This window comes from Manihot esculenta, chromosome 8, assembly GCF_001659605.2.
Source record: "Manihot esculenta cultivar AM560-2 chromosome 8, M.esculenta_v8, whole genome shotgun sequence".
NCBI lineage: Eukaryota > Viridiplantae > Streptophyta > Magnoliopsida > Malpighiales > Euphorbiaceae > Manihot > Manihot esculenta.
This window is the reverse complement of record NC_035168.2, coordinates 1,710,565-1,781,241: the sequence shown is the minus strand read 5'-3', so window position 1 is coordinate 1,781,241 and position 70,677 is coordinate 1,710,565. Positions and strand designations below refer to the sequence as shown.

Here is a 70,677-nt window from a genome sequence, read left to right as displayed (position 1 = left end):
TTATCAGTGGATTCCTTTGATGATTCTTTATCAGTGGATTCCTTTGATGATTCTTTATCAGTGGATTCCTTTGACGATTCTTTATCACATGATTGCTTTATTTTTTCCTTTTCTTTCGAAATAAGTTGACAAATCAACTTATATTCTTCTGGAGTTTTAGTAGCTGCAAGTAGGGCTTGACACTGGGCCTTTTGTGCTCCGAATGAAGAACTATCTTACAGGGATAATTTTGTTGCATAAGATATAGCTGGGAATTGTGCCTTTTTAATTATCCATTCCTTAACAACCATTTCTGTGGTGGTGTTTCTGAATGATCCCCACCATTTAATTTTATACTTCTTTACTATGGCTGGAATAGAAGTTTCCGCCATATACTGAAAATCAAAAAACCATTGGTATACCCAAGGAATAAAAAAGTTTATACAAAAATACATTAAAGGGGGTATATAGGTTTCATTCAAGTTGGGTTTATAATTGCTTTTGAAATACTGATATACTTGAGATACTTCAGACGAAATAATTTCTTCAGAAATACCCCTATACTGCTACCACTTTAAAAACCAGTTTAGAAATCTGGTGTTTTCTTTAAATTTTGAATGATCAAAATATATTAGCCATGAGTGAGTGTGGTTTGGATTTTGGATACTGAAAACATTTTTCCAAGCATCTATATAATCAAAATAGTTATATGAAGTAAAATGCTTTTTTAGAGTTTTAAATGTTAGACCAGTATAAAAATTCGGGGTTGGCTAATCCTTAGGATGGATAACCCGTTTTATTTGTATGGAAGAGTAGGCTATTATATTTTTATCATTTTTATCAAAATTATGTTTTATTTTTACTGACTCAGTATCTTCCAAAATACTATATTAGTATTCCTGAGATTTTGAAAAATCTTTAGGTGTAAAGTACCAATTCTCAGGATAATATTTTTTAATAACTCCCCATGGGTTTACCTCGTTATAACCATTTTCAACAACGATTTCAAAATCAGAAATATTTTTTATAGTCCATTTATGAAAACTTATATTATACTCATGAGTAGATTGGATTTTTGGCAAACCCACAGCCATTAACGGATTTGATACATCTTTACTGTCTACCGTTTGAGACAGACTAGCCGTACCATGAGCGGGTACGATCGCTTTAGTTTTAGAGGCCATACCTGAGTCTCCTGAGGAGGAGGCTATATTCTACAATGCTTTAATCACCTCTAGCGATTGACTTAATTCTTCAATCCATCTTTTTAAATATGATGGGTTTGATTTTAGGTCTGATAGGTCTGGATTTTTTACTTGTGGGTTTAAGGTTTTGTTTAGATTTTCTGACTGTTCTGATAAGGCTTTAGGAGAAGAGCTTGGGCTGGATTTTATTTCCTTCTGCTTATTCTTCTTTCTTCCCATCTTTCTGTAAAAATTCTCTTGTTAGAAAATCTAGTATATTATTATTACTTCCTTAATGTATTCAATATCAAAATCGAAAATATTTAAAATTGTTTGCCATCTAGCAAAAATCTGTTTAGAGACAAGGTTTTTGACATCCTTTTTTTAAAAAAAAACATCTTTAGCTGATTTACAATCAATTTTTACTAAAAACTTTTGATTCAACAAATCAAACTGAAATTTATTTATGCAAATTACAATATTTAAATTTTTTTTCTTAATTGTAGAATAATTTATCTGGGTAGTATTCCAGCTGGATTATTCTTTCCTTATCATCTATTTTTTGTTTTAGAATCCCTCCATATCCTAAATCTGAAGCATCCGTTTCCACAGTTTTAAATGCATTCGGATTTGGAATATACAAATAAGGAATTTCCTTTACTAAAGACTTTATATACTTTATAATACTGGTATGTTCTTCAGTCCATGGGCCAGCATTTTTCTTAAGTCTATCATGCAATGGTTTTATCATTCTATCTAAATTTGGATAAAAATCTATAATATAATTTAAACATCCTAAAAATCTCTATAACTGGGTTTTATTAGTTATCTCATCTAGAAATTTTTCTCCAAATACCATTGTTCTTTCTATAGGTTGAATTATGCCATGTTTTATGTAATGTCCTAAAAATCTAATTTTAATTTGAAATAGATTCATTTTAGTTTTACTTAGAGCTAATCCATTCTTTTTTATTATCATACAAAATGTCTTTAAATGTTTAAAATGTTCTTCTATACTCTGGCTGAATACTAAGACATCATCTATATAAACTATACAAAATTTTGAGTAAGGATTAAAAATGTCATTCATTATTCGCTGGAATTCTGATGGTACATTTTTTAAACCAAAAGGCATTACATTCCATTCATACTAACCAAAAGGAACAGTAAATGCTATTTTATACCTATCTTTAGGATGGATTTGAATCTGCCACTATCCTGATTTCATATCAAATTTATTAAAAATATTTGCATTATATAATTTATTTAAAAGATCTTTTTTATTAGGGATAGTGTATCTAATCCATTTTAATATTGTATTTAATGGTTTATAATTTATAACTAACATTGGTATACCTCTTTCGATTTCTGCATTTTTATTAATATAAAAGGTTGCACACGACCAAGGACTTCTTGATTTACTAGTTAAATTTTTAATCTCTAATTCTTTAATTTCTTTCTTACAATGTTCTAACAATTCAGGTGCCATCTGAATTGGTCAGTCTTTAGTTGAAATTGATTTTTTATTAAATCTTTCTTCATACGGTAAATTTACTATATGTTGTTTTCTAGTCCAAAAGGCATTATGATGATCTGCACATAATTTTTTTTTCATATAATTTTTTAATTTTTCTATTCTAATCTTTATAGTTTCACTTTCTAATTGGTTTTTAATTCTAGTTAAGTGTACATTATTTTTTAAATCTTTTAAATCTTTCGTCCTAGATTTTATTATTGAATTTATTTCCATTGTCCTAATGCAATGTGTTTTTTTAGATTTAAATTTTTTCTTTTAGGTTTTTCTGTAAAATCCATTCTAATCCTTTTATTTTTTATTTTAATTTCTATACAGTCATCTTTTACTAAATAAGGTGTTATTAGGTTTATAAAGGGGTTCCTAAGATTACCATATGATTTATTTGTTGAGACAATAAAAATACAGTTTTTATTTCTAAATCCTGATTTACTATTAATGCTTCTGTCTTTCCTAAAATATTTAGATTAGTCATATTTGCTGTTTTTAATTTTTCTTTAGTCTCTTGCCAAAATCTTTTAGGTACTAAGCTGTATTTTATGCAATTTAAATCTGCTCCTGTGTCAAATAATGCTATAGTATCGAAATCCTCTGATAATTTAATAGTTAATTTTAATAAATATTTTCTAAAAGTTATTTCTTGTAGTAATAATATAAAATTATTATCTACTTCTTCATTTTCCAATTGACTTATTTTACCATATTCGTTACCTTCCTCTTCTGCTTCTTCAGATGAGGAGGATGATTCAGAAATTAATTATTCTTCTAAGAATTTTATTCGTTTTGAATCTTTGCTTTAAATCCTTTACTTCAGTTTTTATTATTCTAATTTCTCTTTGCAATTCTTCTATAGATACTGTTTCTTTAGGTTTTTTATTTTTACTTAATATTTTAGTTAAATCATAAGTTTGTTTTTCTATCTTGGGAACGATACTTTTTTCTTCTTCTATTTCATCAAAACTTTAAATTAATTTTTTAAGAAATTTTTCTTTAGTATTATTATCTTCTATATTATTTATTAATTTCAATAATGAGACTTGCTCTTTAGTTAGGACACTTATGGTTTTTTCTGACAAGCTAGATCCTAACTCATCTATCTGGTTTTCACTTTCTATTAGATCTGATTCTGAACTTTCTGAATCTATATATATTTTCCGAATTTTATTTACTATCTCTTCATCCAAATCTAACTCATTTAATTTTTTATTGAACCTGCAAAATTTAGATGTATGACATTTCTGTCCATAATTGTAACATGTTAGATCTTTAAATGATTTTTTATTCTGAGTCTTATTTATTAGGGTTTTCTTCCTATATTTTTTATAAGGTTTATAATTTTTTTTTATAGTATTCTTCTTTACTAGGTTTTATTATATATTTTCTCTTATAATACTGATCCTTCTTATAATATTTTTTTGGTTTAGATTTAGAACATTGGCCATTACAATTTTTATCTTGCCTTATGCTATAATCAAATTGTTTTCAAAAAGATCCTAATTCCTGTTTAGTTTTATGCATTTCATATTTTAAAGTCCTTCGCAATTTTAAATCTTGACAAATCTGTAATCATTCCTTTTGAATTATACTTATTAATTGGCCATATGTTAATTTTCTATATGGTATTGGGTTACCAAATTATTATTTTATGTTATTCCTAACTTTCTCCCCTAGAAAATAAGGAAGTCTATATGGTATTGGGTTACCAAATTATTATTTTATGTTATTCCTAACTTTCTCCCCTAGAAAATAAGGAAGTCCTACTAGGAATTTTTCTTTCCAAAAATCTTGATTTGAATCTTCTCTTAACATTAACCTAGTAAAAAATGTAGTTTTATAATACTGAAAATCACTTAGTTTTTTACATTTTAAATTACTCAGTAATTCTGCATTTTTATCTTTTAAAAGAGAGGGGTCTCCTATAAAATGTAATGAAATTGTTAGAATTAAGGTTGATACCGCATCCTGAATAGTTTCTCCTAACTCATTATATATGGGTTCACCATCACTATTTACCTGAATTGAGTTTAAAATTTTTAACTGATGTATAGCTGTTAGATGGTAATTCCACCAACCTTTTAATTGTCATGTAAATCCTGCTATAATTATTTCAGCTATTGCTCTATCTGAAGCAAGATATTTGTTGTAATAAACTTAAAATATTATATTCAGATAATCCATCTATATTCCATTCATAGACTGTTGATGCATTATACTTGAACTGGGAGGTACTAATTGGTTTGTCTAATAGTCCTAGATCTGGTGCTTTACTTACTATTTCTCTATGAGATATGGGGTTTATTTCAAATTGTTTTATATTTTCTGAATCTGGCTGACTTTGCTCAATTTCAGATCCTGATTCTTCCTCTATTACATTTATATTTCTGGACTGAGGTATCTCTGGAATTATGTTTTTACTAGATTCTGAAGTTTCTATTTTACTTAATTGGTCTTTCAGACTTTGCAAAAATTCATTTTTATTTGCTTTTAATTCCTTTTGACTTGAACTTGATATCTGGTATGGTTTAAAAATATGCGGTTTTATTTCTTTTTTCTCTTCTATTTCTATTTCTTTTTCTTTTAAAATTTTCTCTATCTTTTTTAACTGAGTTCCTATACATATTAAACTTGCATTACTGAAATTATTATGCTCTACGACCTTTTTATCTGTATCATTTTCTTTAGCTATTTTATATGGTGTACAAATTATTTCATTTTCTCCATGTTTTATTTTACTAATCGTCTTAGGTGGAAAATCACTTTGAATTACCTTATCATTTACAATCCATTCTGCCCTTTTATTTCTTACTGTTATTGGATTTATACTTTTTATCTTTCTTAATTCAAACCACTCAAAGAATTTTATTTTTTCTATTTTACTAACATATTCAAAATATTCTTCTTTTAATTTTTCAAAATTATTTTCTTTAACAATTTTATTTAATTTTCTTAAATTTTTTGTCATAGTTATTTCTTTTAAAGATTTCTTTTCAATTTTTTCTTTAGTAAGGACATTTAATTATCTATTTATATTATTTATATTTTCTGTTATAGCAGATGCTGATGTGATGATAGTGAAGAAGGTGCTATTTCAGCCTGCTGATTTAAATAATTTTCTACTGGATTATAAACTGCTTGGGGAACCGAAGAACTATAGTCTACTACTTTCATTTTAAGATGTCTATCTGGAATATCTGACGTAGAATATATGGGTTTTACAATAGTTTGGATTATAGGTTTAGGCTCATCTTTTCTATAAGTTGCATATATTACTGATGGTATAGCTGATACTCTTCCTATATCTTTTGTTACTACTGACGATGATGATTCTGTATATCTACTAGTTACACTTCTATTGAATTCTAATGATACTTTACCATCTTCAAACTGTTCTATCTTACTTAGACTTGTATTTGGTTTTACCTTTTCTTGTTCTGGTGGAGGTACTATACCTTTTAAAACCCATACTTCTGGTAATGTTATATCTTTCCATTGTATTGTTTTAGGTATTACAGTATTTATTTTAGTTAAATCTGTTTGTAAAAACCGTGTTTCTCCCTTCTTAGGTTGTAATTTATATTTAATTCCAAATACTGAATTCATAGCTTTATAATGAATTTTATATATTAGTGCTATTAGGATAGATCCTTGTTGTAACAGCCCGGAAACTGGTACCTCTCTGTAACGGCCCAAACTGCTCGACGCTAGGATCCAGATCGGCTTAAGGCCGCCAGAACCCGTAGCAAGCCTAACCTGAACTCCAAATAGCTGACAGAATCCCATACATGATCCGACATAAACGGACAACTGGAAAACTTTTCTTTAAAAACTACCAGACTTAACCTTAAAATACTCAGATATTCCAATCTGAAATAGCCCCCAGGGCTTACACCAGTAAGCATGTCCGTAGAGTCACGGGAATCAAACCCGGTCTTCCCTTACGGTCTGATCTTGGGTCACGGGAATCAAACCCGGTCTTCCCTCACAGCCTGGTCTTGGGTCAAGGGAATCAAACCCTGTCTTCCCTCACAGTTATATGTTTACTGGAGTTTTCGTAACACAACATCTATTAAGCCTGGTTTGACTCATTTCTCATCAAGAAACATAAAACAGGATACATGCATACACAAGGGATTAAGCATACACTAGGCAAAGCACATTCTAAACCATAACACACTGACTTACTATCTATTACATGCCTTTACATATATCTCTTTAATATACATCATGTCCATACTATTCTATTACACAAGCAATCCTTTAGTCAACACTCTGCTGCTTCTGACTTTCCAGCTAACTCTGAACCTACAAAACTGAGATTACGGGAAAGGGATGAGCTTCTAAAGCCCAGTGAGTAGAAACACTGAAAACAGTTCATTAATTACACACTTTCATGAAATGCGTCACAACACAAACATTTCACATCTCGGATTAGACATGACCTCAAAACTCCCTCTGTCGGCACCCGATTCCCGAAGGAACTCACACAGGATTTTCACTACCATGACAGATCGTGGGCTATTGATGTCGCCTTGGTCCAATCCCCACTATCAGTAAATAATGCAATGCACCATATTCGTGATTCTAATGCAATCACCCTAGTACATAACATGGCATCCATGATGCATGAACTATACTAAAGCATTCCATTTTCTCAGTATAAAAGATTAAGTTTAGTTCTACTCACCTCTGCTCCTCTAGCAGATACTGAACTGACTCTGCAATAGCTAACACTGGTGACCTCCTCGATCTCTCGGGTCCAATCCTACACAAATGGACTCGAATAAGGTGTCAAACATACCCTAAACAACTCATAAACAACTCTTAAACAACTTCCCAAAACCCCTCAAAAAGCTCCTAGAACAATCACATAAAGCATGCAAAAGAAAACTGGACAGAACACTTTCGACGGCAGGTTCGGCGGCCGAATGTCCTCTCCAGAGCCGAAACTCAAGCACCTTCGGCGGCCGAATCTCTACTTTCGGCTGCCGAACCCTTTTGGGGGCAAGGTTCGGGGGCTGAAAGACACTCCAGAGACGAAAGTCTCTAACCTTCGGCGGCACCTTCGGCGGCCGAATCCCCCTTCCAGAGCCGAACTTCAAAACTCTCGGGGGTGAGCTGAGGCAGCCAAAGCCACCTCTCAAGGGGTTCGGCGGCCGAATGTACCTTCGGCTGCCGAACCTGAGTTCATCCAGAACTCAGCTTTGTGCACAACCAAGCTCCTCAATCCATTCCAACCTTCAAAACATACATAACACAACTTCTTAACTTACATATACTCAAGTATATGCACAAAGGGGTCCAAAACTAACTTACAACCCCAACAAAACAACATAGCATAACACATAAATATGCTTTCATCATCAAAACACCAAAAACACACTTTTAAACCTAAACATGCAACTCTACCCAAACCTCCATAAAACCTCTATAAATCCTCTAAAAAAGCTCAGAATCTTCTCTTACCTCTTGATAACAAGAAGTTGAACGAGCTGAACTCAACAATATGGAGAAACTCCTCTTCACCCTCACCAAACCTCAAAACTTAGCTTTTGCACTTAAAACCTTCAAAACCACTACAAAACACTTTAAAACTTTGCAAACTTTGATAAAATCATGAGGATGACTCATGGAGACGTGGCCTCACCTTAGGAAGTGAAAAGAAGGAAATCCTTATCCATTTCACCGACTGGAGGCACTGATATAGAGGGCTGACTGACTCACCTTCGGCAGCCAAACCTGCATGCAAAACCATGCAACGTTCGGGGGCCGAACTTGAGCTTTTGGAAGCCAAACCTAAAGCACTTTCGGCGGCCGAACTTTACCTTCGGCGGCCGAACCTGGCAATTGTCCCCATAGTCTTTTCTCTTCAAAACTCGATCCTATATCATTCAAAATCTTTAAAATACTTAAAAACATTTTAGAAAACCTTTCTCTTACCCTTCTAGAAAACTCCGACATCCTCGAATTCCACCGGATGGTAAGAATTTCGATGCCTGATCTAGCCGGGTATTACATTCTTCCCCCCTTTAAAAAATATTCGTCCTCGAATGTTAAAAACAAATAAATAAACAATCAAGACCTCAACCTACTCTTGAAATCCACAGCTTCCGCTGCGCACTCTGATCTTTATCCTTTTTCTATTCATCTTTCCTCTATGGATCTCTCTTCTAACTTTCACTTCCTAACTCTTAACAAGTGATACACAAAACGTTGATCTATCTAGGAAAACCATAATCAGCTCTTACAAGCTGTTCTACGAGATCAATCCTAACTAGGAATACCTGGTAACCACTTAAAGTTGCTACAAAATCTCAAGAATTCATCCTTCGTTTCCCATAACAACTCTGGAACATTCCAGGGTGAGGTACTAGGTCGGATAAAACCTTTATTTACCAAACCTTTTTACTACTCTTAACTCTCTCTCTCTCTGCAGGTGCCATCCTGTAGGGGAAGGAAAGAAATGGTTCTGCGTCCAGATACCACTCTTATTCCATACTCTAACTCCCTAACAGATGGTAAACCTGACAGCTCGCCTGAGAAACATCTAGTACTTACTAGCAACGGGCACTGAGGCTGATTCCCTGACCTGACTGCTAAACTCGCTCACAAGAGCTAGAACCCTCTGACAACCTTTCCTGCGTAAACGATGAGCCTAATGGGCTGATATTAACTTCTAGGCACCCCTATTGTAATACCCGGCTGGAGTCCGACATCGGAATTCTACTTTCCGGTGGAGTCCAGGAAGTCGGAAGTCTCGAGACGGGTTTGTTTATTGTTTTTTCTTCAGTATAAGAGATGTTGTGCGGTTTTTCGTTGAATTGGTTTGAGGTTGGAAGAGAAAAGTCTATGGAGACTTTTGCCAAGTTCGGCCGCCGAAGGTAAGTTCGGCCGCCGAAAGTGCCCAATGTTCGGCTTCCGCAGGTCAGGTTCGGCCCCCGAATGTTGCATGGTTTTGCATGCGATTCGGCAGCCAAAGCTGAGTTGGCTAGCCACCTATTGAGCCTTCCTTAGTCAGCATTGTGGACAGGTGTTGGCTCCAAACCTGGTCCAGAAGCTTGGCCACGTCTCCTATGTTGTACAGCTCCTGCAAAGTGGGTTGTTTTGTTGGTTTTCACAAGGTGGTGAAGGGTTGAAGCAAAAAGCTTAGGTTTGAGCGTTTATGAGTTTGAAGAGAGTTGATCCATTTTCTTTGTTCAGAGCGTTCATCTTCTTGAATACAGGAGGTAAGTGAAGATCTTGCACATGTGTTACTGTTTTACAGAAGTTTTATGAAGGTTTGGGTAGAGATGCATGCTTAGGTAACAAAGGGTGTTTTTTTTTATGGTTTAGCTTGTAAGCATGATTATGTGTTATGTTTGCTGTGTTTGTTGGGGTTTTTAGGTAGTTTTGGACCCCTCTGTACATATACATGAGTATATGTGTGTTGAGGAGTTGAGTGTGCATGTTTTGAGAGATTGAAAGGATGGAGGAGCTTGTTTGCCGTCGGGGCTGAGTTCTGGATGAACTCAGGTTCGGCAGCCGAAGGTTCATTCGGCCGCCGAACCTCTTGCATGGTGGCTTAGGCTGCCACAGCTTGCCCCCGCGAGTTTTGCATGTTCGGCTCTGTTTGGGGGATTCGGCCGCCGAAGGTGCCGCCGAAGGTTAGAGACTTTCGTCTCTGGAGTGCCTTTTGGCCCTCGAAACTTGCCCCCGAAAGGGTTCGGCCGCCGAAGCTTGAGATTCGGCCGCCGAAGGTGCTTGAGTTTCGTCTCTGGAGAGGACTTTCGGCCGCCGAACCTGCCGCCGAAAGTGTTTTGTCCAGCCTTCTTTTGCATGCTTTGCATGAGGTTTAGAGTGAGTTTAAGGGGAGTCTTGGGAAGTTTAATAGAGTTGGTCATAAGCTAGTTTGGTCCCTCATTTGAGTTTATCTGTACCTATACAGACCAGAGGAACCAGGGAGAGCAGCAGTGAGTACTGTCCAGCGTTTTCAGAGCCTGCAGAGTCAGTCAGTCCAGTTAGCCAGAGGTGAGTGGAACTAAACTTAACTCTTTTAATTGACTAATGGAATGTTTTAGCATATCTCATGCATCATGATTATGCCATAGGTTGATTGCATTAGTATCCACGAATATGTTGCATTGCATAGTTATTTGTTGATGTGGGTGAATGTTGAATGATCCAATAGTCTCAGACAGGAAGTCCAGGAGCCTTTGACTACGCCCTGGCAGGTATAGTAAAGACCAGGAGCCTTTGACTACGCCCTGGCAGTTATAGTAAAGACCATGAGCCTTTGACTACGCCCTGGCAATGGTAAGTACAGAGGTGTTATATACACATATACATATATGACAGGAAGACCAGGTGCTCGATTTTACGCCCTGGCACAGAGTTACTGGGACTATGTGGTGACAGGTTTACTCTTGATGTGGTTTGTCTGTGTTATGACGCATTCCATGAGAGCATGTTTTACTGAGATGTTTTACTGTTCTACTCACTGGGCTATAGAGCTCATCTCACTCCCTTAACCCCAGTTTTGCAGGTTCAGTGGACAGTGTACAGGGACAGTCCAGCAGAGTACGGAAAGAGTAAAGAGATTTGTAATAGCTTAGAGAGGACATGTAATATTAAAGAGATGTAATAATTGTGTGTCTAAAGTTAGAAATGTGCTTGACTTAGTGCTGTATGTGTTGTACATGATCTGGATATGTATATATGTTTTACTGTATGTGAAAAACCAGGCTTAACAGGTATGAGTTAACCCATCTAGAGCAAGCTCTAGTCAGGGGTACAGAGTACAGAATACAGAGTACAGAGTACAGAGTACAGAGTACAGAGATAGTGCATGCACAGGTTAAGCCTTGGTACAGAGAAAAGAATTTTTATTTTTCACAGAAAATGTATGATCATGTATGAGTTTTACAGGTACACAGAGAGTATAGCAGGCTTGCTACGGGTTCTGGCGGCCTTAAGCCGACCTGAATCCTAGCGCCGGTGACGGTCCATTTTGGGGTCGTTACAGATTGGTATCAGAGCCTCAGGTTCACATGATCGGACCTATAGAGACAGTGTCGGGCTCATAGAGAGTGGTCAAGCATAATAGGAAATCATGTCCACTAGGATAGGGTGTTGCGTCCTATCTGTGATATGCCATGAGTTATGCATGTGCCTTATTGTTATGTGTTGTTTATGTGCTAAAGTGCTATGTTATATGTTGTGTTTCCAGAGAGTAAAGATGAGAGGAACTCATCGATCAGCTCGATTGACTGGAGTCCCACCAGAGAGTGAGAGACCAACTGCTCGTCCTCCTGCATTGCCGAGGGCAAGGTCTCAGAGATCTAGCAGGGAAGGTACGTCAATAGACCCTAGAAGGTCTGTAGACGAGAGCAGAAGAGGAACAGTTAGGGGAGAAAGATCAGAGGAAAGGAGGGAAGCTATGGAGATTGATCAGTCTAGAGATGACAGCATGGGTATAGGCAGATTTGAGGAAGGTATGGGAGAGTCGCAGGGAGGTGCGCAGACCTCAGGTTTTGGCTATCCAGAGTATCCGATGGGAGGTATGTCGGAGTACTCTAGTTTTGTGCCATATCCTTCTTACATGCCATATATGCCTTATCCTCCGTACTATCCACCATATCCTATGTATCCATCTTCCCCTACCCATCCAAGTGCAGCACACCCAGAGCCAAATGAACCAGTACCACCACCAGAACCAGTAGCCCCTGTTGACAGACATCAACCTAGCTCATCTGGAGAGAAAGTGCAAATGACGGAATACTTGAAATTGGATGCTCCTAAATACAACACGGGAGATGATCCATTTGATTACCTCAGAGCAGTTAGGATGATCACCAGTGAATTGGGAGCAGACGATAGGAGAGCCATTGAGATGGCAGGTTTCACATTCAAATGCAAGAAAGCCAGAGAATGGTTTAAGAACTATGTGGAACCCAGAATGGACAGCATGTCATGGGGAGAGTTCGCCAATGCGTTTGCAGGGTGGCCTTTTCCTGACAGTTCTCGGGAGATGAAAGTGATAGAGTTCGAACAGTTGCGACAGACAGATGAGATGAGTGTTGATGAATTCACAGATAAGTTCCTGGATTTGCTTCAGTATGTGGGTCAAGCCTATGATACTGATCAGAAGAAGGCAAGGAGATATACTATGCGATTGCATCCCAGGTATGCTTCCTTGATTCTTCCAGCAGAAAAGGAGAGTTTCCACACCATAGTGGACGCAGCCAGGAAAATGGAAGCTAGTGCCAATATTCAGAAACAGTCAAAGGCACAGGCTTCGGGTTCTAAGGCCCCCAGTGCAGGCACGTCAGGCAACAAGAGATGGGATAGAGCAAAAGGAACAAAGAATAAGTTCTGGAATAAAGTGAAGTCAGGTCTGGGAATAGGTAGTGGCTCAAGCTCTGGCACAGCTCCAGTCTGCAGAAGATGCGGAAGACCACATGTAGGGACTTGTCGGATGGGATCTACTGCGTGTTTTAGATGTGGACAGGAAGGGCATATTGCTCGGGATTGTCCTCAGGTGACTTTTGCACCATCCCAGCAGATGAGTTCAGGCAGTGTGGTACAGCCAGTTGTACGGCCAGCAGCTCCAGTCATGCCTCAGAGTAGTGGCAGAGGTAGAGGGAGAGGGGCAGCCTCTACTTCAGCAGCAGGTTCCCGAGGTGGAAATCCGGTAGCCCCAGCACGGATTTTCACAGTGACACAGGAGGAGGCGAACATGTCGAACACAGTGGTGTCAGGTAATCTCATCATTGGGTGTTCAGATGTGTATGCTTTGATGGACCCCGGTGCTTCTCATTCCTTTATTGCTTCGAGAGCCATAGAGAGATTGGGGTTGATCAGTTCTGAGTTAGAGTATCCTCTCTGGGTCAGTGGACCTAAATGTGACCCATCAGTGGCAGTGTCAGTCTGTCGTTTCAGTCCAGTGTTTATAGAGGGTAGATACCTTCCAGCTGACCTTGTGGTTCTAGATTTGACGGATTTTGATGTCATTCTAGGGATGGATTGGTTATCTACATATAGTGCTACTTTGGACTGTAGAGAGAAGCTAGTGAGTCTCAGAGACCAGGATGGGTCAGAGTGTGTCTTCAGAGGAGACAGGAGAGGTACACCCAAAGGTATGATTTCAGCCCTTCAGGCTCGTCGTTTACTTAGGAGGGGTTGTCAGGGGTTTCTAGCTCATGTGAGAGAGCTAGACAGTCAGGTTAGGGAACCAGCCACAGTACCAGTAGTTCGAGAGTTTCTCAATGTGTTCCCAGACGATTTACTAGGACTCCCACCTGATAGGGAGATAGGGTTTGAAATTGAATTGCTGCCAGGTACTAGACCTATCTCTATTCCTCCCTACAGGATGGCGCCAGCAGAGTTAAAAGAGTTGAAAGAACGGTTGCAGGACTTGGTAGATAAGGGTTTCATCCGCCCTAGTACCTCACCTTGGGGTGCTCCAGTGCTCTTTGTCAGAAAGAAGGATGGATCCCTCAGACTTTGTATCGACTACAGACAGTTGAACAAGGTCACTATCAAGAATAGATATCCGCTACCTCGGATTGATGATCTTTTTGACCAGCTAGCTGGAGCAGGTTGTTTTTCGAAAATAGATCTGAGATCCGGGTATCATCAGTTGAGAGTCAGAGAGGCAGATGTGCCTACGACAGCTTTCAGGACCAGATATGGGCATTATGAGTTCTTAGTGATGCCGTTCGGGTTGACTAACGCCCCTGCAGCATTCATGGATCTCATGAACAGAGTTTTCAGTGAGTTTCTGGATCACTTTGTCATTGTTTTCATCGATGATATTTTAGTGTATTCCAGAGATGCAGAGGAGCATGCCCAGCATCTGAGGATAGTTTTGCAGACACTGAGAGAGCATGGTTTATATGCCAAGTTCTCGAAGTGTGAGTTTTGGTTGAGGAGCATTTCCTTCTTGGGACATGTGGTATCAGCAGAGGGTATTGAGGTAGACCCCAAGAAGATAGAAGCTGTAGCTAACTGGCCCAGACCCACTACAGTGACTGAGATTAAAAGCTTTCTGGGACTGGCAGGTTACTATAGGAGGTTCGTTCAGAACTTCTCAAAGATAGCGGCTCCTATGACCAAATTGACTCAGAAGAACCAGAAGTTTGTCTGGTCAGACCAATGTGAAGAGAGCTTTGAAGAGCTCAAAAAGAGATTGACAACAGCACCAGCTCTGCCTGTGAGTAATGAGGATTTCACAGTGTTCTGTGATGCATCTCGAGTGGGATTGGGCTGTGTTTTGATGCAGAGTGATAGGGTGATAGCTTATGCTTCTAGACAGTTGAAGAAGCACGAGTTGAATTACCCTACCCATGACCTAGAGATGGCAGCAGTTATCTTTGCACTTAAGATGTGGCGGCATTACCTCTACGGGGTGAAATGCGAGATCTTCACTGATCATAAGAGTTTACAGTACATCTTGAGTCAAAGAGAGCTGAACTTGCGGCAGAGAAGATGGATAGAATTGCTCAGTGATTATGATTGTAAGATCCAGTATCATCCGGGTAAGGCGAATGTTGTGGCAGACGCCCTAAGCCGGAAGTCACTAGGCAGTTTATCCCATATAGCAGCAGAGCGGAGACCAGTTGTGATGGAGCTGTACAAGCTCTTAGAAGAGGGGCTACAGTTAGAGTTGTCTGGTACAAGTGCGTTGATAGCACAGATGAGAGTGACACCTGTGTTTCTGGAGCAGATAGCTCAGAGACAGCATGAGGACCCTGAGTTGATGAAACTTGCCAGGACTGTTCAGTCAGGCAACAATGCAGAGTTTTGTTTTGACAGCAAAGGGATCCTCCGTTATGGGAGTCGCCTTTGTGTACCAGATAGGAGCAATGTGAAGGAAGACATTATGAGGGAAGCTCATAATGCGCGGTATAGTGTTCACCCAGGAGCCACCAAGATGTATCAGGATCTGAAAAGGGTCTATTGGTGGCCAGCCATGAAGAAAGAAGTGGCGCAGTTTGTGACAGCTTGTGCGGTTTGCCAAAGGGTGAAACTAGAGCATCAGAAACCAGCAGGAATGCTTAACCCATTGCCGATTCCAGAGTGGAAATGGGAGAATATAGCCATGGATTTTGTAGTGGGTTTACCAGCAGCGTCCAACAGGATAGACTCTATATGGGTGATTGTGGACAGACTCACAAAATCTGCTCATTTTCTTCCAGTTCGGAGTACCTATTCTGTGGATAAGTTGGCACAGGTCTATCTGGATGAGATAGTGAGATTACATGGTGTTCCCGTGTCGATAGTTTCAGATAGAGGACCTCAGTTTATCTCTAGATTTTGGCGAAGTCTGCAGAGTGCGGTGGGCACGAGATTAGAGTTTAGCACTGCTTTCCACCCACAGACTGATGGACAGTCAGAGAGGACCATCCAGACCATCGAGGATATGCTTCGACTGTGTGTGTTAGACTTTGGCGGTTCTTGGCGGCAGCATCTACCTTTGGTGGAGTTTGCCTACAATAACAGCCATCATGCTAGCATTGGGATGGCTCCTTATGAAGCTTTGTATGTGAGGAAGTGCAGATCCCCTGTTTGTTGGAAAGAGATAGGAGAGAAGGCTCTTGCAGGGCCAGAGTTAGTAGAGATTACTAGTCGAGTAGTGCCCGTGATCAGAGATAGAATCAGGACAGCGCAGAGTAGACAGAAAAGTTATGCAGACGTTCGCAGAAAACAGTTAGAGTATCAAGAAGGTAATTGGGTATTGCTAAAAGTGTCTCCAATGAAAGGAGTAGTTCGTTTTGGGAAGAAGGGTAAGTTAGCTCCACGATACATTGGACCCTTTGAGATTTTGCAAAGGATCGGAAATGTGTCGTATAAGCTGGATTTACCTGCTTCTATGGAGAGAATTCACCCGGTATTTCATGTTTCTATGCTACGACAGTTTGTGTCAGATCCGAATCAGGTTCTGAGTGAGCCTGAGGTGGAGATGCAGACAGATCTCACCTAGATAGAGCAGCCAGTGCGGATTCTGGACACGCAGATCAGACAGCTAAGAAACAAGGGGATTCCGATGGTGAAAGTTCTATGGAACCACCATAACCTAGAAGAGTGCACCTGGGAGACGCGGGAGTCTATGCTCCAGCAGTATCCATATTTGTTTTGAGGTTAGTTTCCTCCGGTTTATGTGTTATTTGTTTTAGAATCATTCGAGGACGAATGTTTTTAAGGGGGGGAGAATGTAATACCCGGCTGGAGTCCGACATCGGAATTCTACTTTCCGGTGGAGTCCAAGAAGTCGGAAGTCTCGAGACGGGTTTGTTTATTGTTTTTTCTTCAGTATAAGAGATGTTGTGCGGTTTTTCGTTGAATTGGTTTGAGGTTGGAAGAGAAAAGTCTATGGAGACTTTTGCCAAGTTCGGCCGCCGAAGGTAAGTTCGGCCGCCGAAAGTGCCCAATGTTCGGCTTCCGCAGGTCAGGTTCGGCCCCCGAATGTTGCATGGTTTTGCATGCGATTCGGCAGCCGAAGCTGAGTTGGCTAGCCACCTATTGAGCCTTCCTTAGTCAGCATTGTGGACAGGTGTTGGCTCCAAACCTGGTCCAGAAGCTTGGCCACGTCTCCTATGTTGTACAGCTCCTGCAAAGTGGGTTGTTTTGTAGGTTTTCACAAGGTGGTGAAGGGTTGAAGCAAAAAGCTTAGGTTTGAGCGTTTATGAGTTTGAAGAGAGTTGATCCATTTTCTTTGTTCAGAGCGTTCATCTTCTTGAATACAGGAGGTAAGTGAAGATCTTGCACATGTGTTACTGTTTTACAGAAGTTTTATGAAGGTTTGGGTAGAGATGCATGCTTAGGTGACAAAGGGTGTTTTTTTTTATGGTTTAGCTTGTAAGCATGATTATGTGTTATGTTTGCTGTGTTTGTTGGGGTTTTTAGGTAGTTTTGGACCCCTTTGTACATATACATGAGTATATGTGTGTTGAGGAGTTGAGTGTGCATGTTTTGAGAGATTGAAAGGATAGAGGAGCTTGTTTGCCGTCGGGGCTGAGTTCTGGATGAACTCAGGTTCGACAGCCGAAGGTTCATTCGGCCGCCGAACCTCTTGCATGGTGGCTTAGGCTGCCACAGCTTGCCCCGGCGAGTTTTGCATGTTCGGCTCTGTTTGGGGGATTCGGCCGCCGAAGGTTAGAGACTTTCGTCTCTGGAGTGCCTTTTGGCCCCCGAAACTTGCCCCCGAAAGGGTTCGGCCGCCGAAGCTTGAGATTCGGCAGCCGAAGATGCTTGAGTTTCGTCTCTGGAGAGGACTTTCGGCCGCCGAACCTGCCGCCGAAAGTGTTCTGTCCAGCCTTCTTTTGCATGCTTTGCATGAGGTTTAGAGTGAGTTTAAGGGGAGTCTTGGGAAGTTTAATAGAGTTGGTCATAAGCTAGTTTGGTCCCTCATTTGAGTTTATCTGTACCTATAACCAGAGGAACCAGGGAGAGCAGCAGTGAGTACTGCCCAGCGTTTTCAGAGCCTGCAGAGTCAGTCAGTCCAGTTAGCCAGAGGTGAGTGGAACTAAACTTAACTCTTTTAATTGACTAATGGAATGTTTTAGCATATCTCATGCATCATGATTATGCCATAGGTTGATTGCATTAGTATCCACGAATATGTTGCATTGCATAGTTATTTATTGAGTGGGTGAATGCTGAATGATCCAATAGTCTCAGACAGGAAGTCCAGGAGCCTTTGACTACGCCCTGGCAGGTATAGTAAAGACCAGGAGCCTTTGACTACGCCCTGGCAGTTATAGTAAAGACCAGGAGCCTTTGACTACGCCCTGGCAATGGTAAGTACAGAGGTGTTATATACACATATACATATATGACAGGAAGACCAGGTGCTCGATTCTACGCCCTGGCACAGAGTTACTGGGACTATGTGGTGACAGGTTTACTCTTGATGTGGTTTGTCTGTGTTATGACGCATTCCATGAGAGCATGTTTTACTGAGATGTTTTACTGTTCTACTCACTGGGCTATAGAGCTCATCCCACTCCCTTAACCCCAGTTTTGCAGGTTCAGTGGACAGTGTACAGGGACAGTCTAGCAGAGTACGGAAAGAGTAAAGAGATTTGTAATAGCTTAGAGTGGACATGTAATATTAAAGAGATGTAATAATTGTGTGTCTAAAGTTAGAAATGTGTTTGACTTAGTGCTGTATGTGTTGTACATGATCTGGATATGTATATATGTTTTACTGTATGTGAAAAACCAGGCTTAACAGGTATGAGTTAACCCATCTAGAGCAAGCTCTAGTCAGGGGTACAGAGTACAGAGTACAGAGTACAAAGTACAGAGTACAGAGATAGTGCATGCACAGGTTAAGCCTTGGTATAGAGAAAAGAATTTTTATTTTTCACAGAAAATGTATGATCATGTATGAGTTTTACAGGTACACAGAGAGTATAGTAGGCTTGCTACGGGTTCTGGCGGCCTTAAGCCGACCTGAATCCTAGCGCCGGTGACGGTCCATTTTGGGGTCGTTACACCTATACTGTCCCCCTAAAGGACTTTCTCTGATCCATCCTAGCCTCTGAACTTTGAACTCTCCTACCTTGTCTCTACAGACACAGGTAGTACTATGAGTAGTTAGCCAATCCGCCCTAGATTGACATCACCAGTCAACTCTAGAACCATAAGGTCAGCTGGACCGCATCTACTCTCAACAAACTCTGAACTGAACTGACAGACTGACTCTGCCACAGATGGATCACACTCGGGTCTACCAACCCAAAGAAAACTCTCTAAGCCCAGAAGTCATCAAACCCACCCGATCAACGGCTCACAAACAACAAGGAAAGCGAAACACTAGGGTCCAAAACAAATAGCATACACATCCAAACATTCCCAAGTGAACGTACCTAACGTCACCGTGTTCGATGTGTTAGCCTCCTATTGAGTCAGGGTGAAGATCCACACTACAGTTAATGGAACTTCCCTCGGGACCCTACTGAAGAAAAGGCTCACCCTTTTTCCTCTGCCTCAACCACCACCTAATCCCAGACTAACTCTAACCTCTTTCTGAGCTTATTCTTACATTTCTTTTTCTTCTTATTCTGATCTATCTCACTTATTTTTACTCTTTTGTTTCTTGAGGCTATGCTACGAAATGAGAAATCACTCTCACTCTACCTGGAATTATAAAACGCAAGGCCACAACATATCATAGCAACTCTCTCTCTAACTTTTCTCTGAATCTCTATTTCTTACTTTCTTTACTATTTTCACCCTAACTAACATCCTTCTAGTGTCCACAAAAACATACACATCAGAACATTCAAAAGTGAGCATACCTGGCATCCCTGTGTCTGATGTGTCGGCCTCTTTCCCTTGTCTATTGGCCTGAGCCATTCTACCTGCAAAAGTCCGCTGGGACTAAACCATCCAAGGCGCACTAGGACACTCACGAATCATATGCCCTTCCTGACCACACCTATAACATCCTGTTGTCCCTGCAAGACAAACTCCCTTATGCAACCTTCCACATCTCCCACACGTACCAATATCTTGATTTACTCTCAATCGTTTCCACAACCTGCCCTTTCTAGTCCTACCCCACTCCCTTTTCTTTGACCCTCTAAGGCCTCGGACCTTTTTCTTACTAGTTCTCCCCCACTCCACTCCTTTTGAGGTAGCTGTACTCCAAATGGAGGGATCATTCTCGCCTAAACCTGAAATCCTGGCATCCTTAGTCTGAACATCATCTAAAGACTCGTCATCCATATTCACCTGTAGACCTACATCCCTTCTTTGCACATCTATTTCTATCTCTCTCCTGTTTCCCAATACTCTTCCTAGTTCCATTCCTTCTCTATTTTCATCAAAAGTCCCTTCAGACGGATCTGATTCCACAAAGTAACTAGCACCACTCATCTTAGCTCTTCTGAAAAACAACACACAAGAGACAAACATTAGCAAACATAGAGTTCATATGAAAATCACATGAACTTACAAGATCTACATGCAGCCAGAGCATAAGAATATTCATGGCATTTCACGTCAACATGCAAAACAAAACTCTTCATCCTATCCTTATGGACATGATTTTACTTATTGTGCTTTGCCTCCTATAACCTTCTAAACCAACCTCTTTCCGATGTGGGATCTCTCTAATCCTGGAAAAAAAATGCTCACACATCGTACTTTTGAGGCCCTATGCTCTGATACCATCTGTAACAGCCCGGAAACCGGTACCTCTCTGTAACGGCCCAAACTGCTCGGCGCTAGGATCCAGATCGGCTTAAGGCCGCCAGAACCCGTAGCAAGCCTAACCTGAACTCCAAATAGCTGACAGAATCCCATACATGATCCGACATAAACGGACAACTGGAAAACTTTTCTTTAAAAACTACCAGACTTAACCTTAAAACACTCAGATATTCCAATCTGAAATAGCCCCCAGGGCTTACACCAGTAAGCCTGTCCGTAGAGTCACGGGAATTAAACCCGGTCTTCCCTTACGGTCTGATCTTGGGTCATGGGAATCAAACCCGGTCTTCCCTCACAGCCTGGTCTTGGGTCAAGGGAATCAAACCCTGTCTTCCCTCACAGTTATATGTTTACTGGAGTTTTCGTAACACAACATCTATTAAGCCTGGTTTGACTCATTTCTCATCAAGAAACATAAAACAGGATACATGCATACACAAGGGATTAAGCATACACTAGGCAAAACACATTCTAAACCATAACACACTGACTTACTATCTATTACATGCCTTTACATATATCTCTTTAATATACATCATGTCCATACTATTCTATTACACAAGCAATCCTTTAGTCAACACTCTGCTGCTTCTGACTTCCCAGCTAACTCTGAACCTACAAAACTGGGATTACGGGAAAAGGATGAGCTTCTAAAGCCCAGTGAGTAGAAACACTGAAAACAGTTCATTAATTACACACTTTCATGAAATGCGTCACAACACAAACATTTCACATCTCGGATTAGACATGACCTCAAAACTCCCTCTGTCGGCACCCGATTCCCGAAGGAACTCACACAGGATTTTCACTACCATGACAGATCGTGGGCTATTGATGTCGCCTTGGTCTAATCCCCACTATCAGTAAATAATGCAATGCACCATATTCGTGATTCTAATGCAATCACCCTAGTACATAACATGGCATCCATGATGCATGAACTATGCTAAAGCATTCCATTTTCTCAGTATAAAAGATTAAGTTTAGTTCTACTCACCTCTGCTCCTCTAGCAGATACTGAACTGACTCTGCAATAGCTAACACTGGTGACCTCCTCGATCTCTCGGGTCCAATCCTACACAAATGGACTCGAATAAGGTGTCAAACATACCCTAAACAACTCTTAAACAACTTTCCAAAACCCCTCAAAAAGCTCCTAGAACAATCACATAAAGCATGCAAAAGAAAACTGGACAGAACACTTTCGACGGCAGGTTCGGCAGCCGAATGTCCTCTCCAGAGCCGAAACTCAAGCACCTTCGGCGGCCGAATCTCTACTTTCGGCTGCCGAACCCTTTCGAGGGCAAGGTTCGGGGGCTGAAAGACACTCCAGAGACGAAAGTCTCTAACCTTCGGCGGCACCTTCGGCGGCCGAATCCCCCTTCCAGAGCCGAACTTCAAAACTCTCGGGGGTGAGCTAAGGCAGCCAAAGCTACCTCTCAAGGGGTTCGGCGGCCGAATGTACCTTCGGCTGCCGAACCTGAGTTCATCCAGAACTCAGCTTCATGCACAACCAAGCTCCTCAATCCATTCCAACCTTCAAAACATGCATAACACAACTTCTTAACTTACATATACTCAAGTATATGCACAAAGGGGTCCAAAACTAACTTACAACCCCAACAAAACAACATAGCATAACACATAAACATGCTTTCATCATCAAAACACCAAAAACACACTTTTAAACCTAAACATGCAACTCTACCCAAACCTCCATAAAACCTCTATAAATCCTCTAAAGAAGCTCAGAATCTTCTCTTACCTCTTGATAACAAGAAGCTGAACGAGCTGAACTCAACAATATGGAGAAACTCCTCTTCACCCTCACCAAACCTCAAAACTTAGCTTTTGCACTTAAAACCTTCAAAACCACTACAAAACACTTTAAAACTTTGCAAACTTTGATAAAATCATGAGGATGACTCATGGAGACGTGGCCTCACCTCAGGAAGTGAAAAGAAGGAAATCCTTATCCATTTCACCGACTGGAGGCACTGATATAGAGGGCTGACCGACTCACCTTCGGCAGCCAAACCTGCATACAAAACCATGCAACGTTCGGGGGCCGAACTTGAGCTTTCGGAAGCCAAACCTAAAGCACTTTCAGCGGCCGAACTTTACCTTCGGCGGCCGAACCTGGCAATTGTCCCCATAGTCTTTTCTCTTCAAAACTCGATCCTATATCATTCAAAATCTTTAAAATACTTAAAAACATTTTAGAAAACCTTTCTCTTACCCTTCTAGAAAACTCCGACATCCTCGAATTCTACCGGATGGTAAGAATTCCGATGCCTGATCTAGCCGGGTATTACACTTGTTTCATTTTATAATTATGGGTTTTTAATTTTATATTTAATTCCAAATGCTGAATTCATAGTTTTATAATGAATTTTATATATTAGTACTATTAGGATAGATCCTTGTTTCATTTTATAATTATGGGTTTTTAACATTTTAGAAAACCTTTCTCTTACCCTTCTAGAAAACTCTGACATCCTCGAATTCTACCGGATGGTAAGAATTCCGATGCCTGATCTAGCCGGGTATTACACTTGTTTCATTTTATAATTATGGGTTTTTAATTTTATATTTAATTCCAAATGCTGAATTCATAGCTTTATAATGAATTTTATATATTAGTACTATTGGGATAGATCCTTGTTTCATTTTATAATTATGGGTTTTTATTTCCAAAACTATGCTATCTAAAATGTTTAAATCATTTAATGATATTGTCATATCTGGATATACTTCAAAAGATATGGGTCCTTCACTTAAACTGGTTTCTATAGATCCTAACAAAGAATCCTGAAAATTTAAAAATCTTGCATCTCTTACTACTGCTAGTATACTAGTGTTTAGTCCTTCCCTAGTTAAATGTTTTATTCCTACTTGTATTAATCATATATGAATATACTTATATTTTTTACTCCTATGATGATTTAATGTTCTTGCTGATGAAAAAGTTATTTTCTCAAAAGGTTTACTTAATTGAAATCTCTTCCTTCTGTTTTAATTACATAGTCTGTTTTAAAAACATTAAATTTTGGGATTTTATTAATCTGTTCTTTATCTACTTTAGAAATTTCCAACTCATCTATGGTTTTGACAAAATCTTCCAATATTAATTCATTTTTGTTTATTACTCTTTTTATTTCTGAAGACTCTTAATCATCGGATTTTACTGTACTTGCTAATTTACATAAAAAATGATCCATTCTCAAAAATTTTAAATTATATCGTGGTTACTGCCTGTTATATCCTATGACGCCTAAAACCTTTGGCTAAAATGGGTTCAGTTGGCATATCCAAAACATACTCTTTCAAGAATTTTAATAATGGATTCTTTCTCATACAAATATCCTATGGCTCTAATACCAACAAACACTATGGATCAAACAAATAAAAATTCAGAGTCAAGCAACATATATATATATATATATATATATATATATATATATATATAAATTGAAAGTACAATTTTCAGGAGGAAACTTGTCAAAAATTGAAATTTATGAGTTTTTGAGAATGTAATATAAAATCTAATAATTCAATAAAAATATAAATTTAAAATATAAAATATATAATTTGGTTCTATGGGTAATACATATCATTGTAACATCATATAAAATCAAATATCATTCTGAAAAATTCATAAATGATCAAATTAATGTAACGTCTTATAAAATGTAATATAAAATCATTAAGCCCATCCCGATGGGCGATGTTTTGAGAATGTAATATAAAATAACATAATAACATCTTAGACGTGATTTTTTAATGTAAATTTGTGTTTTTTAAATGTAAAACTCAATGTCAAAGGACTCCTAAGAAAGGATAAAATCCAAAGAATCAAAAGGAAACAAAACGACAAAGTGCAATTTATAAAATATTATAAGAGCAAAGAGAAAAAAATAAAAATAAAAATGTCACGATAAAAAGACACTTTCAAGAATGGTGTTAGTCAAAAAGCAACATATAACATATTAGTGTTGTTTCTTCTTGCTTAATCTCCCCATAAAGAACTCTATTATTCAAGTATCCAGTGGATGATAAGCATTTAACACTCAATTCATACTTTATGATTATGGCAAATGGTCACCATTACAAGGGGAAAATAACAGAAGTTTCCAATGCAGTATAATAATTATGTTCCTTTTTCATTCAACAAATTATAGAAACTAAACAATAAAATAAGCAAGTGGAGATTTTTTTTTTCTTACCGAGTGAACGATTTCCGAGGATCAATGGGTTATCTTGTCCCAAAAACCAAAAATATTACTTTTTATTATCAGTGTACAATTGAGTGAAACTAATAGATAATAGTCACACTACTTTATCCAACAGGAATGATTAAATTGGCAACAAGATAACAAGAATCAAAAGCAACCACATCTCACCGGAAAGTAGGAATCACAGGCCCACATGATCAGTTGTTTTGGTAGATGTTCTCTGCTTTATGTCGATTAATCTTGGACATCTGCATTATTCATATCAGCTCAACTTGTGTTCGTTAATAGTGCAAGTGTTCCTCTTTTATACCCACTAAAAAACATGTTACATTAACAATGTTACAAGAACATAAATGAACTGTTTCGTAAATTTCATAATGCAATATACAGATTCAGGACAAAATTGCAATATTTTTCTAAGGGATTATCTCCGGTAACGGTAACGTTTGAAGTTGAAGTAGACGTGCAAAATTCCACGTTCAAATGTGCACTTGAATCCCTTCTTATGAGAGTATTCCCATTCTTTGTTTACAATCCGGAATGCCTGTAATAGAATTAATAATCAGCAAGTGATCAAAATTAAAAACAAAATGAGCAGAATGCTCGCCTTCTTATCAAGAGAACTTACTATATCTTCATAAGGTGGCCCGGCATGGAACCTTATAATGCAGGTCTCGTCACTGTTCCCATCCTTCTCAATGGTATAAGTTGGAGCCTTTGTCTTGTCAACAAGGTCTGGGTAGAATATATTGAATTTATATCCTTGCACAATTTTTGGAGGTGGATTGTCATGATCATAATGAGTCTGATTGTATTTGTTCCATTCGTATCCAGTGTGAACACGGTTGAAATACTTGGGCTTTCGCGGTCTGTACTTGTCGTGCCACCAGTATACCTGCACCCACGTCAATTTGTTACGACAGCTGAAGATTGACTGAAAACAAATAGAAATGGGAAAATGGCCCAGATAAGGTACCTGTGAGTCCAGATTCACTTCAGCCCCAGAGCCAAATACCGCATCACCTTCCTCCATGGTCCCCATAGCTTTTATGGCTTTCATCTCAAAGTTATCTTCTGATGGAGGCGGCTTTGATGCCATGGCTTCTTGAATTCGTCTTTGTTGCTCCTCTAACACTGCCATACGTTTTGTTTCCTGTTACCGTATCAAAAATCTCTGGTTAAAACCAAGAAGCATGTTTTTCAACTTGCACGCCAGCTTATCAGTGGCAGTGGGCATAAAGACATTGCTGCAGAAGTTACCAGTATGGCTCTATCTTCTTCAGGATCAATTGCTTCTTCATTTTCATCACCATGTAGCAGCTCAGGAGAAAATGATCCAGCTTCTTCTGCCTCATGAATCTCCTCCTCCATCATAGGTTCTGGAGAGAATGTTTCAGCATCTATACAATATGAACAACCATTAGCCAAATTTTGGTCCAATTATCTGAACAGAGACAATCATTTCACCAGAAATGACAAAGAGAATATACCTTTTATATCATGCTCATTCTCCTCCTCACTAGCCCTTAAACTATGATCATTTTCCAGCTTATCATGATCCTCCAGAGGGGGCTCAAGGCGTTGTAAATGCTTGCGCAACATCTTAGCATGAATTTCCTTCAAACAAGCCTGTTTGCACCAATTCACTGGTAAGGTCCTGTACTTTCAAACAACTGCAACAATACACATTGAGGAACTTCAAGTAGAAATTACCTTTGCCTTGTAGATCTGTAGCCGTTTGAGAACAGCTTCCCAGTACTCCACTACCTTTGCTGTGCCAGAACTCATTTGTGACTCAATTTGGGACCGTAATGCATCAAGCTCACTGGAAGTCTTCCCTTCTAAGAGATTCCTCACATCTGTTTCAATGCTAGAGTGCAGACCCCTTTCTTCTGCAAGCAACTCAGCCGGAGGTTCCTCCCCACGCACCCTAGCCCGATCCAGTGCATCCTTTTTCCGAGCTTCAGACAGCTCCCAGTTGCAAACCACCATGAGTGCCTGTCAAATTGAATATGTTAAGCTACTTGTCCAATACATTTAACTCTGATGAAGTATTCATAAATGCTCAGGTAGTATTCTTCTGAACAATGATGATCATGATGACAAATCCAAGACCGAGTAAAAGTTAAAACACTAAGCTTGCACACAAAATCTATAGATGTTTGTAAGTGAGAAAGAAAGGAGGGAGGGAGAAGAACTAGAGTGTATTTTCTTCCATCTGTATCAAATTTCTATTTCAAGGCATTAACAAATTCCAAAGGATGCGCAATTTGAAAATTTCCAGAAGGATTATTTGACATCTTAACTTGCCCGAAGAAATTCCATATAAGTAAAAGGACAATAAACACCATTAAAACATGGGAAGAACTTCAAAGTATTAGTACCTCCCAATAGTCAATATGCGTCTGAGTTTTCCTATCCATGTCCAGATGCATTTTGATGTCATCACGAAGCTCTTCCATCTCCTTTACTGTCAGACCCTGAATCATGTTAAGTGTCAAAGTGAAAGCTTGGAAGAAAATATTCAAAACTTGTTCACATCAAACTAGCCCATGGAAAAAAAAAAGTCATTCAGACAGAAATAACAAGATATCACAACTTTATACATCTCAGAAATTAACCATCAAAGAATTCCCAACATATTGACAAAAGAAGAAATAGTAGTCTAGGAAACTAAGATACAACTCAATGGAGGTATTGTAATATAAATGAATTTACATGCTAGCCTTCTTGAAGAAAATAAATAAATCAAATAGTTATTGTCATTTGTCCATCGTGATACAGTAAATAATAAAGAAGAAATTATACCCAAAGAAAAGGAAAAAGAAAAGAACCAGGCAGGGGGATTATGCGAGCTGCATGATGGAGAAAAACTATGTTATCAACCTTTACCTTGAAAACCATGTATGGCTCATTTATTTCTATATCCAAATCATCTGAGACATTGAGGTGCTTTGACAGGACATCTATAGGTTTCATTCGTCCTTCTTGCAATCTGATATGAGACCTGATTTTGCTTTGATCAAAATGAAACTGTAGATAGAATATTTTAGTAACTTCTTCAACTAAGGTATAATATAGAATTGACAATGCAGTGATGACAATATAAATTAGAGAAGCAAAAATAAAATCAAAGCAACACACCTCCTCTTCTTTCTTCTCCCAGTCTTGGAACTCAGCCCTAGCTCGTTCTCTAGCCAACATTGCCTGGACAAAGGAAAAAACCAAACTTCATCCACACATCAAGTCTTCTAAGGTTTGAGTATTAATACGTAAAGAATCAACCTAAATTAAGAATATTTACTATAAGAATAAAATCCCTTAGATCAAGCCTAATTAGGATCCCAAAGATTTGAATCCTCCTAATTAGGAATCTTTTATGTTGGTCAACACTTTTTCATATCAACATAGTTTAATTTTACTGGCACAACAAATTTTAGAAATAATGTTTTGCTTTATCACAGGTCTGCTTACCATTTCTTCCTCATGTTGTGCCTTTTCAACTGCCCTTTCCTCTCTTCTCTTTTTCACCTTTTCAATCTCCGCCTGCATCACAAAATTGAAAAGGTACATTAAAATCCAACATTTGATATGAACAAATTATTGAGCCTTCAATTCATTAGCATCTAGTAAGAATCAAGAGAGCAAAAAGCTAATGTTCAAATCCTGGTAGTTTGACATGCACTAATATACTGGCATGATTAAAAAGAAATTAAAAAAAGCATGAATTCTTGCTCACAACCCAGCTCAGGGAAGACTTCAATTTCATGGAAGTTCAAGCATGGCATGTTAGGAATCTAAGCTCCAACTTGTCAAATACTTTCATATACTTGGTTTTCATGATCATGAGCATGAGTAATAAAATTGTATCATGTAATATATTGAAGATATAGCATCATTCCCTCTCACAATTCTTATGCCTCTCATTCCTCTCTCTATAGCAATTTCAAATCCCTCCTTCCCCTACAAAAGTTACATTTTTTTTTTGTCCCCCCATCACCCCCAAATAGGGGCAAACAAGAGAGGACAAAAAAGGCTGAGCTGCTCATGCATTATTATCTGCCACGCAGCTTTTACAGATAGTGGTTTCAACCCAGCACTCTACTTCCTAGATTATAAAATTTCAATGGCCATCACAAAATGCAAATAAGAAACATCTGAATTGCTCATGATGCAAACTTACATCAGCACAATTATGGTAATATTAACCTAGATATGCATACCATTCTTTCTCTCTGCCTCTGCTTCTCAGCTTTAACAGAGAACATGTCCAATGGCACACCTTGGGAAACATCACGTTCAATTTTCTTTCGCCAAACAAATCTGCAACGACACATGAAAACCCCAGTTGCATTCAACAGAAGTAACAAAATATTTGCCTTTATAGTAATTTAGCTAGTCCGTAATCCGTACATTAGTCATTTTAGCTCATACGAAATGCACAGAGGATAGAGAGAGCATGAAGTTAAAAGAATTTCATAGTTCCAGGTAATATTACTATCATTGTTGTTTGTCATTCTTATCATTCATTTATTGCACATCACTTCTCCTGGTATTAACATGAAAAAAATGAAAACAGATTATAAAAAAAACGATTAGATGCCAAAAACTTACTTCTCATTGAGGTTGGAATCACCAAATGGATTCGAATCATTGGAATAGCCAGACACAGAATGTGCCTTCAATTTTTTTGCGACTTTCATAGCCTAAGTAAATCAAACCACGACATATGGTTAATAAAAAAACCCAATAACCACAAAACAAATAGGCTAGGGCTAGGGTTAGAGCGATGCACAAATTACCTTCCTCTGAGCTTTCTTCGCCAAATAGTCAGCAATTTCTTCTTCAGTGACCTTCCTCGAAGAGCTCTTCTTCTTCCGCCCGCGATCGCTATCGCTCCTATCGCTATCATCAGACTCGTTATAACTCCTGCTCCGGCGACTAATGATGCGAGTGTGTCTGCTTCGGCTTCGGCTTCGGCTACGGCTACTCCTTTCTCTATGCTTGCCAGAGCTCCTCCTAGGGGATGAGCCGCGGCTCTCATAATCGTCCGAGTAGGAATCAGAGTCGGAATAGTCCGATTCTCTATGCCTTCGCTTGGAAGACGATGAGGTATCTCTATCCTTCTTGTTCCTGCTGCCCATTGAGCCTGGGTAACGCGGTCGCGAATGGGAAGGATAAATGCAAGGAGAAGCTCTGGAGGTCCAAGGGAATTCAAAGGCCAAAGGATCCACAGGGGCGGCAGGTTAGTTTAGAAATAGAAATACAATCTCAGCAATAATGCAGAGAAGTAGGCCACATGGCCATAGAGTTTTAAACAGTGGTTAAATTTTCAAATACATATTATAATATATGAGAAAAAAAAAAAACTATCAAGTTCTTTATCCATAATCAGAATTAACTATTTATTTTGACTTATTTAATATAAAAATTTAAAAATTTACATTTAATTATGATAATAATTAAAATTTTTAATTTTAAATAATAAAATTTTAAATTTTATAAAAATAAATTATATTTTATTTTTTAAATTTTAATATAATTAATATATCAATTTTTCTATTTTTAAAATCCAACCATTAAACTTTTCATTGCGTTCAAATGCCCCGTATTTCAATCCTTTGCTTTTTGAATTGCTTATTATAAAAAAGAAATTCTTAAAATCCTTTACGGAAAAGAAAATTTTTATATTTAAAATCTTATATTTTACATATTAAAATACATCTATTTTTAAAAATACAATTAAAATTTTTTTTAATTTATTATTATTTTTAATTTTTAATATTAAAATTTAATTAATTTTAAATACTTGTGTGCTTACATTTTTATATATTAAAATATATCCGTTTATGAAAATAAAATTTAAATTCTTTTTAAATTTACTGTAATTTTCTATTTTATTAAGTAATTTTAAATACGTAAATTAGTCCATTTTTATATATTAAAATATATTAATGTTTTAAAATAAATTTTATATTTTTTCTAAATTTTTTATCATTTTCAATTTTTTTATATAAATTTAATTAATTATACAATATTTAATTCTTTTTGTTTTTATACCCTAAAACACACGTCCTATTTAAAACAATTTAAAATTTTTTAACTTATTGTCATTTCTCAATTTTTTAAATATAAAATTTAACTAATTATAAATACTTAAATTATTTCGTATCTTATATATTAAAATACTTCTAACTTTATACCATTTTTAATTTCTCTAATCTTTTATAGCTACGACTTCCATTAAAAAACTAACACTTTTATTATTCAAATTTTTTATATAACTAACCATTTTTATTATTATGGCAGACAATAAAAATATATAAATTAAAAATTAAATTTGTAAATTTCTTAATAAACATTCAACCTAACTTTTTTCACATTTTAAAATATTTTAGAACCATTTGAAATGCAATTATCTGAAGAGAATCAGAGAAAAAAAAAAAAAGAGAAGTTTTGTTTCAAATGTAAATTTTTTTTTAAAATATATTGTAGGGCACAATAAAAGTATTGTATAAAAAAATATTTTTTATTAGATTTGACTAGTTATTTATTTTTGAATTTATAATGAGAAATAGATGAAAAATTATACATTTAAACGGAATGAAAATATAAAAATTTAAATATTTAATTTTAAAAATATATGAATCAATTCGTTAATTATGATATAACTCAATGATTAAAATGTAATTTACTCTTATAGTAATTATAATTATTTTTAAAATTATTTACTTAATTAAATTTAAAAATCTAAAATTTTGTATTTAATTATGATTATAGTGAAAATTTTTAATTTTATTCCACAACCTTTTAATTTTATTATAGGTATAGCCGAACTTCAAAATGATTTTTTTTTTTAAATTGGCGGATGTTGTTGTTATTATTATAAGAAAAAGTGATATTGTAATAGATTAAAATTGAAAATCACTTATTGTAGGTTAGGAGGGTTTTTGTTAAATACATTTAAAAGCTTAATAATTTATTGTAAAAAATTAAAATTGAAGGATGAATGAATGACCATTAAAATTATATAATATTTTTAGTTATAAAAATATTAAAATAAATATAATTTAAGCTGTTTTAATTAGTTTAAAGATAATAATCAACAATAATATGCATTAACACTCATTTTTTTAGATTAACAGGTTGTATTAACAAAATACTCCTTTTACAGGTAATATACTTTTTAGGTTATAAATTATTTTTCTTATTGCGAAACTGAAAACAAATTATAATTTTTTTAGGAATTTATTGAGAATGAAATTTATTTTTGATATTTTTAAATATTATTAAAAAGTAATTAAAAGACTTCTATTTTTTATTAAATTGTTACTAATTAAGTGCACACCATAAATAGACAAATTTGGTCATTTAAGTTAAAAAGAAGAATTTAATTTATCTAAATATTAAATGTGCAAATATTATAAAAAGTTAATTTTCAGTTGTTTAACAGAAGTTTTGGAACCAAATGGATTAGTTCGGCCAATGCTTTTCTTTTTCCCGGAGAAAGCAAATATTTTCATAATGGATGAGAATCAGCACAAGAAAGTTTTTTTTTTTTTTCATTTAAGGCACTATGCATCTCTTTTAATGTGACTAACAAAATTAAAAGTATTATTTTGCGCCAAAATTTTGAAATTTATAACTAGATCACGAATAACCAAATGAAAATTTTATTTTACAATTAAGTGTATACATCCAATTAATTAAAATATATCATACATATAAAATTATATTAGACGCTATTTATAAAAATATATTTATAACTTATTATATACAACTTGTTAGAGATTTAATTAGAAAAATTAGAACCGCCAGGAACTGCAGAATCCCCTTCCACTTTATGGAGTTAAAATTCTTGATTCTAGCCAATAAGATAGCCTCTCTATGAGTTAAAATTCTTGATTCTAGCCAATAAAATAGCCTATCTATGAGCCAACCATTCCATGAGAAGAGAAACAGATAGATCTTCAATGAGTTTGCAAAACTAGTCTATGGGTCGACCATTGTGATCCCTTACAATAATAGCAACACTCCCCTTGTTCTTCTTTTTATCTATGGTAGTGTCAAAGTTAAGTTCGAGAACATTTGGAGGGGGAGCTCTCCAAATTTCTGGCGAAGATCAGATTATCGGGACAAGTTGACTGCGGGAAGTCATCAACATGATCACAGTGAGATGAAGCCGCTACAACAGTATTTGATTCAAAGTGAAGAATATTTTTGAAAACCAGGTCATTCCTATGCTTCCAAATTTCCCATAAGACAAAAACCACAAGCTAGATGAAATAATCACCATCTTCATGGTCTTGGAGACGGCCGATTAGTTCAGACCAGCAATCTTGGATATCATTTCCATGTAACAGAGTAGATCTTTACCCTAAAAGGTGAGTTCCATCAAAATAGAAGCAGCACGGGGACATGCAAATAGAATATGCTTAATAGATTCAAGCTCCCCACAAAAGCAGGACCAAAGAAAGAGAGCTTCGAAGGCAGTTGAATTTTCCAAATACTTATCCAAAACTATTCCACGGAAGATTAAGAGGTAGAACCTGCAAACATCCTTCTACTTTCAGTCCCATGGCATAAATTCCGAGCAATGTGATGGTCGAATTTAACTGTATGCCTGCCCCCACTATAATAATGCCAAACCAATCTGTTTTCTCCTTTGAAAATTTTGAGAGGAATAGCTAAAATGTTGTTAATCTCTTCTAGGTGGAAATTTTCTTTAAGCACCCAAAGAATCTAGGAGTGTCGATCACCATCTATAAGTTGAGAAACATAGAAGATATCAGGATTGTGATCCGCTCTCACCTTTGGAGCTGGAGCAAAAGAATTGGGAATCTATCATACTCAAGGCTCAATTATGATGTTATTGAATTATAATGGGGTTGCTGATAGTTCATCCTATGCAATCAAAGACATTGTACCGCATTCTTCACACACTTGAAAAATAACCGTATACAGTAAGAATATGTTTTTATAGAAAACAGTTTTTTATTTTTTGCTTTCCATTTTTTAGTAAAAAATAAGAAAAAAAAGTGTATCTATCAATAATAAAAAAAATTATTTTCAAATTTACAATATTAAAAATTATGAGAACTTACGTAATTAAAAAATTTATTTAATACTTAATAATAATTATTCAATTTTATGTATAAAAATATTTTTTTTCTGTTATAAAAGAGAGATTGTTTTCCTCTATAAAAATTAGAAACCAAAATTTTTTATTATACAGAAAAATAGGAAAAACATCTTAAAACAATTTTTCATATCTTAAATAAATGTTAAAACTTGAAAACTTATTTTTCAGTTCTCCATTTTGAAAACATACAAGAACACAACCCTAATTATTTCTTTTTCAAGGTGGAACTTAATTTCAGTATATGAGAATTAGCACAGTATCACTGACCATAAACGAACGACTAGCAGAAAAAGCGATTGCAAAGCCAGCAATCATATTACTACCCAATTTAAAGGATCTCTAACAAACGAGCTAGGCCAATTTCATATATATTCTTATTTAGATAAACAACCACAATTCACAAATTTCTTTCTATCACTGCTTCACTTTCTATAACTAGATCAACTTCAAGATGCAATCAGAAAATCATGCGAAGCCAAAAAAAAAAAAAAAAGCAATTAGTTCCAAAATAAAATCCCATTTCTTGCTAATGCTAATACAATAAGAGAGTCTACCCACCTCTTACCAATTGATCTCAATAAAGTCAGAATGTAACAGTTAATGAAAATGAAAAGAAAAATCCTGCGCTGGAAAACTTAAAGGTGCAGAAAATAGAAGATTCAATTATGTCAAGTATCAAAAATTTTGCTCTCGAGGAGCCAAGCCAAACCATAACCTCTAGACTTTGTCCCGGCCGCTATTCAATTGACTGCAACCTCGGCAGACAGGTAACTTGGATGAAGAGTGTCTTGACCAGATACTTTTGTTTTAGAGATCTTCAGCACCTGCACAGCTTCCTCTACCTTTGAGGCAAGCGACTCTGGCGACTCCAACAATAGTAGCAGTTCTGAGTTGTCCATCTCCAGAAGCATTCCCGTAATCTTTGCAACAAGATCAGGCTGCACGTAAAGGATACAAGTGCATTTAATTTTGGGTTGGTATCAAAATCATGACGATCATCTATATTTTGTTAACAAATTCAGAAAATAAAGAAATGTATTGAAAAATAAGTTCCTTGAGTGAACCACAAGAAATCTTGGAACTTACAACTAATTACAAAGATATAAGTACTTATAATTCATTGTTGTACAAGTATACCTTGTGTTTCTTAACGAGAGGGTAAAGCCGCTCCCCTAGAATCTGTTTTTGCTCCTCAGGGGAAGCAGCAGCAAGCATGCTACTCAGCATCTCCGATCCTTGAGAAACAGGGCTGAGGGAAGTAGGAACAGCAGATGAGACTCCAGATCCTTTGCCCGCGTCACGTGTACGACTATTTGATATATACTTGGCCTGTCCAGCCCGCTGCAGATAAAAGACTCAACACAGATCAGAATTCATAGCAGACACTGCACACGCATATATATTACCTGTCCTTTTTCTTTAATTTACATGCATATTCATGTATTTCACACATAACAAGTTTGTGTGGTCAAATGACTAAAACCATTGAATTTATGTTTCATATTTACTCAATATACAACAAGAGTACATGAAATGGTCTTCGTTATAATAATTAAAAGCCACAATTATTTGCTTCATCATCTCACCTCGTTGTCCTAGAAGTTCTGTCAAGCATAAATTATATATATACATGCATCAACAATTACAGATACAAAATTAAATTCCTTGAGTTAAACAAAGCAGGGCACAAAGATATATTATCAAGCATAAAGAACCCAAACGTATAAAAAGAAAAGGGAAGCATGTAAAACCTGGTTGCTTGGATCTTTTGATGAAGATAGTGACTGAGTGGACTGTTGAGTATACGAGACAGAGTGGGCCTGTGGGAAAACATGGCCATTTGTCCGTCCTCTATTCTGCTTGTGTTGTCTTTGAGTATTAGACATCTGTAGAAAATATTGAGGAGCCCCCAGTAAGCCCACTAGTGGTGACCATAGAATGCACTTTTACAACAATGAAAAACTTATGGTGCAGCAGAAACAAGTGATAATGAAAAGGAAAACTAAAAGCAGCATGCGGCTTTTCTACTAGATAAAACAAGTCTTCACTGAGTGGTACAGGTTAGAAGAGCACAAGTACTTACTGCTGGAAGTTGTGATGGTTGAAAGTTTGGTCTGGCTGGGGGTGCAAAGCCATTAGCCCTCCATCCTGGTCTCATACCCAAAGGCTGGTACATCAGCCCAGGCCTTGGAGATACTTGTGAAACAACACCAGAAGGAGCTGTGTAGTAAAGGGGAGGATATCCACCAGGAATAACAGCTGTAGAAGGTCCAGCTAATCCAGCCATCTGGTGAGCATACTGCAGCTGCAATTGTGCTTGTCTGTCCTCCTTTCTTTGAGCTATAGCCACATATAATGGCTTGCGGTGAAACATGTAACCTATTGAATACCCAAGCAAGAGATACATTAGGCAACTCCAAAAGGAGACGCACATAATTCAAAGCACACTAGATAACACTGCAAAATCACTAGTCACAGTGCTATGCGAAATATGATTTTATAATTCAGCAAAATTCATGTCTATATATTTTTATTCATCATTGCATCAATAAGTTTCCGCTGGTTCCAAACCTCAGTACAGGAGGTTAAATAAAATAAACATTTGACTGCTTGCTAAATTTGCTGAGTCGCACTTGACAGCAGGAACTTTGATGTGCTAACCTCAATTCCAAAGTTTGATTTGCATGCATTATTGCCACACACATGAAAAAGAAAGAAGTCATTTATACCATGCATCTAGTTTAAGATCGTGCATTGGACACAAGAATCTACCTGAACAATGTCCAAGGACATACAAAATAATTTAGGAAGATTATCTAACTGAATATTGCACCTGCATGGTCCCTTTGAGCTCACAACTCAACTCTTATCATCATATATATTTAATGCACATTGCAACAAAGAAATTAATCAGGTAAAGTGATTGGCACATGATATCCCTCATTATTCCAACAACTGAGGATGTGTTTGTGATCTAATTAAACCATTCAAAGAACAGGAGTTCTGCAATTCTGGCTGTCCATGGCCCCAGTGGTAACAAAACTTAACAAAAGATTTATGCTAATGATTAGACACCAACATGAACCTCCAGATACCTATGTTGGAATTTGCTTTAGTAAGATAGTAAGCACAAATGCAGATTTTACCACAATATATATCCAAGGTTTTGTTTTTCACAATTTATAAAAGCTTCTCAACTTACCGTGAAAGGTATTCACAGCTTTATTGGCCTCCTCGGGGTTGGAGAAGCATACAAATCCAAACCCCTTGCTTCTTCCTTTATCATCTCTCATAAGTTTTGCAGATGTAATTGTGCCACATTGGCTGAAGTGTTCTTTTAGATCTTCATCAGTGACATCATCATCGATGTTTTTTACATATACATTGGATCCCTACAATTGAAGCATATTTAATGCTTATCCATGGAAAATAAAAGTAAAAATTTGATGCACAGGCATAGGGACACCATTTGTTATCAGCATTATGACTTCTATATTTTGTCTTACTATTATTCAGAAAACGGCCTTTGACTGGTTAGGAGAAATCTGCAATGCACAGGTTAGAGAATACTTAGGAGCTAGGAGGGATCTGGATTCTGGAATACCAGGTTTGAGATCTTTATTGTTTGATTGAACACAAGTACATACATTGGATAGCAGATTTATTTTTTTTTTCAAAATTGATACTTTACTCAGAAAGTCATTTCCTGGCTTATGATATATCCAATCATAATCAATATACAGTTAAATCCTTCTCCTTTAGCTCTGCACATTGTTAAGTGTCTTGAATAGTACTCATCTCAGTCACTAACAACATCATATCACTTCCCAAGATTATTAGTTATAGCTATTGTAGTTGTATCATAATAGGTATTTGATTACGTTTTAGCCACATAGACATCTGAACCTGGCATAGTTTCTAGAACACGTTTGAACTGTAACTTTCCTATGTTACAGAACAAATAAATCAAGCAGATATGGCTAGAGTCTTACCTTGTATTTCAAGATCTGCTCCTTGCGTTTCTCTTCAAACTGACGCCGCAAAATTTGTTCACGCTCTGCTTTCTTCTGTGCCCTTCCCACATAAAGAACCTTTGAACCTGCTCAATGGAGATGCAGAGAAACATAAGAGGGCTTAAAATACAGATAGAGAGAGAGCCTTTAATCCAATTAAAAAAATAAATAAGCTTTTTAATGTATTTCAATCAGGGTCTCAAGGGCATAACATACCAAGCTCTGTTCCATTCATTCTTTCCATGGCTAATCTGGCATCATCAGGGTTATCAAAATTGACAAAGCCAAATCCTCTTGAGGCTCCATTTTCATCCTTTGCAATCACCAGGCTAACTATTTTCCCAAATTCAGCAAACTTCTCCAGCAGAACCTCTTCCGAGATGTCAAGATCCAAGTTTTTCACATATAAATTTGTATATTTAACATCAGCGCTTGGCAAAATTCGATCACTCTTTTTAACAAACTTCCCAACATATCTGAACCATGAATTCAAGTCACTACTAACTTAAGAGGAAAAAAAACTATAGGACCTGGCACAGAGAGAACAACAGCACTTACATTTGCTTATCACCAACAATGGAGCCATTTAGCTTCTCAATAGCAGAATTTGCAGAATCCTCCGTGTCAAACTGAACAAAGCCATAGCCTTTACTCTTCCCATCCTCAAACGTGGCAACTTTGCAAGATATAATAGACCCAAATTTACCAAATAAATACTGGAGCCCCACATTATCAACTGACTCACTCAAATTCTGTCACAGAAGACAAAATATTATATTCAGATTCAAAATCACATTAGAAAAAGAAGACAATGAGTGGATGCTTAATCCAAGATACCTTAACATACACATTTCCTATTCCACTTTTTCTTGCATCAGGATCACGGTGTGACCACATCACCCTCATCATTTTTCCATGCAAGGCAGTGTGATTCTTCATCTCAATAGCCTGGATAGCTACTCCAATCAGAGAAAGAAAATATTAATGAAAGAATAACCATGAATAATTTTGGAACTTTTTAACAAAATATAAGAGAAAAGGATGAACAATCAAAACTATATATGTAACTTTCTACTCTACGCCATGATTGTCAGAAACTTCACTACAATGCCTCATGCTACGTAGCATATTATAACTTAATACCCTTTTTCCTCCAAAATTGATAACCTATCCAGACAAGAAAGAGCATGAATAAAAAGTGAGCCAATAGAATCCACTGTAACCAATAAACACAAAATTCACACGAAAGGTTTTTTGCTAGATCCTGTCTATATAAAATCTTCAAATTGCAAAAATTTGCTGTACTAATTTTTATTTTGCATGAACCAGATCCACACATAACACACAGTAACGAAGGCCCATAAATCAAAATAAATAAAATGGTGATGTATCTCAGTTCTATAGTTTGAGTAAACAAGCCACATCAATTGAAACATAGACAAAAAAATGCTTAGGCAACGTGTAATGTGGAATATTCAATTCAGCCAAATTATCAAATAAAGTTCAGTGTAGTATGATTTTTTTCACTTTTTCTGCAATTTCAAGCAGCCAAACAGAGTATGTACAGGATACAAATTAGAAGCAAATTTTTAAAAAATAATAAAGAGTTCATTACTCAAATGATAAAAATAGTTTGTTACTCGGTTTCTCTTCAAATATCTTCAAAACAGACAAACTAAAAAAAATTTCAAAATTAAAATACGAAAAATAGGATTCAATAGGAGAAAAAGAAAATCTAATACGATCGAAAATCTCAAATTGCATTTGTTTCGATACATTTCGAAAATTTAAGCGCAAAAAAAAAAGCACTAAATTCAAGCCAATCTGACTGCATATATTCCAGTTCTTCTACAGTGAATCGAACAAAAAATTCCAGAATAGAGAGTAAAAAAGAAATCCACGAAAATAACAACAACCAAAGCCACAAATCAATCAGCATTACTCCTTAAGCAAATGACAAAAAAAATTACACAGCGAGATTTATAGTAACGAATATAGAGGTAAATATAAATATATTACCATCCTGTGGAGAGATAAAGTTGACGTAACCATAACAGAGAGACCTTCCAGTGGACGAGTCTCTACAAACGCGAACAGATGCGAGGCTCTTAAACTCGGAGAATGCCTCAAAGAGCTGACCGTCAGTAACGTCAGGGTGGAGGTCCCCAACGTACAGCGACGCCGGAGCCGTCGCCGATACCGTCGAAGGAACCGCCATTATTGTGTGGGATTCAACAAATGCAGTTAACAGAAACCAGAAAAGGAAAAAAAAATAATAAAGCAGAGTGAATGCAGAGAGCGCGAGATAGAGATAGAGAGAGAGAAGAGAGAATTGCGTTTCTGTTAGGATTTATTGTTGTTTGTTTGTTACTTATGAATATAAAAGGGTGGGATAGGAGAGAGGATTATTAATGCGTGATTAAATCAGAGGAGAAAGAGGAAGTGGAACGAGAGGAAATTTGTTCTTTCCGGGAGATTACAGATAGAGAGGGATGTGATATGAGAGTGTTGGAGGTAGAGAGAGATAGAGAGAGTGAGGGATGGTGTGGGATGTGGCGTGCCTGTTTCGTGTGGAGATTTTGCATGGATGAAGGGTATTGGAGCCGGTTTGCTACTCAGATGCGTGTCAGCCTACTGATTTTACCACGCGCCTTTGTAGACCGTTTTTGCACCTCCCATTTATAAATAATAATAATAAAAAAATAAACGAGAGTTACCTTCTACTCTCCGTTTCTCCTGCCTTTTTCTGTTACTTGTTATTATTATTTAATTTCGCAGTTTCCGTGACTATAAATACACAATATATTATATAAATTAAACAAGTGACCATTATTATAAATTTAGCAATTTATGATACCGTCCAACGAATTTAGTAAAATTTATAATTTAATTTTTGTTTTTTTATAATTAAATAATTTAATTCTTAAATATTATATTATTAATAATATAGTTATTTTATTAAATTTATCTTTAATTAATTATAAATTAAAAAAGTCAACTTAAATTAAAATATTAAATTATTATAAATATTAAAATTAAAAAATTAAATCATTATAATTATGAAATTAAAAAAATAAACTTGTTATAAAAAGTACAGTTTAAATAACTAAACTATTATAATTTAACAGTAAATTTTAATAAAAAATTTATTTTATTAATAGAATGAAATTTTACAATTAAAGTATTTTTTTAAAATAATATAAATTTTTATTAAATTTCAGAAACTATATTATAAATTACTCTTATAAATTTAGTTTTATATTAACATGAATTACTATTTTAATCAGTGTTAAATATTTAATTTAAAAATTATTAAATTTATTTATATATAAAAATTAAATTTATATTAATTATACTTTTATTTGAGAAGAAAATTACGTTAATTGTATAATTTAGTTTAATCAAATTAAATTAAATAAACTGAAAAAAAAAATTAATTGCCATTGAAATTTCGGTACAAAAATATTTTTTGAAAATATTATATAATATTAAAAATAATTTATAATAATTATTATATTAAAATTTTATTATTGATAAGTATAAAATAATTTTAATACTTTTGTCAATTTATTTAAAATAAATTATCTCAACAATAAATTTACAAAAATATGAAACAAATCCGTGATTTAGATGAAATTGTAGAGTGAACCAAGGAGTGAAAAAGAGAAGAGCCATTATCCAATTGGGGATATGAAAATCTCGGCTATAATCTCAGCACCAATATTAAGGGGAGGCCCACTTAAATTATTGTGATAATATTTATACTGAACATGGCTAAGGCACAAAAAGCATCAAATTCACACCTAATAAGCTAATATTCCTTTCCCTTTGAAACCGGTTGAGCAGGTAAATAGATAACAAAATAAAAGAAAAAGAATTGCACACGTGTGATAGATGGACCCAATTCCTTCATACAAGCCTACAATACTGCTTCAAAGATGCACTACAGTTTTTATGTCCTCTTTTGTAGCCAGAGCTCAACCAATGTATCCGCCGCTTATTATGGCCACGTGTATGATTTTATGTGTACTACCTAAAATACCCAAATATTTTACCTTTTATTTTTAAAACATCATTTTAATTGTTTAGTAATTTTAAATATATTGTTTCTTAAATATTACAAATATTTAATAATTAAGGTAATTTACTCAAATACCTAATATTTTCATTCCGTAAAACTACTTTGACATTAATAAAAAATTTTATAATTAAGAAAATTATCACAAATTATAAGTTTAATAATTTTGTCTTAATTTAAATTAATTCTATTATATTTTTATTACTTTGATATTATTGAAAATTATTATATTATTAATTAGTTGTTTAATTATTTTTCTTTTTGAAATCAGTTGTTCAATTACTTAAAAATTATACAACAGATTAGTAATGTTTAGTTTGTTGAATGCATGCCTTTATACAAGGCTACAAGACTGCTTCAAAGATGACCATAAGTCTTACAGTTTTATAGGCATTTTTTGTGGCCATGGAAAATTCTTACATGACTTTGCATACATTTATGTAATTTAAAATTGATATATTATTTAAAATAAAAAAAATATATTAAAAAACATGCTTAAATTTCATTTGTAAATATATTATTCTAACTTTTAATTGATTGAACGTACAAATTGAAGATTTTATTAACTATACAAGGCCATGTCGTTTTATTTACCAATAGTTTTGGTTCTACTTAATATTAGCTAAATGTCCGTGCAAATGCACAAAATGTTTTATATTTTATTTTTAAAATGATAATTTCAATTGTTTAACAAATTTAAGATATATTGTTCTTAAAATTTTGAAATTATACAAATATTATAAATATATTTATAAATTACTAATAATTAAAGTAAGTTTACTCAGAATGCATATGGTGTTCTTATTAATAAATTTAGAAATCGTTTATTTTGAATGTTTAAAATAGAAATGTTTTATTAATAGATATGGTAATGCATAGTGTAAGTTATGAAAAATTAAAATGGATGTTTTGCTTTTGGAATTATACATTAAGCATTCAAAAGAGTATGAAGTTTTAAGAGATGCCATTGGATTATTTGATGATAATGTTTATTTTGTTGAATATCTCCTATCTGCCACTAATTACGGATCGGATTTTTGTCAAACTCCATGATTTTGGTTCAAATTCAAAGTTAAAAAATTATAAATCAATAATTTAAATATTTATTTTTAATTTTAATTTTAGTTAAAATTACACAATAAATTTTTAAAAATTAAATTTGATTTTTAATTTAAAATCAAATCAATTAATTTCAATCCAATTTAATGTTAGTTTTGATAATTCAATTTTAATATCTAAATTTTATTTTGTTGAACACAATGCCTATTAATCTAGCTAGTAAAAGATCGTTGCAGGTTAATTTTTTAAAAAAATTAATTTTGATTCAAAATTCAAATAACTTATTATTTAAAAGTAAATTATTATTAATTCAATTTAATTAATTTTTATATTGATCAGATCAACTAACCCCGTTTAGGCTCTTAAATGAAAACAGAAGTATCTTATCTCAATTTTCAACTTTGTTTTAATGATACAAACTAATTTAAATTTTTAAGTAAATACCTAAAATAAGAGATTTTTATGATGCATTTAATTATTAAGCTACTTATTTATCAGAGAAATTTTACCCTAGTATATATATCTAATCCATCAAAACATAACATGTTCTAATCAATTAAAACATGTTATTGGTATGCCTTATTTATCAGAGAAATTTTTTGTGTACTTTTCCATCTGAAGTTGTAATGTACGGAGTCAGACCACTTCATATTTGTTGTATTGATCATTCGCTACTGACACAGAATTAGTGGATGTTTACTCATCTCAAAGCTAAAAGCAGTATAGTGGGGTATCCTTTCACGTACCCAAGCCTTTCATATTCGGAGAACATGGATTTATAATCCTGAGTGAACTAAAAAGTTCACAGAAATGGGCACTTAACAAAGTTTGGGATATAAAGCAGAATATTAATAAAAAATGTTCACTATTTCTATCTCTACCTATCCCAAAAGTTGCCTAACCAGAAGATTTGTTTACTTGATGAGAATCTGTGAATAGCTTCTGATACATTACCTGACCATGCCTAGATAATTTACAATTCCGGCAGCACTGGAGATGATCCGTTACAAGAAAATTGCTGAATTTCCCCATTTGAAGAATGGAAGCTGCCCGAGTCACCAGCAATAAGAAATGATGAGGAAGTATATAACAGCTACCACTATAGTAAAGGACATGCCTTGCTGCCCACTATAAATAAAAGAAAGCTAAGCTGATTCCGATGAGGACAAAGAATTGAACCTTCAACCTGTGATTTAAATTACAAAATTTTGAAGATTCATCAAAGCTAATATGTGCATTAGGAGAGCAATAATGCTTAGAGGAAACAGCTTGAAGAGCATGTCGCTTGATGAGCCGCTCACACTCATCTGTCCTGCATTGATGAAATCCTTGCTAGAAGTTACAGAGACATTCACAGATAATGAGCCTGAGAGAAAATAATACAGTATCAGTGGAACATGATGGATGAGATGGCAAAAGAATATGCACCAGAGCAAGGGTGAAGAAAATATATATCAAACTCACAGTCATAGTTCGCCCATCCAATCCGCTGATGAGCCAGATCATATACAAAAATTTTATCCTTTAGAATAAGATCTGCAAGCCAAAGAAACAGAAGTTCATTAAACTCAAGTTTCAGAGGGTATGGTGTATGAATAAAGGTATTTGAAGTCTTTATTCTTTTTGCTTTCAGATAAAAACTGCAAGTAGATGAGCCTCCTCATGTAACTTATTTCAGGTAACACATATGATTCAATTATAGAGGTGATCAGAAGTTTTGTATCAAACAAAACTCAAAATATCTCATACATTCGAAGTGGTCAGTCCTTGCAATCCCATGGAAAAATTGAATCACCAAAAAAAAGAAAAAGAAAAAGAAAAAGGAAGCTCCCCAAGAACACTGACAATCCAGGAGAAAGGAGAAAGAGAAGGCAAGAGATGTGGCACACATTATGCAATGACGGTAAAATATGACTGACGATATGTTTAGTACACTTCTCTAACAGAAAGGTCAGGTCTAGTATCTAACCTCCTAAAATTGTTAACCCTCCTCCTTGAACCTTCTGAAAACCGATGCACCATAATGGAGCTTCGTCTGGCTACAACAGGGTTGAGATCTATTATCATTTATGCAATTGCACTGCCATAACAATCCTTAAAAACATGCTTAATTCAAATGGTTAGAGGGAAATGAATAATTAAAAGCCTAAAGGTAGATCAACTTACATAACCAACACGTATAAGGTAGTCTTCTGGCTTTAACAGCATCGATGCACCCCCGGCAAAGTTTAAACTGACTGGAGGAAAAACCTCAGAAATACTGCACAAGAAAACAGAGGTAACTTCTACTTGGTTCTCAAGGCAACAGAGTTGGGAGAAGCCCAGACCCACAACACATTTTATGTCAGCATAAGTATGAAAAATTTATTTGAAACATAAAATAGAAGAATGAACCTGTTGGAGACTCGATAACACTGATCTCCTCTATATATAGTGGGAGTCGCATATGGTTGGACCATTGCAGTTACCTGCACAAGCACAAGCAAATCAAATTCACATTCACAGCAAAACAAAAGTACTTGCCACAAATTATATAATTATTAATCAGATAGCAACCAGATTTTGAAGACTATCTGTGATGAAGGCTTGCAAGCTCTCTCTCTCTCTCTCTCTCTCTCTCTCTCTCTCTCAAACTCAAAGAATCAAAATTGACTTTCCCTTGCAAGGTGAATGCTTGAACCAAAAAATCGAAACTCAGATGAGAGCCTCACTAGCTATCCTCTCACCAGTTTAAAGCCAAATAAGTCTCACAGAAAAAAAAAAAATTAAATAAACAAGCCTATTTAAAAAGTAAAATTTCTTATTCTCAACTTAGCAAGTGTACATTTAGGATGGAATCAAAAAACATGCAATTAATCCATCAGATTCCAGTTGACAGAAACTTAGTCACATTAGATCCAGCTTTTTCAGAAAGATACCAAAATAGGTTCCTTTCTCTAAATTCATCAAGCAACACTGATTGTTGTCACCTAAAACATTTTGTTCATAAGGGAAATGTTGATCCAGTTCCATTTGTCCTATAACTTGTAAGCACATTAACAGGAAATTACTTACAGCACTGACGAAAGGATCATATGCCTCCTGCACAAGGTATGCCAAAGTTGTTCCAGAGTCAACAATAGTTCCTCGGTTACTTGATGTGACAAAAGCAGCTGGATCGATTGATAACAGTTGTCCATTGACAGCAATGCTCTGAAGATTTAAATTATAATGAGGCCTGAAAATTTTGAGGAAGTGATCAAACTTACTGGAAATCCAATATTCATATTTTCCAACAGAAACTGAACTATAAGAATACATGTGGTAAACATAAGGTCACATTTTTGAAAGCAAAGAGTGCTGCACAAAAGAAGGCTCTGAGGAAAAGTTCCAGAGGAAAATGACATACTGTGATGGCACAAGGGGACTATAAACTATGCCTGGCTCCAAAATCTCACCAAGTACTAATATGCCACCACCATTGCCCTCTCCTTTCAAGCAATGAGAGAATACTCTGGGTGTTACTCCGTGAGATGACAATTGTGAAATGACAGAGAGATCACCTTGGCCAAATCCAAGTATTCCATCAATTGCTTTATCAGTCTTAGCCAAGTCCCCAGACTGGAAAGTGCTGCATCTGTTTCCAGCATCACCACATAAAACAATAAGCTTCAAGTAATAAAACAAAAATGAAGCCAAATGCAAGTGACACTTTAGGTGAAAAGCAGAAGAAATAGTGTGATTCATTTGTCACGCACTAGCAGCCAGCAGACCTTTCTTATATTGTCAAATAGACCACTAACAATAATGTTGCTACACAACATAATTATAATCATTTGAGCACAAGGCATATCATCAGTAAAGGAGCGTTTACAGTAAGGGTCATTGTATTAGTGAAATTGGTAATGATACCAATGATTAACTGATCACATTACAAGTTCCATTGCAGAAACTAATCATCAAGCTATCCAAGTCAACTCCACATGACATACCTTATTGAAAAAATAAAGTGAATGTTTATATAATTAGCTTCATTTCTAACTCTTCCACCTATATCTTTTATTTGCTGTGATAATTCTAGTAAATTCCATTCACCTTTGCATCTTCAGTTCCTGTATGAATTAGATGAGCTTACCCAAAGACAATGACAGCTGAAGAGTTGGAAATCAAGGACTCGCCTAAAACAGCATCAAAATAAAAGGTATCAGAAACATAAAAACCCGTTGTCCCACTTCCATCTCCATATTGGAACGAGTAACTGCACAGAGTACTCTGAGGAGAGCATTCAGTTGCTGCGGTTTGCATTTCTGAAGTACAAATAGGGTGCGAACATGGGACTAACCCAGCGGTTGATGAGCTGGCAGTATCAAAGTAATTAAGCTGAACCTGAAAAAAAGAAAAAAAGAACAGTATAAAAGCATGAAATTGAACTTTAGTCTCTCAGTCTTAAAAAAACTCATTAGGCACAGCAGCTAACAACTAGGGCAAGAAACAGGATTTACTCCAAGGCCACTGGATTGGGGACAATTGCTGCAGGAACTGCAGGTAACCCATAAGACATCGCTTCCTGTATCAATCTGCACATTGAATTCTCTAGGAGGAGAGCCCAGCTTCACTTTTGTAAAATAGAGTCTAAACAGAACAAAGAAACCAAGATTTCAAGAATGTAGTTAATGCCTATAATTAAGTTACAAAAACACACAAGAAATCAATCTCATCTTAAAGAGTGAATCAGCACAGAAAATGAAGAGAACCAAGAGGGATATATTACAAGGGCGTTGAAGATCCATCGATCCTGATTGGAAATGCAGCCAAAGAAAGAAGAACAAAAACTAAATTAGTGCCAAACAATTTAACCGTAGAATATAAATCACATTAAAACCAATCAATTTCAGATTATAAAGAGCAAACAGTAAATTTGATTATACCAAACTCGATCAACTCTAGGCTCCATTTTTGTTACAAGGACACTGTAAAAATAAGCAAAGAATCCATATTTGCTTCTAAAACCAACATGCACAAAAATCTCGTTTCCTTTTTTTCTACTTTACTTGCTCATTTGACTAAGTGCAAAGATCACATTTACATTTAGAAATGGAAAATTCATATTCGATGAATGCTAAGCTTCAACCAAATTTACGAATTCTAAATAAACCCATCTGTAAAATTTCATGAAATTACATTTTATGATACATGTAGATAAAAATTAACCACGAAAAAAAGTTGGGACTAAATTTTCCTTTGTAAACAAACTCATAAATGCAAATTGTCAAAGAAGAAGAGAAAATTACCCGATGAGATAAGGATCAGGAGAGCCTCGGACTGAGAAGTCGACGACACCGCCAACAACGTCCTGCAAGAGGCGTGCATGCCTGACTCTATCCCGAGCCCTGAGCTGGTCGAGTTCGAGTGTGTGGTTCAAAGGAAATGCCCTGTGGAGAGGGAGAAAAGTAGCACAGGAAACCACCGACATAGTCAGGAGACTAGCTGCCAGGATCAAGAACCGCCAGAGCAGCAGCATTTTTTAGTTGTTGAAGTTTAAGAGATAGTTTCCTTTAGAGAGAGAGATCGAGGTGGTGGTGATGGCAGTGGTTCTTTCTTTTATGCATTGACTGAGAAAGAGACACAAGAGGGAGGGAGAGAAGACGAAGGAGTGGACTGTGACGCGGAAATAACACGACAGAAAGGACGAGAGAGAGAGAGAGAGAGAGAGAGAGAGGTGGTGATTAAGTAAAGAGAAGCTTCAAAATCGGATTAAGATGCTCTTGTAAAGAAAATGAATATTAAACAATGAGCTGCATAATCAGATGAAGTCTTCCATTAGTTTCTATTTATATTTCTCTTTTTTTTTTTGGTAAAATCTATTTATATTTTCTTTAAATCAAATATTCAAATTAGATTAACGAGCAATTTATAAAATTAAAATGTATATTTTTTCTTAAAAAAATTAAAAAATACAAAAAAAATTTCTTCATTTCCACTCCATAATACATATTTAATTTATATTAAAATAATATTCATAATATTACATTTCCACTTTAAAATATATGAATTAATTTATATTAAAATAATATTTATAATACTACACTTTTAGTAAATAGTGACCATTTATATTAATATTATAAATAAAATATAATTATTAATTGATTTTTTAATATTTTTTAAAAAGTATTAAAAAAATATTATATAATTTTATTATTTTTTAATTTATATCAAAATAATATTTCATTTTTTTATATTAATAATTATCTGATAGTATTCATAATTATCATTATTTACTAGTATTATAATATATGAAATAATATATTAATATAAATTAAATTATAAATTTAAAATGAAAAACGATCAAATCTCATAAGTTTTTTTATATTTTTTAGAAAAATAAGCCAATAAGTTTTTATATTTGTTTTTTCCTTTAAAAAAATAAAAATCCGACTGCGATGAGAAAAAAAAAAGTATATTCTAAAAATATGTTATTTTATTATAATTAAAAAATAATGGGAGAGGAATGAGGATGTCCCTGTCAGGCTGCAGTGCAGTTGGCAGACTAGAGAGTAGAGACTGCGGCGTGACAATTTGGTGATGGTTTCTTTTCATTTCATTTTCATATCTGAAGGCCCATACGGTGCGTATAAAGCACGCCTTTGTTGACCCCCAGCCAAGTCTTTGAACCACAAATTGCAGATCAACGGAAGAAGCCACTGCTTTGGAAACCGGGTCAGGCTCGGGGATACTGTGTATTTGATATTACTATCAAAATTATTATTAGAAATATTTTTTTAAAATATATTAATTAACGCAATTAAAATTTTTTATAATTTAAAGTAATATTTTAAAATTTTAATAAATAAAATATAAAAAAGTTCATGAATCGGTTCAATTAACATAACATTGTTCACTTGAAATATCAACTTTTATTAAAATTTTATTTCAATTTTATTTTCTATTTGAATATATTAAAAATAAGAAAAAATAAAATGGAAATCCATTTTTCTTGTTTGGATATAAGAGGCAAGTGGGAGGAAAATACTAACAAGAAAACAAGAAAGGAAAGTGTGAATTTATACATTCCATTTGGACAGTTCCCCACATCAAAACAAAAATAGAAAATAACGAGTGAAAAATAAAACATTGTTTTTCCATATGCTTATTTTCTCTTTTTATTTGCTAAATTATATGTCTTGAGAAAAAAAATAGTAAATTGCTTATTAACATACTACTATTTATATATTAAAAATAAAATTCATTATTTTCCATAATAATGAGTGGATATATATTTATATTTTTTTTAAAAAAAATATTTCAACTGTATTAATAAATTTTTTAAACAGTGTGGAGATTGAAGTAAACATGTTGTTGTGATTATGACAAAAAGAAAAAAACATGTTGTTGTGATACAAATGAATTCTTTAATTATTTTTTCATCATCTCATGTGTTGATGTATCTAAACAGAATATTAAATATTAATAGTATTTATTCAATGTTTTTATTTTAAAAAATAATAATTTAAATATTCATATTTTTTATTCGAACCATATTGGGTGTTAGAAATTGATCGTAGAAAATATTCATATTTTTTTGTTAGAATTTAATTCTGCAGTCCTCTTTTGGTCTGACAATTCCATGTGTTTCTCATGTATCAATTCCATGTGTTTCTCATGGATGGTTTGATACTGTTTTAATTATCTCCCTCATCTTTAATTGCCTACGGATCAAATTTATCTCCACTGTTGTTCAGTCTATTTTGAATTTTTTGGGTGGAGCTCATTTTCCATCAAGGTTATCGGCGATGGATGTAAGCGGCGCTATGCAAAGTTGCATGCTGAGTCAATATTGGAGTTTGAGTTCTTCGAGTTTTAGGATTCCGGATGTATCTTAAGCTCTTTTATTTTTTGGGCCTTAAAACCCTTTAATTTGGTATTTTTAAATTTTGGGCCCATATTGTATTTTTTTTGAAGTCTATTATTGCTTTATGCTTAAATACGATTTTTTATATTTAAGAAAAAAACAAAAATAAGAAAAAATTATGCTCTTGAAACTTTATTATAAATTACTCTGTTTTATAATATCTATCATTTTTTTAAAGAAAAAACTTGAAATAATATTAAAATATTTCTTAATTTTATAATATATAAGTGTATGTCGCAATTAAAAATAAATTTTTAAAAAATCAATCATTTGATACACTTTATAGATCATATAAAAATGTGATCCATTATTCTCGTGTTTTAATTATATTATTAATTATTTATTTATTTATTCAACAGTCTAACTTGAATTTAAAAAATGCATTTTAACTTTGTTTTGTTGGTTAAAAATTAAATATTTTTGTCTTTATTACTTACCATCCATTAAAGTTCACTATAAAATCTAACTTTATAGATGGATTTTATCAATTAATAATATCGACAATTTTACCAACGAAAATTAAAATCCATCAAAATCTAATTTAATTATTAAAATTTTAAATTTAAAGAATTTATATTTGTGTGATGTGTGGCAAGAGTAACGATGATTACCGTATAGTGCCACCTTAAAAAAATATGCATTCATTAAATGAATTTAGTTATGTGTAACTCCACATTCGATCATATAAATTTATATTTTTTTAATTAAAAATTAAAGAATAAAATATAAAATCTCTTAAATTTAATTAAATACACATATTATCAAATTAAAATAGATAAATTTATATTAAAAGTAAAGATTGTATTTTTTTCTTCTAAAAAAATAAAAAATAAAGATAAAAATTTGCTTTACAATTTTTTTTTTAATTTGTAATTTGAAATTGATTTTTCCATAAGTACGAAAGATTTCTATACTATGTAACTACTAATTGATTTTAGTTGATGTATATTAATTGTTTAATAAATTATATTTAATTATCATTATTGATATATAAAATGATTAAATATATATATATATATATATATATATATATATATATCAATATGTTTTTTAATAAAATAAAGTTATTAATTTATTATACAATATATATAATAATTAAAATATAATTTAAAGTATATTTTTGTGAATACAAATATTGTTTATCCTATTAGATGAATATTTATAATTAATTTAATTATTATTTATAAATTTTTTATATTAATTTAATATATTTTTTAATTTTAAATAACTTTTACATAAAAATTTGTGTAATTAATATAAATTTAAATGTTTATCATAATAATTTTTTTATATAGAAACGAGTTTTATAATTCAAAATTAAATATTTATTATTAGAGTTATGTACAAGCAATTAATATATCTATTTATTATGTGGTGGTCTCTCTAGACCCATTTTTCTAAGAACTATTAATGTTGGGCTGGGCTTTAGGATCTTATGGGCTCTTCTTTCAGTGTTGACTCGAACGAACACAAGAATGAACAGAAAGTGAAGAAATAGACAAAAGGCTCATTGCCTGCACTGCAAGTTTATTATTTGGGGGTGGACAAAAAAAAGAAGAAAGTAAAAAATTAAATTTTTAAACAAATAAATTTTTTTCTATTTTCAGAATAAAAAATTAAATTGATCAAGCAGCAATTGAATGGGTTTAATTTGATTTGATATCAATGTAAATTTCAAAATTTTTAATTTTCAACTTGAAATCAGTTTTTTTTTTCATTCAAAATTAACCAGTCAAATTGAAGAAATAAATAATTTGTATTTTAAAATTATATTTATATTTTGTTCATTCTAAACACGTTATTTATTTAATTTCTACAATAAAATAATTTAAAATTTTAATATAATAGACCCATTTTGCGAATTAAAAAAAGAAAAAGTTCGTAACTAGCTCAAGCCAAGGGGTAATCCAGCTGCCAGTGATGATGGAAATCCAGCTGACATAGATTCTGCTGCAAAGGCAAAGGCGGTAGTAAGAGGACCTAAACCGTTGACTGGGAGCCGAGAACTCTTCTATTTCTGGTGATATCAAGCTGTAGATGCACCTGATGAAGTAAGCCTTCAGAGGGTGATGGAGATGGATTGCGGCCTCTTGAACACTCTTTTCGTTTCCGTAAGTGAAATGTTGAGTCTCTTCCTATGGCAGGACTCACCGAGCGATTTCGAGGCCTAAAATTAATATAATAGACTGATTTTGCTAGTTGAAAAAAAGGAAAGTTTGTAATTATCCCTCAGTAAAAAGTTTCAGTTTAGAAACTATACGATTGGTTTTGGTCGACCAGATTTTGGTCCAGCCATGGTTTGAACCATAATTTTTTGCATAAATTCAACTAATTTTCTTGATATAAATTGAATAACTCTCCCCTCTAATAAATAATATCATTCATAAGAGTTTAATTTTTATTAGTAAATTTTTTAATAATGTGACTCAATTTTTTTGCCAATGTTTACACGTGGATAATGGAGCTGTGGACAATGTTTTTTATTTAGAAATGCTCAATTTATTATTGATTAATTTGAAGATAATAACAATAATTTGGAAAAACAACGGAACAACAGGGTTGTGTAAATTATTAATTTTTCCAAGGACAAAATTGCTTCTCACTACAAAAACAAAAAGGAATCCCAATTGAGTTCAATTATTATTAATTAGACATATTTTCAGCTATTATTTTATAATTTAAAGAACTATTTTCTGTCACTCTTACTTTAATAAAACAGCGAGGAAATGCATATAGATGATTCCAAACAATGTCTTAATACACGTATGAATTGCGTGGTTAGAGACAACTCCTTGGCTTAAACTTTTAAAAAATTTATTATTTAATTTTTATATTATAAAAAATTATTCATTAATTTTTTAAAAAATATATTAAAATATTATTAATATCTTAAACAATTTACTAATTATATTTATTATTAATTTTAATTATTAAATATTTTATATTTAATTTTTATAATTTAATCAACTAATAATTAATTTTAACCGTTAAATATTTTATATTTAAATTTTATAATTTAAAAAAATTTATTGATTAATCGCTTATTTTTATAAAAATTTTATCAATTAATTTTTTTATATTAAAATATTTTAAAGTTTTTTATAATATTTAACGGTTAAAATTAATGAAAAAATAATTAATTAACTTTTTAAAACGTAATATTTTATATATTTTTAAAAATTAAGAGAATAACGAGTGAATTATTAATAATATAAGATTAAATAATAATTTTAATAATAATTTATAAAAAATTTTAGATAAATCTAGTTTATATGGACTAAAATACTTAATATAAAATTCATATAATTTTTTATATGAAATTATCCAAATTTATATATATTAAACCTTCGTTTGTTTTATATTCGAAAAATATCTTTTATAAAAATTATTTTACAAAAAAAATTTTTTGTTTTTAATAAAATAATTTATTTTTTATTATTTAATTTTAATTTTAAAATTAAAATTTATTTTATAAATTATTTTTTATTTAATTAAAAAAATATTTTTTATTAATTAAATTTTTTAAGTATTCCAAAAGACTATAAAAATAAAAAATATATTTTTCGTGAAAAGGTTTTTGTTTTTTTTTTCATAATTTATATGTTATCTCTTTTGTAAAGTTTTGGCTGCGATGCCCAAACCCCTCAAAACCATGTTTTCTTAGTGTCTGCTTTGTAAAATTTAGGTTTGGAGGTTAGAAAATTTAAGAGATTACAATAAGTTTCAATATTTATAAACAGAAACTGCAAAACAAGATGCTAATAAGGTTGTATATATAATTACTTTAGTCACTACACCTTTCTTTTTCTCTAAAATTTTCTCTTGAAATGTTGAAAAAAAAATTTTAAACTTCAAATTCGTTATCATATTAAAAAAATTATTCAACCCGAAAACATTGGTGTTGGAATTAAAATATTATTATTAGTTTTAATATTTATAAATAGATTATGCAAAATATGATGACATTAACTATCATTTTACTTTCTTTTTTTTTTAACTATTAATACTTTATTTTTTAATATAATTATATATATTATCATGCATCGATTCATTAGAATAAAATGTTCCCAACAAATATTTACTTAATTTATAAAAATTAATATATTTAATTTATAAAAATTAAAATTTTGATTTGATCTGAAAAAATGATAGCGATGAATGACTCATTTCAAAACTCATTCGTTGTTAATATTTTATTTTAATTGATTTGAAGTGTTGGTAATCCAAAATTTACTGTATGATTTCCCTATACGGTACATCTATAAATAGACTGTTGACAATAGGAGGCCAACAAGAGTTCAAATGCTAGAAAACAAAAAAATCTCTATGCTTCAGCTGGGATAAGGTTTGATTTGATTACATCACTGCTTGGGGCAGCAACCAAGCCTTACTACCTAACTGAATTTTATCGGCTAAAACTCAAATTTGGACCATAGTTCAGAGTGAAAGATAAAATTAACATTTCATATATTGGGAGCCTCAAACTTCATTTTCCCATCAGTAGCTACAAGCTCTTCTATCATTACTATCAATCTGCAGCAAGATCTTCAAAATTAGCCATGGCCTCCCAAAATCATCAGCTTCATTTCCTTCTTCTTCCTATGATGTCTCAGAGCCATCTCATCCCCTTCACAGAGATGGCCAAGCTTCTTGCTCACCGTGGCCTTACTGTTACAATTCTCATCACACCCCTTAATGCAGTGAGATACAATAAAATTATTGATTATGCCAAAAATTTTAACCTCAAAATCCAATTTCTTTCTGTCCCATTTCCATGCAAAGAAGCTGGTCTCCCTGAAGGATGTGAGAATAGAGATTCACTCCCTTCTCCAGATTTGGTCCCAAATTTCTTTAAAGCAGGCAATATGCTACAATTCCCATTAGAAAAATGGCTGCAAGAGCTAGATGTAGAATCCAAACCCAGTTGCATTGTTTCAGATTTATGTCTTCCATGGACTTATGATCTTTCACTTAGGTTCAAGATTCCTAGAATTATCTTCCATGGCGTTTCTTGCTTCACTCTCTTTTGTTCTCACTCCATTTCTCAGTCTCACTACAAGGTTCTTGAAAGTGTCACCTCTGATTCAGAATCTTTCTCAGTTCCTGACATCCCTGATAAGATTGAATTCACTAAAGCACAGTTACCAGAAATAAGACAAGATTTGAAACCGTTACTGGAAAAGTTTAAGGAAGCTGAGCTCTCAGCAGAAGGAGTGGTGGTGAATACTTTTGAAGAATTGGAGCCAGCTTATGTTGAAGGATACAGAAAAGTAGTTAAGAAGATTTGGTGCATCGGACCACTTTCTCTGTGCAGCACAAATGGAACCTCAAGTTACGAGCATCATCATGAGTCCCTGAAATGGCTTGATTCTAAGAAGCAAAGCTCAGTTTTATACGTTTGCTTCGGCAGCTTGTGTCAATTTTTAACCCAGCAACTGATAGAGCTTGGCTTAGGCCTTGAAGCATCGGACCATCCTTTCATCTGGGTTGTGAGAGAAGGAGATTGTTCAATAGAACTAAACAAATGGCTAGTGGAAGAGAAATTTGAAGAAAGGGTTCAAGGAAGAGGGCTGGTTGTTCGTGGATGGGCACCACAGGTCCTGATATTATCTCACCCAGCAATTGGTGGGTTCTTGACTCACTGCGGCTGGAACTCAACACTGGAAGGTGTCTCTGCTGGTGTGCCGATGATCTGCTGGCCGATGTTTGCTGAACAATTCTACAATGAGAAGTTAATAGTACAAGTGTTGAGAATTGGTGTGAGGGTTGGAGTTGAAGTGTGTGTGAACTGGGGAGATGAAGAGAAGCTTGGTGTGATGGTGAAGAGGGAGGATATTGAGAAGGCTGTGAAGAAGTTGATGGATGAAGGAGATGGGGAAGGTGAAGAGAGAAGAGAAAGAGCTAGGCAAGTTGGAAAAATGGCGAAGAGGGCTGTTGAAGGAGGCTCTTCTTATTTGAATATGACATTATTGATCCAACATGTGATGGAACTTGTAAATAAGAATGATGCAGAAAATTAAGTTACTTGAAGATTGGAGTTAGTATTATCAGTTTTGGAGATGTTCTGTATTTATTCACAACAGCTAAAGACAGGGTTCTGTATTTATTCACAAAAAATTTGTTTAGTTGTAAAATTTAAAAATAAATTAAAAGAATATATAAAAATAATAAAATAAAAGCAACTTTTTTTATTTTTTATTTTCAAAATACTAACTATATTTATTTTTTGTTTTGATTATATATCTTCAATTTACTAAATTAACAATAAATTTTATTTGCATTCAAATCTGTTAGAATAAAATATTTAAAACGAATATTTATTATATCAATGAAAATAAAATTTTTGATCTCAGAAAAATAATATAGGACCCCTTATTCTAACTCCATTGATAATATGGTAAATTATCAACGTGAGATTTGACATGCCATTATTTTATATGTCACACATAATTAATATTTTTATTTTCAAACAGAAAACTCCGATTTATTAATAAGCTAAAAAATAAACTTGCATTTATAAATTTAAAAAATAAATTGGATGTAACTAAATTTTCATTTTTTTTATAAATACTAAAATTATAAATTAATTTGACTAGGTAAATTATCATATTATCTCATTTAATTTTAAATTTTTACCATATATCTTATTCAATACTATTTTTAATAATTTTAATAATAAATATATTTATAAACTATTTATTACTAAATATATCAATTTTGTATTAGTCACTTATAAATATTTTAATAAATAAATAATTACTTAAAATCTAAAGTTTTACAAAGTTACACCAAGAACTGGAGTATTGATCATTAATTAAGTATATGCCTTCGGTAATTGAACTAAATCAGCCAAAGGTTTGGGAAAAAAAAATTAATTTGATTATTATTTCCATAAACCAAATAAAAATAAAATGAATTGCATTCACAGGTTTAGTCTGATAGTAGATATATCTTTACCTTAATAGTGTAAATAGTTATAGAATATTAGTCTCGATGTATATTACGTCTATAATTACAAGTATTTATAGAATACAAAGGATAAGACTCTAAGCTATTCAGTTACAGAAGAGACTTATCTACAATAACTAATCACAGCTGTATTGTTATCTAATATCCCCCCTCAATCAATGTGTGGCATAACACATAGATTGTCTCTTAGTAAACGAAAACGTGTCCCAGAAAGTCCTTTAGTAAACACATCAGCTGTTTGATCAGTACTTGCAATATGATGAACTTGTAGGTGTCCAGAGATGACTTTTTCGCGTACAAAATGAATGTCCAATTCAATATGCTTAGTTCGTGCATGTTGAATGGGATTAGCTGACATATATGTAGTACTAATGTTGTCACAAAACACCACAGGTGGCTCTTCAAGCTGTATTCCAAGCTCACGCAATAAACTAGTAATCCAAGTCAGTTCAGCCACCGTACTAGCTACTGCTCTATATTCTGCTTCCGCGCTTGATCGTGAAACAGTTGGCTGTTTCTTGGCAGACCAAGAAATCAGATTGTTACCAAAATAAAGACAAAAACCTGTAGTGGACCGGCGAGTATCATGGCAACCTGCCCAATCGGCATCAGAATAAGCTGTTAAAGTCTGCGAACCACCCTTATAAAATTGCAAACCATAATGTACAGTCCCCTTGACATATCGTAAAATTCGCTTTACCGCAAGCATATGTTTCTCTCTTGGATTATGCATGAATTGACACACCTGGTTAACAGCAAAAGCAATGTCCGGCCGAGTAAAAGTCAAGTACTGTAAAGCGCCAACAAGGCTTCTGTATAGTTGCGGATCACTGAGTAAAGCACTATCGGATGACAAAGACAAGGACTCATTAAGAGTTGGTGTTGACACAGGTTTAGCCATCTCCATTCCTGCTCTCTTTAATAAATCCGTTGCATATTTATATTGATGCAAAAACAACCCATCCAAATTTTGCTTGACAGATATACCAAGAAAATAGTGCAAACTTCCTAAATCAGACATAGCAAATTCCGATTTAAGAACCTGTAATAGCCGACTCATCAAAGTTTGGGACGAAGCTGTCAATACTATATCATCCACATAAAGTAATAACACAGCCATGTGTTGTCCCTCACGCAGCACAAACATCGAGGAATCCGCACGACTTCCTTTGAAACCAATCATTTTCAAAAAATTCGTAAAACGCTCAAACCACGCCCGCGGCGCCTGCTTCAATCCATAAAGAGCCTTTTGAAGCTGACATACATATTCTGGAAAAGCCGGATGTATAAATCCCCGTGGCTGTTTCATATAAACATTTTCTTTCAAAACCCCATGCAAAAAAGCATTCTTGACGTCTAGTTGATGCACCGGCCATTGTCTCGAAACAGCAAGAGAAAGTACAGTCCGAATTGTTGTTGGTTTGACAACCGGACTGTAAGTTTCATCATAATCCAATCCAGGCTTCTGAGCATATCCTTGTGCAACCAAACGGGCTTTGTACCGTTCGAGAGTTCCATCGGATCGAAGTTTCACTTTATACACCCACTTCGAACCTATAATATTAACATTGGATGGCTTAGGAACCAACTTCCATGTCTGATTGCGCAATAATGCGTCATATTCAGTAGACATCGCCTTCCTCCATTCATGATGTCTTTGAGCTTCTGTATAGGTTTTAGGTTCGGGCAAAATCTGATTCTGATCACCATGAGCAGTCAAGGAGAAAATTTTCTTTGGTTTTCGAATCCCATCTTTGAGACGAGTTTGCATGGGATGCAAAGTCTGAGTTGAGGGACCTGTAATTGCCAAATCTGCAGGAAAAAGAGTCAAGGCATTATTTGTTTCATTAGGAACAATAGGTGTAGAATCCGCAACAGCAGGACTGGTGGTATCGAAATGATCCGCAGGTGACTGATTTCCAGAATCCGTTGGTTCTGAATGAACAGGAGAACGGCAGTCCTGTACGGTAACAGCTTGCTGATTCTGAGCTCTATTATTACTCGAACAACTTTGTAACAATGGTACTTGCCTTGGAAAGGAAGGAAGATGGAAGCCACGTTGCACAGAAGCTGCTGGTTGTGCAGAAACATGTTGCTGGAACTGTAAAAAGGGAAATTGATGTTCGTCAAACAGCACATGTCTAGAAATAATCACTTTGCCAGTTTTCGGATTATAACAACGAAATCCCTTGTAAGTATCAGGATACCCAAGGAAAATACAATGAATTGAGCGATTTTCCAACTTATGAGACACTGTTGCTGTTATGTTAGGAAAACAAGAACAGCCAAAAACTCGTAAATGAGTATAAGAAGGCGGTTTACCCAGTAATTGTTCATAAGGAGATTTAAATTGTAATGTCTCACTAGGCAAAATATTATGTAAATGTACCGCCATATGCACAGCCTCCACCCAAAATTGCAAAGATAAATTGGATTGAGTAAGCAAAGTTCTGACCATATTTATTAATGTGCGATGTAATCGTTCAGCCGCGCCATTTTGCTGTGGCGTATACGGACAAGAAAATTGCAGACGGATACCATTATTAGAAGCAAACTGTTGAAAATGATTGCTAATGTATTCGCCACCTCCATCACACTGCAAACACTTAAGCAAAACACCAAATTGGGTTTTTACATAAGCCACAAATGAAACAAAATAATTATAAACCTCACTCTTTCGTTTTAAAGGATATAACCACACATATCGAGAGTAATCATCCATAAACACCACATAATATCGATAGCCACTAAAAGATGAAACAGGAGAAGACCAAACGTCAGAATGAATTAATGCAAAAGGAGCCGAAGCTCTTACATGAGAATGAGAAAACGACAACTTAGTATGCTTGCCCAATCGACAAGCAGTACAAGACACTTTATTAAAACTAGATGTGCGAAATAACTTTGACAAAATGGAAGAATTAGGGTGTCCTAAACGACGATGCCACAACTCGAATGAATTTGCCGAAGCAATCAGACTCGTAGAACCACCAGACAAAGAAGACGAAAATGAAGAAGGAGAGAACTCATAAAGGTCCCCTGGACTACTGCAACTGAGAAGTGGAGTCCGCGTCTTGAGATCCTTCACACAAAAACCATAGGGATCAAACTCAACTGAACAGGAATTATCACGAGCAAATTTCTTAACAGAAATTAAATTATGAGTTAAAGAAGGGACGACAAGAACATCTTTTAAAAGTAAATCACGACTAGGTAATGGAAAAGAATTTGAACCAATATGAGTGACAGGAAGAGAATGTCCATTACCAAACACAACATTATTAGAAACGGGAGTTGGAAGACACGAAGACAGGATACCTGGATTAGGTGTCATGTGGGAAGTAGCACCTGTATCTGGTAGCCACGCAGAATGCACAGGTTCAGGAAATTGAACCGCAGCAAAGGATCGATCACCCGAGAATTGTCCAGAACGAGTAAAATGTGGGCAATCTCTTGCTATATGGGTATATTCTAAACAAATCTGACACTGTGTGGGTTGAGAAAAACCAGCAGATTGAGGTGGAAAACCAGCATATGGTGAAGAAAAACCAGTGGGTCGAGGACCAAGCACACCATTGTATGAACCTGAAAAATTGGATCCAGGATGATACATAGAAGATGATTGATTGTAATAATATCCACGTCCTCCTCGTCCAGAACGACCACCACGACCCCCTCTGCCATAGGAATCACCACCAGTGTTATGATAGTAACCAGAATTACGGCCACCACGACCTCGACCTCCACGGCCTCGTTGATTAGAAGAAGAATTGCGTTCAGTAGAAACTAACGCTGTCTGCGAATTTGCCGGATTTGGAACTGGCTGAGATTGTTTCTTTGCGCGACTTTGCAATCGCAACTCCTGAAGATATAAAGAAGTACGTGTCTCCGCAAAAGAAGGAAGAGGTTTCTTTCCCGTCAAATTGATGACAACATTTTCATATTCAACAGGCAAACCATCCAGTATCTGCATAACTAAGTCATCCTCAGTAATAGCATGACCAATAGAACAGAGGGAATCATAAACAGTTTTTAATTTCTGAAGATATTCATCAATGGTAGAATTATCCTTAACAGTGCTGTAAAAGTCTGCTTTAAGTTGAAGAAGGTTTGCATGAGCTTGATCATGAAACAGAGTTTCGATAGCTTCCCAGGCTTGCTGAGCAGTAAGAACAACATTTGGTTTGATGAGACTACGCAAGATATCAGGACTAAGAGTAGCCTGAATCCAAGATAAAACGAGACGGTCAATTTGTTTCCATAATAAGAAATCTGGATTTGGTTTAGATTCACCAGCAGAATTTGGTAATACACATGGTGGTGCAGGAACTGAACCATCAACGTGATCATACACATCATAACCCTGTAAAACAGGAATAATGAGAGAACGCCAGAGAAGGTAGTTGGTGAAATTGAGAGCTTCATTGACATAATTTTTGATATTAGAAACTCCAAAAGATGGATGGAGAGAAGAATTGGAAACAGCAGGTTGGGTGGAAGACTCGGCAGGATGAGAAGGGGCTGTTGTGTTGGAAGACATGACGAAGACAACGAGAACAGGGAGAGAAAAAAAAACAGAAGAAAGGAAAGAGTTGATACCTAATAGGGCTCTGATACCATGTAAATGGTTATAGAATATTAGTCTCGATGTATATTACGTCTATAATTACAAGTATTTATAGAATACAAAGGATAAGACTCTAAGCTATTCAGTTACAGAAGAGACTTATCTACAATAACTAATCACAGCTGTATTGTTATCTAATAAATAGTAGATGTATGTAAATAAATTTAAAAGGTCTCAGTTCTACTCCTCTAATTTTCAATCTCTATTTTATTTTAAAAAAAAAATGAGTTAATAAAAAGATTATTTTTCATTCTATTTTAATAAGATTTGAATTCGAGATTTAACACAATAGAAACAACATTAGTAATAATGAATTAACGCTGAGTGGAGAAGGATTGTTGGTGAGAAGAGAACAACTTCATCATTGTTATAATTAGATCTCTACTTAATGATTAATTAATCTAATAATTAATAAAGCATAAAAGGTCAGCCTTGGGTTTTGAGTTAGATCAGGTATGGAGAGAGTTTAGAGTGAGCGTTAGACTCGGATGGTGTTGCCGTTTTACTGTTGATGCAGCAGCGTATGACAAGAGCGACAGTCATATAATATCCCATGCATCTCTCTCTATCTTTTCTATAACAAACGTAACGCCAAAGTTGGTAAGACATAAAATATCACCCAATTCTCTACAATGATCCACCACCTATCTAATAATATTCTCTCTCTTTTACTGTCGCTTCCGGCTAATTCTTCTTGTTAATTCTCTTTGAATTTGTCACCAAACTAGCATTTCAACAAGAACAAGAAAAGGGTGAAAGTTAAAATCATCCGAAAAAAAAAGAAGAGCTGAGGATCGAAATGTTCAGGTTGCACAAGACTAAGCCTGCAAGATCAGGAGAGAGATTTGATTTCAAGTTCTATCAGTTCAAAGCACTTCAGGTGATTTGCTTATGACAAGTTAGTTTCTTTTGTGTAATAATTTAACGAAGAAATGGGACAATGTGTGTGTATTTAACAGGTGCCAAAAGGATGGGACAAGTTATTTGTGTCCATTGTCTCAGTAGAAACTGGGAAAACTATTGTAAAATCAAGTAAAGCAGCTGTAAGAAATGGAAGTTGTCAATGGACAGAAACTGTTTCAGAGTCTATTTGGGTTTCAAAAGATGGCCAGCCTTCAAAGGAGCTTGAAGATTTTCCTTACAAGCTTGTAGTTGCTATGGTACTATCTCTAAAAGAAATGCAGATAAGCTGTTTGCTTCTAGGACAACTAATGGGTGGTAAAATCTTAATTTCCGTTTTGTTTACAGGGATCAGCTAGATCTGGCATTCTTGGGGAGACAGTAGTGAACATGGCAACATATATGAGCTCAAGTGATTCTGTTCCACTTTCACTCCCATTGAAAAAGTGCAATCATGGAACCATTTTGCAAGTGAGTTCATAAATTGTATATATATCTAGCCACTATTGGTTTCTGTGAGTTGTTAATTAGTTCTTGGAAAATGAGATCTATCCTTCCTGTCCCAATCTAGTTACTGCTAAAATCTTTCTTTTTCTAAAGTACTTGGCTTGTCTGAATTCTCTATAATACTAAAGATGAACTGGAATCTAAAATTTTGTTTTAAAACATTTGGGGAGGAATATGGCTTGTTAAATAGAGATATAAGACTCCAATTTGCATATATATTATTCAAAAGACTGAAAATAATTCAAATAACCTTTTCCTTTGATAACGATTTGCAGCTCAAGATTCAATGCCTGACACCAAGGATTAATCTCAGGTTTAGTACATATGTGGTGGAATTTTCAGTCTTCCCTTTTTCCTTTTCTTTTCCCTCTCCTTCTGTTAGTTCATGGAAGATTTGTCTGGCATAAATTTTCAGGGATGATGAATCAAAAGAATCAAATTCCCATAAAGAAGATCTTACTGCAGACTCTAAGGATGGAGAAGTCAAGTCAGAGGAATCTGATAATACATTTGCAAAGAGTGCAAGATCTTACTCCAGCAGAGATTTGGGTTCCATCACTCATCAAGACGACCATGAAACAAGGGTATGTAATATCACATATTCCCTTCCAACTTTGCAGCATCTTTGCTTGGTTGAATGCAAACAAGGTCTTAATATGAAGCATGTTTCTGCAGAATGCATCTCTTTTTCACTTGTTGCACAATGGAAATGAAATCAATCTCCTTTTTATAATTTGAGGAATTTATGATGCAATACAAGTCTCTCACTTTTTTTTTATATGTCAAAGGGAGGAGGAGGATTCCAGGACGCTAGTTTATCTAGTTCAGAATCACATCATATCTATAACTCAGCAGAGAGTTCTATGGGAAGAGAAGTATTTTCCCCTTCAAACAAGTTGAGTATTGATGAGGACAACCACATTGCAAGACAAGACTCAACTAGCTCCCAAAATGGTGTACCTCCAGGCAGTTCTAACTCTGACAATGCTTCGCAATCAGATCATTCATCATTTAACTCACGGATTACACATTCAGCAAACCTTTCTGTGGATGACCTTCAAGAGTTGGCTGCACCATCTTCGAGAATTTCAGGTTCATCTAAAAGCCTATTGGAAGCTGCAGAAGATACAATCGAAGACCTTCACAGTGAAGCTAAGATGTGGGAGAGGAATGCCAGGAAGCTAATGCTTGACTTAGAGATATTGAGGAAAGAATACTCAGACCAGTCCAGTAACCAAGTAAATTTGGAGATGGAGCTGTCAGCAGCGTGTGCAGAACGTGAGGGACTGCAAAAGGAAGTTGAAAAGCTGAAGCTATTGTTGGAGAAGTCAACAGAGAAACCAGCAGCCTTGGAGGATTCCTCACTTCAGGACAAAGGAGCAACCCATGTTTTAAAGGAGTTAGAAAATGAGATTAAGTTTCAGAAAGAATCTAATGCCAATCTCACCTTGCAGTTGAGTAGGAGTCAAGAGTCAAATGTTGAGCTTGTTTCAGTGCTTCAGGAGCTGGAAGAGACTGTAGAAAAGCAGAAAGCTGAAATAGAGAAGCTGTCAATTCTACAATCAAAATTCAGTGATATGGAAAATTCTATTCAGGAGAATGTGCAGAAGAACCAGGACTTGGTTCTCCAGGTGCAACAGTTGCAGGAATCAGAGAAGAAATTGCAAGCTAAGGTGCAAGAACTGGAAATGGCAATAGAGGAAAAAACCCGAAACTCAGACAATGGGAGTTTCAATCATCGAACGCTTCTGGATATGGAGACAGAATATAAATCCAAGCTATCGGCTAAAGACAAAGAAATAATCAGTTTGAAAGCAACGTTTTCTGAATCTCTGAAACAAAGGCATCATTCAGCAGAAAAGGAATCCACAGAAGGAGGAGAGGGAATTCTTGTCAGAGAGATTGAATCACTGAAAGTTAAACTGCAGGAGCTAGAAAGCGATTGCCAGGAGCTAACAGATGAAAACTTGGAGCTATTACTCAAGCTCAAGGAAATGAAGAACCATTGTACACAAGAAGGTGCATCTTTTACCCCTTCCAGTTTCGAAGAGAGTAATCATGAAGCCCAAATTCATGCCCTTGAAGAGAAGATGAAGAAGAAAATTCTCAAGGAGATTGAAATTGATTACAATCTTTCGATTCAAGAACTTGAGAATGTCAAATTAAATCTGGAAGATCAAGTTAATGAACTGAATAAGGAATTGACTGAAAAAAGAGAGGTGATAGAAAGACTTGAAAATGGTTTGCAGTCAAAAGAAGAGGAGATTGGGAGGCTTGAAAGATATCAAAGAGAATTGGAAGACAAGCTTTCTGTTCTTCAAGAAGAAAAGAGCCAACTAGAGGAAAAAGTGGAAATTGTTATTAGAGAGAGTGAGATTGCTACCAAATGCCTGAATGAATTGCGGAAGGATTTAATGGTGCTCAGCAAAAGTGTGGACACTAATGTTTCTGCCAATAAAATTCTACAGAGAAAATCTTCAGAGCTAGAAATTGGCAAGCATGAATTGGAGATTCATCTCTCAGAGCTTGAGCAGGAAAATGGAGAGTTGTCAACCTGCATATCTGGCCTGGAAGCTCAAATCATGAACTTGACAGACGAGAGGGAGTCGATCGAACTGGAGCTAGAGAGTTCCAAATCCAATGCTGTCAATCTTCAAGCTGAGGTTGCAAAATTGAGAAATGAGATAGAGACTCAGAAGATGAATGTGAAACAAAAGCTAGAACAGAGGCATGATCAATTGTCAGAAGCTCAAGAAGAGCTAGAACATCTGAGAAATGGTAATGCAAAGTTACAAGTTGCTGCTGAGAGTCTTATGGAAGAATGCAGGTCACTTCAGAAATCGAATGAAGAGTTGCAAGTGGAGAAACTAGAGCTGCAAGGGCATTGTAACCAACTGGAGACGAAACTCACGGAATCACAAAGAAGTTTTGCTGATTGCTCCAAAAAAGTTAATGTTTTGCAAGAAAATATTCGTTCATTGTTGGAAGATAGTGCCTCAAAAGAAAGAAGCCTAACTTCAGAACTTGATGCACTTCTCAAGGAAAATGATAAGCAGAATAAGAAAGTTGGTGTGTTAAATCAGATGTATTTGGAGAAGATCGTTCAAGTTGAGAATCTTAAACGAGAGATTGGAGACATTACCAAGAAACTTTCTACAACTCAAGATGAAAAAGAGAGGATAGCTTCTGATGCTGAGCATGAAGCGTCTGCTTTACGCGCAATTATATCTAAGCTGGAATCAGAACTCAGCACCATTCAGATGGAATCCAAGCAGAAGATTCAAAACTTGATGGAGGAGCTTGCTTCCTCTAATCAAAACCAAGAAAAGCTGAAGAATGATAATGGAAAAACGTTGAAGTTGTTGGAAAATTACAGATCATGTGATGAAAAACTTGAGACCACAGTTAATGAGCTCGAACTGAAGCTTACGGTTTCCGAGTATGAGAAGCAACAACTCATGGAAGAATCTACCAATTTGAAGACTGAGTTGCTGAAAATTGGAACTCTTCAGGATGAATTTTTGGCTCTAAAGAATGAACTGAATGCAATCATGTCTGAGAAAGAGAAACTAGAAACTTCAATGCATCTAAAATCTGAAGAATGCAAAGAGTTGAAGATAGAGACCAATTTGTTTATTAAAAAGATCACTGACTTGCAGAAGGCTGTTTCAGAATTAGAAGAATGCAAACAAGATAAATTTGACTTGGAACAAAAGCTTCAACAATTGGCGAGTGACCTAACAGCAAAAGAAGCTTTATGTGAACAGGATGCAGAACTTAAAAATGAGCTCAGCCGGATCAAGAGAACAAACAAGCAACTTCAACAACAGATACAACAACTTGAGGAAGAGAAAGAAAAGTGCACAAAAAGAATTCAATCCCTTGAAGAAGAGTTGATATTGATGAAGGAAAAACAAAGAAATTCGAGGGAATCGAAAAGTGTAAATTCTCCCAGTAATCAACAGCAAAGAGAAGTATGCATTCTCTTCTGTTTTCCTCTGTTTTCTTCTTCTTTTGAGCAATGATTTCATCTGATTCTTTGAAGCATCGAATGCTGTTTTTTTCCGAAATCAGGGTGATAATTCCTCAAAAATTCAGGTGCTTGAGGATGAACAGTCCAACAAGGCCATGGAAGCAAACAATGCATATAAAGCTCAGGTTAAAAGGCAAGTATTTAAGTAAAACCATGTTTAATTTAGCCAACCAAGCAACATTTACAGGTGATTTTTCAGATCATTCATCAACTAAGTCATCTGTGCAGGAAATCCCAGATAGTTTTATATGGAACCTCTGCTTCCATTTTCACATAATTGTTTTTTGGTAACTTGGCCTGGACACAGGTTGATCTCTGAGAGCTGGAAAGGTCGCACAGGATCTCCAAGAAAATCAAAAGCAGAAGGTGAATTCGTACCGAAAGAAAAATTCGAACGCACAAAATCATCATTAGAGACAGAGTTAAGAGATATTCGGGAACGCTACTTCCACATGAGTCTCAAATATGCTGAGGTAGAAGCTCAAAGGGAAGAGCTTGTGATGAAACTTAAAGCAGTTACCAATGGAAAAAGATGGTTCTGAACTTCTAATCAAGCTATGCTCTTTCTAAACCTTCCAATTTCCTAGAATCCAACTTCAAGCTTTGCTGACAGATTTCAAATTCAAGAATCACCTGAAATAAAAAAGATCTATTTAGAGTCTGGCCAATTCATGCAGCTAAAACCAAAATTCTCTGCTCTGCTAAAAGCCAAATGCTTCTGTTTCCATTTTTCTGGGTGTGTTCAGGAATCTTGTAGTGCATATAATACCATTGTTCTAATGATGCCTAGTGCTAGGTAGAGTAGATGTGATTAGACTGGAAGATGAATGCTCAATAAATTAAGCACATGGCAGGTAGCAGAGCCTTTGAGTGATTTTTGGTATCAAATAATATTCTTTACACACTTTTCAAGATGCCAAAAAATCACCGACTTTCACCTTTAACTTTCTCTGATTCACTCCTCCATATCATTGACTATGTTTAGGTGTGATTCTAGAAATCTTTTAATCCTTTCTTTTCCTTTTCTTTATGTAATGCTCTAATACTAGGCTGTTTTCATAGCTACTAACCATTTTAATAATGGTTTGTTATTTTAATAGTTATTAATTAAAAATTAAAAGAAATCATTTTCATAATTTATTTCCTTAAACTCTAAATAATATATTAAAATAAATGCACAAGAAACACACGAATTTATAATTACAATATTATAAAAAAAATAAATAGAATGTCCTTTCATCATAAAATTTACATCCATGGACAGGTGGGATAAAATTTTACTATAAAAAAAAATAACACAATTTCTTAAAACTCTTAAAATATATTTTTAAAAATTTCATATAATACAATACATGAAAATGTCTTTTTTTTTTCTTTTTTCTCTCATTATTTATTGATCATATATTGCAAACTTAACAAGGAATTAAGACCATTACCGGCTACAAATTTGCATATCTTTCTTTAAAAGTTTATTGATCTAAAAAAACTCTAATTTTACTATTTTTTATATTTATATTCTAAAATTTTAATTTTAAATTAAAAAAATTAAAATTTTAAATTTATTGTAATCAAAATAATTTTCTAAATTAATTTTAATTATATTTAAATTAGCTTACATGATACACCATACACCATATACCATTATTTTTATTAATTTTATTAATTTAAATTAAACTTTCATTAACACCTTAAATTCCTAATTACCTAAAATTCTGAATTAAAATTCTTATTTAAGTATGAAAAAATTATGTATTTTAATTATATAATTTAAAATTTTCATATAATTAAGAGTTTAAAATTTTAATTAAAATTTAATTTCAGTTAATCAAATTCCTTATGTAATAAAAATAATAACATAATATATTTTGTAAGTTAATTTAAATCTGATCAAAATTAATTTAAAAAATTTATATGATTACAAAGTTAAATTATTTTATTTGAAATTAAAATTTTAAACTATAAATATAAAAAATTACAAAATTATTATTTTTTAAGCCAGTATACTTTTTTAAAATAAAAGCACAGTAGCCCTCAATTGAATGCATGATTCATCAAAAGGGCAAGCCCTCCTGCAAAGGCATTACGCAATCAAAAAGGGTATCAAATTATTGTGTTTAAGAGAACAAAAGAATTATGCTGCTGGTGTCACCATAAATATATATGAAATCTCACTCACCTTAAAGAATAGTAAACAATAATAAAGAAAAGCTCTCCCTTACATTCAATAATAGGTGAGCTTTTTTTATGGCATTGCTTCCATGAACATGGCACTCCTAGTGTGTGTCTCTTTAATAGAATTACACAATTTCACTCCACAATTGCAGAATCACACTT

The 70,677-nt window shown here is 34.6% G+C and overlaps 5 protein-coding genes and 1 long non-coding RNA gene across 11 annotated transcripts; 2 read left to right on the top strand and 4 right to left on the bottom strand.

The window, feature by feature from the left end:
- Positions 1 to 25,408: 25,408 nt before the first annotated feature.
- Positions 25,409 to 30,413, bottom strand: LOC110621195 (cactin). Its single transcript, XM_021765350.2, has 13 exons — positions 29,930 to 30,413; positions 29,742 to 29,833; positions 29,351 to 29,450; positions 28,602 to 28,673; positions 28,272 to 28,334; positions 28,020 to 28,160; positions 27,512 to 27,607; positions 26,841 to 27,125; positions 26,618 to 26,756; positions 26,388 to 26,527; positions 26,104 to 26,280; positions 25,756 to 26,022; positions 25,409 to 25,671 (listed from the first exon to the last, which is right to left on the bottom strand). The coding sequence occupies exons 1-13, from the start codon at positions 30,269 to 30,271 to the stop codon at positions 25,552 to 25,554; spliced, it is 2,034 nt and encodes a 677-aa protein (XP_021621042.1). The 5' UTR covers positions 30,272 to 30,413; the 3' UTR covers positions 25,409 to 25,551.
- A 4,353-nt stretch (positions 30,414 to 34,766) lies between these two features.
- On the bottom strand, positions 34,767 to 40,856 carry LOC110621211 (polyadenylate-binding protein 7). The gene is made up of 10 exons (XM_021765391.2): positions 40,302 to 40,856; positions 39,120 to 39,238; positions 38,841 to 39,034; positions 38,499 to 38,758; positions 38,262 to 38,368; positions 37,472 to 37,661; positions 36,353 to 36,648; positions 36,021 to 36,155; positions 35,407 to 35,610; positions 34,767 to 35,207 (listed from the first exon to the last, which is right to left on the bottom strand). Exons 1-10 carry the CDS (start codon positions 40,498 to 40,500, stop codon positions 35,010 to 35,012), a joined length of 1,902 nt encoding a protein of 633 aa, XP_021621083.1. The 5' UTR covers positions 40,501 to 40,856; the 3' UTR covers positions 34,767 to 35,009.
- Positions 40,857 to 44,094: 3,238 nt separating this feature from the next.
- Positions 44,095 to 49,158, bottom strand: LOC110621212 (aspartic proteinase 36). 5 transcript variants are annotated; one of them, XM_021765392.2, is made up of 11 exons: positions 48,690 to 49,156; positions 48,170 to 48,193; positions 47,901 to 48,030; positions 47,534 to 47,784; positions 46,808 to 47,035; positions 46,474 to 46,636; positions 45,814 to 45,887; positions 45,586 to 45,679; positions 45,389 to 45,458; positions 44,884 to 44,955; positions 44,095 to 44,785 (listed from the first exon to the last, which is right to left on the bottom strand). In XM_021765392.2, the coding sequence occupies exons 1-11, from the start codon at positions 48,917 to 48,919 to the stop codon at positions 44,613 to 44,615; spliced, it is 1,509 nt and encodes a 502-aa protein (XP_021621084.1). In that variant the 5' UTR covers positions 48,920 to 49,156; the 3' UTR covers positions 44,095 to 44,612. The 5 variants fall into 5 exon arrangements, 3 of the variants coding, with proteins under 3 accessions (XP_021621084.1, XP_043815097.1, XP_021621086.1); XR_002488933.2 differs by having other exon boundaries at positions 44,479 to 44,785; positions 45,389 to 45,499; positions 48,690 to 49,158; XR_002488934.2 differs by having other exon boundaries at positions 44,773 to 44,785; positions 45,389 to 45,454; positions 48,690 to 49,158.
- Positions 49,159 to 55,755: 6,597 nt separating this feature from the next.
- On the top strand, positions 55,756 to 57,493 carry LOC110620607 (UDP-glycosyltransferase 73C3). Its single transcript, XM_021764408.2, has one exon. The coding sequence runs from the start codon at positions 55,867 to 55,869 to the stop codon at positions 57,325 to 57,327; it is 1,461 nt and encodes a 486-aa protein (XP_021620100.1). The 5' UTR covers positions 55,756 to 55,866; the 3' UTR covers positions 57,328 to 57,493.
- Positions 57,494 to 63,494: 6,001 nt separating this feature from the next.
- LOC122724406 lies at positions 63,495 to 65,897 on the bottom strand. Its single transcript, XR_006351796.1, has 3 exons — positions 65,758 to 65,897; positions 64,561 to 65,674; positions 63,495 to 63,627 (listed from the first exon to the last, which is right to left on the bottom strand). It is a non-coding gene; the product is annotated as an uncharacterized LOC122724406 (long non-coding RNA).
- Positions 63,547 to 69,319, top strand: LOC110620351 (myosin-11). Of its 2 annotated transcripts, none has more exons than XM_021764054.2 (8): positions 63,547 to 63,783; positions 63,863 to 64,063; positions 64,152 to 64,274; positions 64,586 to 64,623; positions 64,726 to 64,894; positions 65,099 to 68,284; positions 68,409 to 68,476; positions 68,651 to 69,319. In XM_021764054.2, exons 1-8 carry the CDS (start codon positions 63,703 to 63,705, stop codon positions 68,883 to 68,885), a joined length of 4,101 nt encoding a protein of 1,366 aa, XP_021619746.1. In that variant the 5' UTR covers positions 63,547 to 63,702; the 3' UTR covers positions 68,886 to 69,319. The 2 variants fall into 2 exon arrangements, with proteins under 2 accessions (XP_021619746.1, XP_021619745.1); XM_021764053.2 differs by having other exon boundaries at positions 68,385 to 68,476.
- Positions 69,320 to 70,677: the final 1,358 nt, after the last annotated feature.

Coding starts and splice junctions, on each gene's coding strand:
- LOC110620351 (XM_021764053.2), top strand. CDS start 63,703: ATGTTCAGGTTGCACAAGACTAAGCCTGCAAGATCAGGAGAGAGATTT. Junction 64,624..64,725: donor ACACCAAGGATTAATCTCAG/GTTTAGTACATA, acceptor ATAAATTTTCAG/GGATGATGAATCAAAAGAAT. Junction 64,895..65,098: donor AAGACGACCATGAAACAAGG/GTATGTAATATC, acceptor TATATGTCAAAG/GGAGGAGGAGGATTCCAGGA.
- LOC110621195 (XM_021765350.2), bottom strand. CDS start 30,271: ATGGGCAGCAGGAACAAGAAGGATAGAGATACCTCATCGTCTTCCAAG. Junction 27,608..28,019: donor AGCCATACATGGTTTTCAAG/GTAAAGGTTGAT, acceptor AACATGATTCAG/GGTCTGACAGTAAAGGAGAT. Junction 26,023..26,103: donor AAGTGAATCTGGACTCACAG/GTACCTTATCTG, acceptor ACGTGGGTGCAG/GTATACTGGTGGCACGACAA.
- LOC110621211 (XM_021765391.2), bottom strand. CDS start 40,500: ATGGCGGTTCCTTCGACGGTATCGGCGACGGCTCCGGCGTCGCTGTAC. Junction 39,035..39,119: donor TAGGAAATGTGTATGTTAAG/GTATCTTGGATT, acceptor CTTCTGTGACAG/AATTTGAGTGAGTCAGTTGA. Junction 36,649..37,471: donor AGCTGTGAATACCTTTCACG/GTAAGTTGAGAA, acceptor GGTATTCAATAG/GTTACATGTTTCACCGCAAG.
- LOC110621212 (XM_021765392.2), bottom strand. CDS start 48,919: ATGCTGCTGCTCTGGCGGTTCTTGATCCTGGCAGCTAGTCTCCTGACT. Junction 48,031..48,169: donor GATGGATCTTCAACGCCCTT/GTAATATATCCC, acceptor TGTTCTGTTTAG/ACTCTATTTTACAAAAGTGA. Junction 46,637..46,807: donor AGTCCCCTTGTGCCATCACA/GTATGTCATTTT, acceptor CAAAATTTTCAG/GCCTCATTATAATTTAAATC.
- LOC110620607 (XM_021764408.2), top strand. CDS start 55,867: ATGGCCTCCCAAAATCATCAGCTTCATTTCCTTCTTCTTCCTATGATG.